This window comes from Lampetra planeri, chromosome 2 (assembly GCF_965212315.1).
Source record: "Lampetra planeri chromosome 2, kcLamPlan1.2.h2, whole genome shotgun sequence".
Lineage (NCBI taxonomy): Eukaryota > Metazoa > Chordata > Hyperoartia > Petromyzontiformes > Petromyzontidae > Lampetra > Lampetra planeri.
This window is the reverse complement of record NC_136108.1, coordinates 10435144-10507232: the sequence shown is the minus strand read 5'-3', so window position 1 is coordinate 10507232 and position 72089 is coordinate 10435144. Positions and strand designations below refer to the sequence as shown.

Genomic DNA, 72089 nt, shown 5'->3' with positions numbered 1-72089 from the left:
AAAATGCCCCCTCACCAGCTTCTCACTCAAGGGATCAGAAAGCTGTTTGCAGATAAAATATGAATGATCAGATCATTGCAACCATTTAATTCGATGACGCGATCCACTATGGATCTGACACTGAAAGCAATTGATGGCTAGCTTGTGCATTAATTGCATATGCGACTGGCGGTGATAATAATAAAATGTTACGTAACTTAGAGCACATACACATGCATTGTTAATAAAAAAAAAATATCGTCAGAAAATAATGAGTGAGTAATTTAATTCAAGGGTCAAAGTTAATTAACAATACGTACACATGTGCTATGCTGCCATGGTGTAATGGTTCACACGCTGGACTTGCAGTCTCTTGATGTGGCAGTTGAAACAATGGGCAGTTCTTTACTCTCTCCCCGTCTTTGTCCACCCAGCCAGTATAAATGGTTACGCCACAGTCCATCGACAGCAGGTCGCGTGTGGTAGGGCAAAGGTGTGGCTGCTCCCACCTCTTCACAGATGCCAGAGCAAGCGTGGAAGAGCATGCACAAGATGCCCTCTAGAGGGGTTCTCTAGAGCTCTCTCTTGCGGAGGCCTTTCCTCCCATAGTGGCATGAGCAAGTACTGTAATTTCATGGTAGTCCCATATTTTGACTTTTACACGTGTGACTTTATACGCGTATGCTAAAGAAATACAACATACATCTTTTCATAATGTAACATTTGTTGCATTTCGCTGGGAAAGCCGTTTCGTAACGTAAAAAAACTAATTACGTTTCGTACTAACAAAGATGGCAAATTAACATACCATTATTCCTACCACTAACATTACTCCAAACACTAACATCAGTCTAAAAGAATATGAATTTTTTTGCCATACTCAATGTCATAAAAATGGTCGAGTTTGCTTTTATGCTTGACTTGTAAGAATTCACCCCCCCCCAATCTCACTGACCCCACTTCCCGCTACATAGAATACGATTGTCACAATTTGGGGACAAGCTTCCACTCAATAATTGCATTTTGCGTGTAATTCATACTTGTTTGTTTGATTTGTCCTGTCTTGTTCGTTCCAATAGCCTATAACACAACATGTACATATAATTAGCATGGCATTTACAGAATACATTCTTGCATGCAAGATCTGATGCAAGTCTTGTGAACATTTTGTTCACAAGTTACATGGAGGAAACTAAGCGACATGTCTCGGACCGTGTTCGTGGGCATAAGGCAGATTTGAAACACGGTAGGACCAATACTTCTGCCGTGGCTGATCATTATTTTAATGCGGCTGGTTCACACGAAATTTATTTCTCTAAGACGATGGTACTTTGCAAGCCTACTGGCTATCAACAAAAAATCGTTCATGAAGCCATCCATGTATACAAACACAATTTCAACCGAGAGGATGGTTATACACTCAGCAATCATTGGAAAGATGTCATCAACCACTTTGGGTCATGACTTGATTTGTGTTTTCTTGTCAACCTCCACCGTCAGCAGTGTGGTGTGTGGAGCGAGGTGCAATGATTGCCTAGCGGCCCTTTGATTGGTGTAGACCCACTGCGTTGGCATTGCTTTCTCCTACATTAACATCAGCTGCCCCGCCCATGCTGGTGACTCACTTAGGCTACGCCCATCTCTTAACCTTTTTAAACAGTTTGCCTTTAGAGGCTAACCCCCCTTTTCCTGATGACGACCGCTTGTGTTGCAATCGAAACGTCATAGTTTTCATTTTTATTTATAAATATGTTTTATTATATTAAAATTACTGAAAGAACCAAGAATAAGTCTACATTATAGACTGCCAGTACACTCACTCAGGTTAAGAACCAGGCTACAGTCTACATTATAGACTGCCAGTATGCTCACTCAGTTGAATAAGCATTGCTACAGTCTACATCATAGACTGCCAGTCTACTCACCGAGGTTAAGAACCAGGCTACAGTCTACATTATAGACTACCAGTACGCTCACCGAGGTTAAGAACCAGGCTACAGTCTACATTATAGACTTTCAGTACACTCACCCAGCTTAATAAGCATTGCTACAGTCTACATTATAGACTGCCAGTACACTCACCAAACTTAATAACCAGGCTACAGTCTAGATTATAGACTGCCAGTACACTCACTCCGATAAAGAACCAGTCTACAGTCAACATTACTGGTTTTGTTTAATTATTATTTTATTTTTATTATTTTTATTAACTTTCTTTTTTATTACTATTTTTCTTCTATCTACGTGACTTGACCTAAAGAACCAAAGGATATTATAATCGAATTTTTATTCTTTACTTTATACATCATTACATGGCTATCTAGTTATTACCACTTAAATTACCTAAAAAATACATCTTCAGAGGTGAGTGTCATCAAACCTTCATTTGGGAACGTTGAAAAGGAATAGTGTATAGGGAAAAAACGGATACATCTGTTTTGCTAAAGGCTATGTCAGAGTCAAAGTTTGTTATACACAACCATGTTTTAAATAATATATGTACAGCATAGTCCTAAAAATGCCAGACACATATGTTTGAAGTTTGAAAAACAAATAGCATCCGGTGTAGCTTTGACATCTCATGAATCAAGCAGCCCACCTTTATGTACAGTCACTGAATGTATTAGTATACATGTATATTTATATATTTTTTGTCCATTTATTTATGGGTGGAGCAGTTAGTGCACCGCAATATATTTGATTCCCAGTCATGGCTATCATCCGCGGCGAGTGATATCTGAAACGGGCCTGGCCTCCTATTTCACCAACCTGCACGGACCAGCGTGGTGAAATTCGATTTAAAAAAACAACCACCATGACCAACACGGCATGGGAAATTAATATTATTGTAAGGCTATTCAGAGTATTTATCGTCGATAAATGCCATTGAGGAATCGGCCAAAATACCTCATAGATGGGTTCTCTAGTTACTTCTAGTCGAGGCCCTTCTACAGGCAGTGGTATGATTAAGAAAATCTATGGCTGCCCTTTTACCTTTTTAAAGCATATAATTAGACAGATTAGGAAACCATTTATCAATAAATCAATCAGTTAAACGTTATTCGATATTATGCCCTTCAAAATAAAATTGTCACAGCGCAAGTAAATATAACATAACAATTTTTAAAAAATGTAAGTTTCACGAAACGATACAAAGCATACACATTAGTTCTACATTGATAAAAGAGATTATTTTAAAAAAATACATGTCTTTCAGCCTGTTTTTTTTAAAACCGCAATGCCTTCTTCATCAGATGGTATTCATGGAGCACTTCACATCAACAAAACTTACCAAAGCACACTGCACCATAATACAACTGACACGCAGAAACACGTGACCCAAAACTACGTACTATGAATCCTCAAACTGTAATATAGATCGAGTAATGAGCAAGCATCGGTGCAATTATCGAGGTGAAAATGATCCAAAGTGCGAATAATAGATTCATCTTCAGTCTAAATAAAGCCATCACCCTGCATGATATCTGCCTATCAAGTTGCAAAGTAAAAAGCACGGTACATATTCTAAAATGCCAGGTCATCAATTGGCAGGTCACATATGGTGGAGTAAAGTGTGAGTACTTCCATCTCTTCCAAGACATTTGGCAAGAGTGGAAAAATAGACGAAATACCCTCCAGAAGGGGATCTCCAGAGCTCCCTCGAGTTGAGGCCCTTCCATGAGCAGTGGCATGAGCGAGAAATTGCAGAGCTGCTCCTTTACCGTGGTGTGGTTCCAAGGTGGCACGATGATATATCCGCCATCTGGTATGTCGGAGTGCGTGGTTTTGATCCCGACCCTGACGCCTGTATATTTGAAGTTCGTGTATTCTCTCCTCATGGTCATAGGGATTTTTCTCTGGGTTCTCTCGTTTTACCCTCCACATTTATAAATGTGTTTCTATTATTTGGCCATTATATATCCGCACATATGATATAAGCCACTTCGAAGAGTTATCAAGTTTAGCCAGGTCAGCTCTGAAACAGAGCTCATAGTTCACTGGGCTTCACCTTGGAAATTTGAGGGGGTTTTTAAGTCTTTACCATTGATATTATTGCGTGCTCAGATGTGCCATCTTACCCATCGAATGATGAAGGTTCACAAGCTAGTAAATGGTGGAAATTATAGGATCCCAGTACCAGGACCGCCAAGAGGATACGGTAAAACTTGGAGCTGAGGGCCCAGAAAAGGATGTCACGTGGAGCCCCCTTATTCATAGCAACACCAAAAACCAGGCTCGGTGTAGAGCCCTCTTTTGTGCAAGGTCCCTCTGGGCAGCATTGCCAAGTACCAAAATATGTTGCACTTAAATTATCAAACACTACATATGAAATGTAGTAAGCTAAATGCATCAATAAATGCTAACACATCCCTCATTTGTAGGATATCCTTTATTCGAATGTAATCATTACATTAATTTACATTATTAGTCCACTGCTGGATAAAGACCTCCCCACACCGTGTTAATCACGGGGGTTTTATCAGAGACTGGTTTAAAATATCACTCGTCACTGTTTTACGTTGCCTAAGAACCATACCCAGGTCGCCAGCTTTGTAGTGCAGTACCCGAACCACTATTACAAGAAAATATAAATTACATATCAGTAATCACGATTTCCAAATGTCTGACATCCAAAAGGTTTAGTGCCCTTATACTGGTACAAGAGTCATATATTATGTTGTAGTCCTAAGGCTGATTAACTGCAAGGAATCTTTAAGGGAATGAACACTGCTGTAAAAAATACAGATAATTGTGGAATAAATAGGCACCCTTTTGCAGAAAAAAAATCCTCATGTATGCTTACTCTTAAATTACTTTAAATTACGATGGACCATATAGTAAACCACTGCAGTCTGCGCTCCTTCAAAGGAGGAGGAATAGCAAAACTACATGAACTCTCTCCTTAAGCCTTGTTATTAATATCAGACTTGGACATGTATATTTAGCTCCTGAACATATTGTTACCATATGCAAGAATAGAATAGAATTACTTTATGGACAAACCATGAGCAGTTGGCATTGCATTGGTGTGGCAAAAATTCTGAATGAGCTTTTTCCTTGCCCTCCTGCATTCAACATCCACGTAAGTGCCATTTTTCCCCCTTCAAATTAAATCAAGGGATAAGAGTGAGTGATAATAGTATGTTAACCAAACATTTATTACAATATTATTTTTTACTTTGCAAGAGGAATTAAAAAAATATTAATAAAATGCTGTCCCAGCCAATTATATCATCTATGTTACAGATTCAAGCAATCTTTTGGATATTTTGTGTATATGATGTGAAACACATCAGCAATATCAGGTGTGGGTGTTGCATATGGTGAAAGCGGAATTTTAATCAATTTCAGCATGATGCTTCGTTGGTACAGCACATTTTGCGAAATTATTTTTTTTGTTTAGGGAATCTGTGGTTATTAGAAAACTACTTTACTTGGTTGGCTTCGTTTTAAAGAAATCCTTCAAGGGAATGGAACTGCATGTCGCTAAGGTTTTTGCCATTCTACTGCACTGTAATAAAGTATGGCTCTGCTTTTTGCACAAGATAATTTGCAGACATTTTAAACCATGTCCTTAAACCCTGAGAATATGGCTTAATCAAAATGGTTTCTGCTTAAAGTTATCCCACAATACTCTTCAGTCCATTTTTGAGAGATTTGTATTTTTTTACAGCAGAAAATTTTATTTTTCCGAAGGTTTTTTTTAATAATGCTTGCGTTCATATTTGAAATTGCCTAAGGTAAAGAGGATTCGCATATTCCTTTAAACACAAAACATATTTATCTGACGACAGTGAATTACATTTTGCTAGGCAGATGAAGACATGTTTTCCATGCCACAGAGGTGTAGCCAGTGTTTTTTCACAATGCATGCACATATGCCAGTGTATGCATGAGCATCCCTAACTATTAAAGATTTTTGACATCTCTTAAATTAATGTTCTTTGTGAAATACGGTATATCGTTATTTATGAATGTACTTGCAAATGTCATCAAATGCTTGTACATTGTAAATCAAGGTGTGGGGTGCCCGCGATGAAATATAGCCATGCTGGCAGACATGCAGATCCTTTCATAAAATTGCACACACTTCATCTAACTGTTCCCAACCATACACGACTTGCCCAGTGGTATAGCTATCGAGTTTGCAGGTGGTACATTTGACCAGGGCCTACGGGCCAAAGAGGCCCAGTCGCCAGCTATGAAGAGGGAGGAAATTGGACAGGGGACCCCATTTCATTCCTTGCGTGAGGGCCTATGCTAACCGCACTCTGCTACTGGATGTAAATCAGTCGTCTATCTCTGAGGTCCATAATGTACAAAAGTATAAAACCAACAAGAGGCCCCAAATTAATGGAATGTACATGCATGGTTGCAGGTGGATTGCAGTTTCAAATAATTCTGTGCAATTTTGTGTTATTTATTTCAGAAATTGTGTACTTTTTTATCAGTCCAGCCTTTGACATCTCAATGATAATAGAAATACCAATTCAGACTGCTGTGTCAGCTTTCTGCGTTTTGATTCCACATACATTCAATGAAAATGATAAATATGAGGAATACATGGGTTAGTAAATGCAACCCAGTGTGCATTTGAATTCCAAATGTGGCCACTTGAAAGGGTCTCAAGAATATACAAAGGCAGAATGGACGTGAGAAGGTGGCCTTTAACAATAATTGTAACAAAGCACACTCCTTGGTTTGAACTTTACGATACACCTACATTCTTGAATGTGTCTTTTAAATCTCAAAACTGCCAGGAATCTAATTGTCAATTTACCTTTTTTTTGCAAAATGTCAAGTTTGAACAAAAGTAACTCACAAAGGTGAGAGGATACGTGTCTCGAAACCTTATTTGTATTTATTTTATGTTAGAATGGTGGTTCTCATGTTCTCAATTTAAGCAATCCTATTTATATTCTGAACAAGCCAGTGTAAGAGTTACTGACTATTGCTATACTATGGGGCTTGAGCTTAGCTGTACTGGCACGAAGGATGTCGTGTTAATGCTGTGTCGGAAGCTATCAGGAATTAATGGAAAACACACATTCTGCCCCAAGCCAAGCAGATAGAGATTTTACCTGAGTTCAATATGAAAAAATAACAATTCACCTGTTATTACAAATAGGCATTCCAATTTAAGTGTGTTGGAACGTATCCAAAACAAAATCTCATGGGAGTGGTGGTTGGAGATATCTTGGCTCAGAGTAGTAATATATACTCTTACTAGCTTGATTACCCGGCTTCGCCCAAGACTTGGATTCTTGTCTTGGGATTGATACACGGCCTACGCGGAGGGTGGGGGGGGGGATGCGTGACGTCAGCAGGCACACTGCGTGACGCTTCCGCATGCGGGTGACACCGCTTTTTTTAAAATATACTTTTTGCATTGTGTACAGTCTGGAAGCTACCCACATGCCAAATTTCAAGTTTGTTGCATGTTGGAAAGTATGCTAAACATTTCGAACAGAGACATATTCGCAAATTTCCCTTTTATATATATAGATAAGCGCACAACTTTATCTATCTGTGATGAAAGCTGCACTTTCCGTCGTTTTCATGCATGAACGACGGAGGCGCAGGGGCGGACGTTCGATTACGTTGGAATCGATCTGCAGACGGCGGTCTTCTCGCACGGCCAGCTCTATGTTGCCTTATCTCGATCCCGCAATCCCAAACAGGTGAAAGTCCGCATCGAACCGAACCCCCCGTGGTGCCCTTATAAAACTCAATGTTTAACCTACTCACGCCGGCTTGTGCCCGCCCTCACAGTCGGGCATATTTGCGGAATCCACCACGCCGCCGTTGACCCTGGACATTGACCGAGCAACCCAACGTTCCTACCAGCTCCCTCCGCAAGAATGTGTTTGATTCCTCTACACAATATTGGTTCCATTATTCTACTCATCGGATAACACGAACGTATAATAGTTGTAAAAAAAAGTCTAACTGTGTTTTTATATGTGGGTCATCGTAATCCCCGTCGCTCTGGGCGTGGTTTGTAGGGGGTTTCCCACCTTCGGGAGGCAAAATATGGGACAGCCGGAATCTTTAAAGCGGCCTGAGTAATCCACAAAAAAGTATTCGATTTTTATTAGCGACTCACCAACTAATCTTTCCAGTTATTGTTGCGAGTTCTAATTCCGGCGCCTGGCCGACTTGACTCTTCATCCCTCTTGGAACGATACAATATGTAGAGTTCTACTTTATGGTAAAGTCAATAGAAGTGTTCTCGGACCATACGGCTGTGGGGCCGGAGATACGAGGAGTTATTCTGTAACGGTAATTGCATTAAAATTATTTGAAGCATTCGTAACTGCAGGAATCCATACTCTTTTGTTATTTCGGTAAAGTCACGTAGGTATGAAATAAATCAATAAAATCACGTTTCGGGACGCTTGTGTGCGCCCGAAACGTCGTGATTTATTTTAATTTAAACCTACGTGACTTTACCGAAAGAACCAAAGAGTATGCGTTAAAATGTTTAACGATAACCGGTAAAGTGGTAACTGTTTTCAAAATCGATTACCGGTTCTGAAAGTCAGGAAGCGGGCATAATTTCCAGTGGAATTAAGTAACGAAAGCCCTAACCGGCACGCATGAACATACACACAGAACGACGGCATCCCATCACATGCGCCCTTGTTTCTCAGCTAAAGGCACAAACCCTGCATTTGCTTGCTTGTGCCACTGCGGGTGGGAAAGGCCTCCACTAGAGGGAGCTCTAGAGGGTTCAGGTAGTGCCCGACGTACGATGGAGATGCGTTACGACGACCCCATCGTAAGTCAAAAATATCGTAAGTCGAAAATGGCTTAGCCTACCCAGGAGTCTTAAAGAATGGTGGTAATTTAGCAAAACAGAGCAATTAACAATACCGTACTGTATACACTATATACTGTATGTATTTATTAATTACAATACTGTATTGCACAGTAAAATTTAAAGTAAAAAACAAGGTAAATTCTTAGCCTACCTATACGAACTGCAATTTCATAGAAAGTTTTTTCAGGAAACAGTCCTATCTGCTATAAAAACGTTTAACATGCATTGAACACCGGGACAACTTAACCCCGTCGACCACTGGTGAGAGTGAGGCATCACCACACAAGGCAGGAGATGCCTACATCCCGGCAGCGTCCCAACGTACAGCATCGTACCTCGTACGCTGCTGCGTTTCCCTGCCGCGTGAAATGTAAAATATTTTACAATTTTGTCATATCGCCATCGTAAGATCGAAATATCGTAAGTCGAACCATCGTAAGTCGGGGACTACCTGTATTGGTTTATTCTTCCACGTTGACCAGACCTCTTGGAAGAGGTGGGCATACACACACTTTACCCCCCACCGCATGTGACCTGCCGGTTAAGTGTGGTGTACCCATTGCTACTGGTGTGTGGCCAGAGGCATGGGTGTTTAAGGAACTTACTCCCGTGTTTCAACTGCTGCACTGGGGAGATGGAATCAAACCGGTGGCATTTGGATTGTAATCATGTTACATTCAACCTTGGTATAAATAACAATACTACATAAATTTTACACGTATACATCCAAATGCACCTGCAACTCAAGACGGAGAAAAAGGAAGAGTTATTAGGCATACGGTTAACAGGTAAATGCCCAACATAGATTTCACTGCAACCTGTTAAACATGAATAATGTCTGCATGTTTTCAGAGTAAGCGGGATTTCTCACCCAGACAGCTCAACACGACTCACCCATAACATCAGTGTGCTTAAGCAGTAAATGAGATCACATTAAACCATTATAAAAAAAATGACGACCAGTCTGCAATCCTCCAAATAATGGGGGGGGGGGGGGGAATAATGAAAAATGAATTAAGTTGCCATAATGAATTAATCTTACTTTTTCTGTTAAAACATTGTCAACAAACCGATTTTTTTTATTCTATGCAATATGTATTTGAATTACTGTCGTGCATTTTGTTTTCGGTACAATACTTAAAATTGCTAAATGATATGAAGTCAGGTCACGTGCCACTGAAGGGAAGTGAAATGTGATAGTAATGATTCACCATAACCAACTGATTTTGTTTAAAATCCATTGTATTCAATATTTTCAATCAACGTCATGTCACGTGACAACATTATATTTGGTATATCTTACAGAGCGGTGAACCCATTTGTGTTAGAGAACAGCCCATAGACGTTAAAGTTGCCATAATTATTTTGTTTAAACATGGTGATAACTCAAGAGACCAGGATAGTCTCATTTGCAAGAGTGACCTTGGGTCACCAAAATTATCAAAGTAAAGTAAATGAAATAAATTACAACAATGAGGTGATTACAAATCAAAACAACGGTATCACATTAAAATATTGGACGTATATATCAATGTTAAATTCATTGAACACTGAGAATGATCACAGCGTAAATATAAAAAGATTAAGCAACATAATCATGAATTAGATACAGGTTGACTATTGTACTACTGTGTAATTAAAAAAGGATACGTGTCAAATTCAGATTGAGACATGGACAAAAACTGGGATACACACAGACACAGGTCAGACACGAGGACCGACGAGGATACAGGTGTGAAATAGGGAGACAGAGGGGGAACACTCAAAACCCGGCCTAGATGTAATAATCCAATGGTCTTCTGGTCACCTCTCAGGCCAAAACCTGTTATTATCAGGAACACCCCCAATCAATTACTAGCCCGGAAAACCCTGTTTGGCTTCTGAGATGTATATTGAACTTCTTTTGCACCGTACATAGCCAACGTGCTAATCAGAGGTGCGAGACGTGACATCAGCTGGTACACATGCAGGGTCATTTAGTTCAAGGCAAATTATGATAAGATTATCATCATGATTATGGTGAATAGAATATTTCACATTCAATCACATTCTGGCCAATAACGGAAATGATGTGTACTGCTTGATGCTTAATGGTGCTATTTTTTCAGAAATTGGATGGAATAACCACCGACCGATGAGATGTGGGAAAGTATCTCCATCTGGTGGTAAGCTTAATAACTGCTGCTGTGTTTGCCAGTTACAGTATTGCGCATTTGGTATCACTTTGTTCTGCACATTGTGCATTATATTGTTTTATACGCAAAATATAAATTGAATATAGATTGGTGAAATATGTATTTGACTTAAATTAATTTAACGTTTCTACATATCACTTTTTTTTACTCCATTAGTCTATCACATAACCATGCAAGCATGCGTTATCATTTTAATGTAACTTTATGTAGAACAATGTATGTAATACTGTATTTACAAGGTTATATAATTCATCTTACTGGGTTTTTTTTACAAAAAATATATATAAGTAATATACATGTAAGAGTATATTACATATACATCAAAGTAACTGCAAATTTGATGGAACTGTTAGTCATAGTAAATCATGCATATGTGCACAATATTACGTGATACATTTTAAAATGCCACCATAATGTAATATGTTGCTTTAATAAGAAACGCAGAATTCATTTATTTTTGAAGTTCAATGTAGCATTCCCACGTGCACCTCTACATCATGAAGCACATAGCAAGGGGTGTTGTATTGATTTTCTAAATATATGGCAATAAATGAAGTTGACATTTAATCAGCATATCTGCATACTGAGGCCCAGCCACCGAATTCAGACATCAATTTCCCACACGGAGTGCAATCTTAGGTGTCCTTTGTTCAGCTGCCCATAGAAGATTGTTTTTATTACATTGCTGTACGATATTTCGTTACATTGACGTTTTTTTTGCCCAAAAAAACATTTTTCCATGACTTCCCATCACTCACAGCAGTAAAGTCAGTAAACATTTCAAACTCATCCAAACAATGCATCTGGGGTATACAGACAGTCTCCGGGTTGCGGAAGACCCGACTTACGGAAATCCTCCCATATATCATGTTACAAAATAATCAATACGTGGAATTTTTTTGACTTGTGTACACGCAAGTAGTGCAGCGCGGGGAGGTTGCGGATGGATACCGTGGAGCGAAGTGTAAGGCGGGCAGCCTTAAGTCTCACTCGAGTTTCACTAGGACTAAGGTGAATGGAATTTATCTTGATTTTGGGGGGAAATTGTTCAGTGTCCGACGTAAGGAAAATTCGGGTTAAGGATCGTTCTCGGGAACCTAATCCTTCCGTAACCCGGGGATTGTCTGTCGTTTTTATATATCTAGTTATAGGAAGCATATGGAATACAAAATTTGGTTGACATATTCATGAAACTGAATGCACCATCATCATTCCAGCATGGTTGAAATAATCAGTTAATTCGGAGTACTGTATGTCCGACACCATGGAATTTCTCCCTTATCAAGAAAGGTGAATTTAAATGTATATAATTTGATTCTATGCGAATGGTTATCATACTATCCCGGAATAAAAAGCCATTTCATAATTATACAGTGCAGTAATAATGATTATCTACATCTTAAATGTGCCTAAAATATACATCCAACCCATTTAAGTGCCCAGGTAGAAATTTCATGAGTAACTTTGATATCCTTGCCTGAGCCTATATAACACGTTGGCAATAGTGATACATTACCATGTTTGCACGCTAACATGTGACAATATACAAAGCTGTCAACAGTACTGGAGCAGGTTGGTGAGCTAATAGCTACATCACCACGACAGTGTATATCCTCATAAGTCACGTAGAAGGGAAATAATAAAAGAATAAAAATAAAACATAATAAAATACAATTCTCACGACGTTTCGGCCACAACACAAGCAGCCGTCCTCAGGTGAAGAACAGGGCTGTCATTAGGACGCTGTCTTTCCGACAGCTCTGTTCTTCACCTGAGGACGGCTGCTTGCGTTGTGGCCGAAACGTCGTGTTTTATTTGTATTATTTTATTATTTCCCTTCTACGTGACTTTACCGAAAGAACCAAGAAGATGAATCCCTGCAGTCACGAAAGCTTTAAATCGAAATATATCTTCATACTTGACTCGTGATGCGGACAAAATGGCGGGGCTACCTGAGTCGTGGACAGGGTTGAGCAGTAGGTGAGGGCAGGGTCATAATGAGTGAGGTCACTCACTGCGTGGGTAGATAAAGCTAATTATTTAGTGGGCATGGCTATGTAAACATTAGTGGGGCTGACAGTGGGAGAGGCTGTCAGCTCACTAAATGTCCCTGTTGAGCCTCCCAGAAATGTGGTAGCCATAACTACGTACCACTTGTGCAGTATATGTTTTAATTACCAATTTGATGCTGCTGATTCGGATATACGGTCAAAAGTATTCATTGATAACTCAGTCTTTGCACCACCTGGCAGCCCAGCACATCCACAGAAAACCCTTGCACATGAAAGTCTTGCTTACTGGGTGTGACTATCCGTGCAGACGGAGACCATGAAGATAAAGGTAAAGTATACTCTTAGTTCTTTCGGTAAAGTCACGTAGGTAAAATTAATAAAAATAAAACAATAAAATCACGACGTTTCGGAGGCAACACAAGTCTCCGTCATCAGGTGGGACCGTCACAGCCAGATTTGCTGATGACGGAGACTTGTGTTGCCTCCGAAACGTCGTGATTTTATTGTTTTATTTTTATTCATTTTTATTTCATTTTTTACCTACGTGACTTTACCGAAATAACTAAGAGTATGAATCCTTGCAGTCACGAAAGCTTCAAATCTAGAATAAAGGCAAAGTATTTACAGAGGCCTGTGGGAGGCGATTGTAAGTGATTGATGCATGGTATATTGGCAGTGGAACCTACAATACTGGAATTACTTTTTAGAGCGCGGTCTTGGTTTTATACAGGCCAAGCCACCAACTAGCTCTCCATGTTCTTGGCAAATAAACAAGTGAATCCAGAACATGTTTTGGTAACAATAACTTAGTTTTACAATGGTACCGTGTTGACTATTTGCTTTTTAGTCAGCCATGCCATACAACATATGGCTATTTTGTATGTTGTATGTAATGGGTTTGAATAACTGCTCTTGCCACTAGAGGCCGCGAAACCCACTGCAATGTAAAACATAGGTTTCTGCAGTCACGAAAGCTTTAAGTCATAGGTTTGTTAATTGCAACTATTGATTGAATTGTGAGAGGAGGGAATCAATATAGCCCTCATGGCAAGGATGAAGTTCTTGTCATTTGTAATATGGGAGTACAATGTAATGTGTAAAGTCATATACAGTATATTTAAAGCACTATATTGCATTAAAGAGACTTAATAAGACCACACTAAAAATAATGTGCTATGCTTGTCCCATATTTGCTACATTTTCCAATTCCTGAAAACCTGACATAGGCACACCGAGTACAGTAGAATTAGTATTGGCATGAGATAGAGTAGAATGTTATACAATATTAATTCATGCATACATAACAGATTTGTTGAATAAAATATGGGCACGTTATACATATTATTTTACATATTCTGCACATGACGAGCATATCATTCTCAGACCATCACCAAACAATATTGCACATACAGTGGAATAAAATATCAGCAAAAATATTAAATGACAATGTACATTCATGATGTATTTTGTAAATACATATTCATAATAACCTGCTTATTAAATGTATTGTGTATTCACTGATTTTACATGACTTATTTATGTTATTTATTTTCATCTCTGTATTGTCAAAAGTGATATAGGTGTATATTTGTTAGGTTAGGAGTATAGATGGAATGACGATCTAAAACACTTCCCTTATTTTTATTTATTAAATTAATGGGAAAAGCCATTCTGATTTACGAAATTTCATTTCACATGTGTTTTTTTGAAGAACGCATACCTATAGTGATTCGCTGAAGACAACCATTATAACAAGCAATGATAATAAGCAACACGGTATAATTAAAAGCTTAACATCGAAGGCTCAAGATAAATATCATGTCTTGGTCAATTATTGAAAGTGAACCTGGATTATCATAATTTGATCATGAAAAGAAACATACCAATACAGTGTGCCAAAATAAAAATAAAAGTGTGCAGTCAGTGCATATTGCCTGGCATGGCATATGGATAGGAAACGTGGTCTCTGATGAACATAAAAAACAAACATCTGAAAAGTACTTAAAGAAACGTGCAGATGCATTCTGGGAATTAAACCGAGAGACTGAAAGTGCAATACGTGGATCAGAGAACATGCAAATTCGTGGCTTCCTTTTTAAATTGCAACTGTGGATAGTGTATGAAGATGATAAAAGCATGGATGTCTCATTCTTAATAGCAGCCCTATTAATGTCAATATTATCTACATGTCTAATGTGTATACAGTTAATCTATTGCAAACTAATTATAATCGAATAGTTTTGAAATATAGTCCATGGGCTTCAATCATGTAAAATGGCCATACAGTATTGTGCTTACAGATAGATCGATAGCTTTTTAAATGTATACCTGAACATCAACAATACCACGGAACTTGAATCGTTAACTACAATACAGTACTGTATGTATCATTTATCCTGAGGGAATTCATTTCTTGATTTTTCACTTCACCTGAACTCCCTGTTGTTTTATCCAGCTAAGAACACAACAATTGACAGCAGAGGACGCCCCAGTCCTGCAGGCTCAGATTGTTCACAACAAAAATGTGGTTCTAAGCAACATGTAGAGAAGCAGGATGATGGAAGTGCTCCTAAACAAGCTCCTCTAGCTTATGGGCAAGTCATGAAAATAAATAAATATTTACCATGGCAAATAGAGTATCTAAAACTGGATTGAAACCAAAATATACAGTTAAACACGAGACATTCTCTACTTAGAAAAATTATTTAAAAATTTAAATCAACATAGGCACAATCATCCAGAGAACAATGATTCACTTCCTGTCGTACGTTTTCAATAAAAACCACCCAACATGCTGTACTGTAATGTAGAACTAAAGTGTTGAAATATGCCACGGTACTGTATACAAAATTGAGCTTCAATATAAGCTTTACATATCATGGATACAGTCTTATTTAGAAAATATCCACATCTCAGAATACTGTACAGTACAGTGGTTACAAATAAAATAGTTTGTCTGCAATTGGCTTTATCCTGAAAATATAGAATTTCAATAATATCTTAAGATATTTTCTGACAGTGCGGTGTTTTAATCTCCCACAGATGTGGCTTACAGCACTGTGCCGCAACAATGTGTTTTCTTACAGAGAATTTAAATATCTTTCGTTACGTTTTATCTTAACATGGTTATAACAAAAATGCATGGATTGTTTAAATTCTAAATGGACTTTTGGAAAAACAAGTCACGACAGTCAAGCCGGTGCATAATCTCATCACATTCTAGATGTAAACATGTGACTTGTCGAAAATCAGAGCACAGAATAACTAGTCATGTCCACATTTTTTGTAAACAAAATAAAATGTGCTCCACCACTTTATTGATATGAACCAATTCAGTTATAAAGCACCATTCACGACGTTTGAAAGCACACAGCAGCAGCCAACTAGGATGAGGGGTGATGTGTGGGAATGGAATTATGTCGCAATGTATTGTAATTTGAGATTTGTAAATGCAACAGCAGTGGTCTTGTACAACAAACAATACAACGAGCAACCCAGTGGAAATAACGGCTACACGTTAACAAGCCGAGCTGTTACCGTGACACTTGGTGTAGGATATTAAATATAGGGGTATTAGCCTGCTATTATATGTATAGGACTAGATTACAGTACCAAATGGCTTCCATGGGCAATAAATAGGGCTTGGCTTGAACCAGACCTTGTTGAAATCAGTTGCATAAAAAGCACAGTTGGCAAATACTGTACCTCTAAATAATCCCACACACTGCTCGTACCAAATAAGTCACCTCCAATAAACATCACATCCCACTCCCAACATATTCGCTCCAAAGTCATAAACCTATCTTAATTTATGCCCATTTTGATTTCCTCCCAAACCCATGCACCCCCCACACCAATCACTTTCATCACAACTCGTCAGTAATATTAATAAAAATTAGAAACCGTCCATATTAATTACAAATTACCAGCCGGGGGGGGGGGGGGGGGGGGAGGTTATAATTTGCATGATCATCAGCAGTCTGGACAAGCGTGCAAGACAGTAGGTTGGGCTCTGGCTGGCCGGCTTGTGGTTTGTGTGGCTGGCTGGCCTCTGTGGTGTGTGTGGCTGGCCTGTTAGAGTGGCTGGGCCTGTGGTGTATGGTTGGCTGGCTGGCTGGCCTGTGGTGTGTGTGGCTGAACCGTGTTGTGCTGGACGCGCCATCGTGCTGCTGCTGGGTTTTTTTTTGGGTGTGTTTCTGAAAAATGGCGACGCGTGGCTTTGCGACGAGCCCCGCGGTGAGCGGCCACGGACACCCGGCGAGGCCGCTGCTGGGCCCTCTGATGGGCCCTCTGCCTCTGTACCGGTCGCCCGCGACCTCTGCCACCGCCGCCTACCCCGTGAGTGGTCGCACGCCCTCCCCACGGCTCAACTTTCCCCACCTTCCTGCCGCCGTGTAAACTTTCGCCATGGTAACTCCCCCCCTCCTCTCCCACGGATCATTGCGTGGATGTGCGGGGAATGCTTAGCGGTGGATGGGGGAGGTAGAGAGGGAGGTGGTTGTGCTGATCTTGTTGCTGATGTTGGCGGAGTTTTGTTGTTGTTATGTGTCTAGATCTTCCTTCCACACTCCTCTCTTTTCCCTCTCGCGTTTGCACGGTTTTTTGTTGGTTTAAAAAGCAAAACAATCTGAGTTATAATATGAATATTAGATGGCGTGCAGAGAGAGCGAGAGTGAGCGAGAGAAGAGAGGGGGGGGTACATAAAGCAAAGCATAAAAAAAATACTAAATGATGAACGAAGCAAAGTGCCGACTACACCGAACATCGTCTTGTTTCCACTGATCGTAAAAAAGAGAGATTTAGAGTTTGTGCGATTCAATGTAACCCGTGGCTTTGCGAGTCTTCTTTGTTGGTTTTGAGAGGCACCCACCACCACCCACCCACCCCACCGAGGCCCTCTTCTCTGTACACACAACACACAAGCACATGGAGAAAGACTTTCTATTGAGAGTCAAACTACGCGAGCATTGCAATACGGAGCCTTGGACAACGTAATTGTCCTACAGTATACATTGCCTACAGTGTTATTAACCATATCCGTTGCTGACACCGTTACAGTATAGAATATTAACGCAAAACAACGAGCCGATTCAGGATCTCGGCGTCTTCCTTTGCTTCTTGATATTCCCCGCGCTGCGGCGTTTACATTGTGCGATACACACAGCGATCGGGAATTGACGATTAATCGATGTTGCTCACGGTTTATCATCATTGACACGACGCCAAGCACATCGATTGCCTTTAATTCGGCGCATTTTGGTGGTTGGGTTTTTGTGCACGGCAAGGTTCGTGGTTGGGAAGCTAAACGGGGGTGGGGTGGTGGTGGTGGTGAAAACGATTGGAAAATCTTTTTTTCCCCCCCTCTTCATTTCATTCACCACGGTCACCCTCAACCATCCTGCCTCCCCCTACCCCCCCACACACACACAGTGTGTACTGTATATGTAGTACTCTTTTTCTGTTCTGCTACGACGCAGGCGCACACGGCGAGCGTCGCGTGAGAGCCCCTGGCGCATTGAGAGAACGGGGCAGGGAGAGCCGAGGCTGCTGCTGGTGCTGCTGCTGCTCGTGGTGGTACTGATGATGGTGCTGATGATGATGGTGGTGATGACAGCTCAGTGGTAGTGGCATTGCTAGTGGCTCCGTCTTTCTCTCCCGTCGTCTGCGTTTTCACCCCCTCCACCCACAACCCCTTCCCCGCCTCCTCCTCCTCTCTTCCTCCGTCTCCTTAGCGCAGTGCATCGCCTCCCCTTCTTCCCCATCCTCCTCCTCCTTCCTCCCTCCATCCTCCCTCCGCGATGTGCTCCCACCCCCAGCGCCGTCCTCCCCTCGCCGATTAAACCACGCGGGGCCCGAGCGAGGTGGCCACCGCCACCCCCCCACATGGAGAAAAAGGTAACGGGGCGCTGCTGCTGGATGGATGGAGCCAGGATTATTGTGACCATTTCTCTGTTGCTGTATTGCAGTTCAACACATTACATCCTTGCTACACAATGGAAATTCCAGAGGCAGCCACACACGTTGTAGAGTTGCAGGCTGGGTGGTAGTGGTGGTGGTGTTCGCGAAACTCCTCGTTCGTAGCGAATGCGTGGAGTTGAGACTTTGTGCTGCTGCTGCTGTGTGATTATCTAATACACGCCGTGATATGTAATAGTACGCCATGATATATAATAGTACATCGTGTTATTGCGATTATGCGAGCAATGTTGTTGTTGTTCACGTTGCATCCCCACCGAATCGCACGACGGGTGTAATTTCCGCCCACAAATAACGATACCATTATGTTGCAGTATGTTGTTGTTATTGTTGTTATTTTGGAGGTGCCAGGGGGGGCTGTCGCTACGATTCGTGCCGATTTGGTGGGGATTGGGAGGATGAGGACGGCGGTGACGAGGAGCCACCCGGTGTACAGTGGCCAGTACAGTGGGGGGTGAAGGACGTGGCGAGGGTGACGATGATGATGTCGATGATGATGATGTGAGATGTGTGGCTCCACCAATGCGTGATTAGAGCCCCCCGTTTTGGTGAGCTGTAGCTCCGCTCGCCTTGGCCCCCCACACAATGCCGTCGTGGATTTGGCGACGTGGAATGAAAACGGAAGGCGGCGCTGAACGTGCCACCCCCCCCACAAAAAAATGAAACAATTCACAAATGTGCAATTCGTTTATTTTTGGCTGTTAAATCGTGCAATTAACTTCCTCTAAAAATGGTTTGCTTTTGAGCATGTGTGCAGGGTGGGTGGGTGGTGGTGGGTTTGTGTGGAGGCAGCGGGTTGTGTGACGTGAAGAAGCTTCAACAGCTCATACTTCTGTGACGCAATCACGACCACCCCCCCCTATCAAACTATTTACCACCACGTGTGATTGGCATCAAGTATCGCTTGACGCCACAGGCCACATCAGCTGGGTTTTGTGTGTGTGTGTGGGCTACTATTATAGAACTTGCCATTTGGGTGTGCGGCATTGGTAGGGGATTGCTGTTTTTATATGGGGTGATGGGTTTTTTTGTTTTCCGTCGGAGCATTAATGGGTTGTAATTGCTTGCCTTTGTTGGGTTTATTGTTCATTTAGGTATTGGTGTCGCCAGCTTTTTTTTCACTGTGGTCATTATTACGGAGCTGATTTGTCACCATTTACCATTAATGGCATGCAGTTCAATCCCCCTATTAAGGCCCAGTGTCAACTTGTATTCTGATTGCAAAGACATTCGGTATTTAATACTAGACTTTTAATTTAGATAAGTGTGTCTATGCAGTCTGCACAATCTTTGGTCATACTGTAGTTTGCTGTATTATCGAGTAGATTATTTACAAAGATGACATTTATGACGTAATGATGCTGTCATTGTCGGATTTGAACATTACTTACAGGCATACCATTGCCCTTCATAGTTAACATAGAAGTTGTCAAGTAAGTTGCGACTTATTTTCTACAGCAAAGTATGGAGAACACGTGGATGCACGTGTGGCAGGAAATATGCTTTATCACAATATTGCACTCTCTTTGCATATAACAATATTTGTGTCTGCAGTAAAGTCGGCGACACACTGCATATTTCTAGTCTGAGAATTAGATACTACATTACTGTGCTACAAATGTTTTATATTCGCGATATAACTATTAATGTGGTACATATTTACACAACTTTAAAACAGGTAATGTGAACCATTGTACAAATTGATAGATTTGCAAATTTTGCCATTTCTTTTTCCACAATTGTGCTATCGGTGTCATGTTGATGTTATATCCATGCGACTGATGGCATAATATAGAGCTCTCGCAAAACGGTGTAACCCTTAATGTTAGAGAATGGCCCACAGAAGCAGATACCACCAGAGGAACCTCTGAAGTCTCATGTGACCTCTGGTCCAGAAATTAGAAACAGCACTTTGTCACTCGCCCATAAAATACTGTAATCATATTTGCCAGCTGGAATTTAGCCAAAATAAGTACACAAGCAAATTTAATGTGATCGTTTTTTTCATACAGCCATTGGTGACCGGCTGAGACCATCACCTCTATAATTGAGAACCCATTTTAATCATAGGTGGCTGCCTGGATTGAAACACGGGATCTCAGTAGTGTCAGCTCAGTGCTCTGACCTTTGACCTCTGAGCCACCTGACCATCTCAATGGAAAGCATTTTAAAGTTGCCTCCTTCTGTAATCTGATCAAGTGACCACAAGCAGCCTATCGATTGGACTCATGAGATTGCTAACCCAAGATGATCAAATACCTGAAACTGTATTGAGCATTTATTTTTTTAACATTCTGTTTGCCACATACATTACAATTGGGCTGTTCCACAATTTCAAACATTTATTGTAGATGTGAGTAATCATGAATATAATCAAGTGTAGATGTGAGTAATCATGAATATAATCAAGTGCTGTTTTATTTGGGCAAAGTATATTGTAACTTGTCCACAAAAATGAAGGGAGAAACTTTCATAAAAACACGATGGTATCAGATGGACTGCAACAAACTGATTGATCTATTACACTGGTCAACACACTTTTTCTCGCATAAGGCATTACAACGGTTTTAAGGTAATTTTGGGGTGCTGATTCAAAATCTGGCATCAGTTTTTGTCTATCACATCAGGTTTTTGAGATATCAAATATTGCATTTTCAATAAAACTGCAGAAGAAACATATTAAATAAATGTGGATATCTACATAAAATGATATTATAAACACACTTTCCTAAAAATACAGCACCATATTTTAACACTAAAGCAGCCACTGACTCGCAACAACTTGCAATCATAAGTGACAGTTAATTTCGGGTAAAATCAATGAAAATGGGGTATGCTGCTAGTATAAAAACAGGACCCTGCGGGGTGGGCTGGTAGGAATAATACTTAGTACCGGTACAGGGATATCGACTGGGTATAGAGGAGTTAAAGAAAAAATTACTGTATTCTAGTGTTTAAAGTTTCGCCGTGAGGCGCCGGAAGCGACGGCCATCTTGTTTATTTCACAGATCGCAGGGGGAGTGGGCGGCCATCTTGTCGGACAGGGTCATGCCAAGTGTTTGCAGTAGGGGGCGATGTTGATACACGGACGGACGGACGGATGGACGATATAATCTATTGGTGGTCTGGTCCACTTCGTTCCTACGAGTATGAGATGTGATAGAGCAAATCTGAGATCAGATTTGGAATCAGCACCCTGAAATTAGTCTAAAACAGCTGCAAAAGTCCAGGCCAGAAATGTTTTTATTTTTTGTTGACTAGTGTTATCCACACTGAGATGGTGATGGTGCATTCAATTTCACATATTGCATGTGACAAACCATTTATTTATTCCTAAATATTATTGTATAAAGCTGTAGATAATTTCCTTAAAATGTACATCCAATATGTATTAGATTATTTTAAAATGTTGATTGAGGTTGCCTAATTTGTGGAACTCTGGCCAATTACAGCTTACTTCAGTCAGGTGGCTCATGTTTAATTACATAACTTCATCTTGGCTGATGTTTTTGCAATCATGTGCAATACAAATAGGATTAACACCACGATTTTTAAGGATAATTCCACTAAAATTTGTAATTTCCAGTGGAAACAAGTACAGTATACGGGTTATCTTGTCAAAATATTGATTGTTTTTATGTTCACTGGAACGACTGTATAGTCACATGACATTACATATACAGTATAACTGACCAAACAGCCATATGGTATGCATGATTTCTGGTTATGTGCCAAAATTGACATACAATACTGGACTTAGGACAGACATTGTTTATTCCTATTGCTCGTCTATTTAGGTTGTCTGCAGTTTGTTTGCTTAAGCTTGCAAAAGGTTTGTGAGCACGTTCATACACAAATATAAGCTTGGCATTGGTTCATATAATTATTAGCCTTGTAGGGGCTGGAATATGGGCCGGGAAAAGGTGCATTACAGTGTTAAGCAAATAGCATGTGAAAAATGGGTTTGTTTGCATTATAGATTAACTTGACCGTATGTAAAATTCACGTTAAACAGCTAAAATTTGTATTTGCGCTGTGCAACCCCTGTTCTGGCCTCTTTTTTAGATTGGCTTTTGGAAAAACGGTCGTCTGAATTGACCTGGCAGGCAGGAAGTCCTGTCTTGTAATTTTTTTCTAGCCAACTCTGCTAGCCTGATACCAGTTGCATGTTACATGTGGAGTGCTACACTGTTCTGTACCTGCGGTACTAACTCCTAAATAAGCAGTTGTAGCTGCCCACAGCACCAGGGAAGAGCAAATTATAATCGTTTTCATCAAGTGGTGCAAAAGTCAAAATGTAGCTTTGTGAGCTGGTTAAACATGTGGTCGGCTTTCTGCCTTTCACAGGAAAAGTGCACATTATACTCGCCTTGCTCACAAGCAGGACATTGGTGTCATGTCATAACTAGGCGTATTGCACTACATTATGGGGTGGCATGCATATGAATCATCAAAAATGCATAGAAAAACCCATGCCCTGCAACAAAGTCTCCGAATTCATCAATTGTTTGTTAAGAGGCTGTGTTAAGCCCAGGACCGCTCATCAGCGCCCTCTGGTGGACATGCGAGGCGGTTACATTACCCACCCGGTGCAGCGGTTTTTAGGGTTTGCGCACACCTTTGCAACCCCTACAAAGATTTCGCGGACCTTCTACTAGTTGTTTGAAAATTGTACGTTTCCCTTGGTGAGAATGTTATTATTTGTCTTCTTTTCCGCAGACCCCCTGTAGTAGCTTCGCGTACCACCAGGGGTCCGCGTACCACAGGTTTGGAACTGCTGACCTAGAGCCTACACCATTGAATTTGAATCGACAATCTCTTTGTTCTCAGCAGCATGATTTATATTACTATATATAAGTTGTTTGAAAATAAAAGGCCAGTTTATAACCCTCCATGTTTCATTCACACTCTTATGCGAAAAAGTACTTTTTAATGTTTTCTTGGCTGCTGGAAATGCAAATGTGCTGGGGGTAGAGGTTATTTCCTGACAACTGAGCTATAGCTATTGGAAAGGATGTCAACAAAGGAGATGGTAATGTGGCTGTCAGGTCACAATGCTGCTTTAGTTACATTTAAATGCTGCTAAAGCTTCTAGCTTTTGTGTCCTGAATTGTATTTTTGTAGGCAAAGATATAATACAGTGCCTCCAATGCAATGTCTGATGCACTCGGCTTGAAATTCTGAGGGCAGTATTCACATTCTGCCACTGCTGTCTGTAATCCTTTAAATTGGTCAGGAGCCTCGTTTCTGCAATTGGCCTCATGTATGCCTCAATATTAATCTGAAACATTTAGAAATGCTGCACCATTAAACTATATATAAGAAAAAAACAATCTGGAAGCAAGAATACAGCACAGAATAAAAAGTATGCAAACCTCATTGGGCTTAAAAAAACAAATTCCGTTGCATATGACTCATGTACTCGCACACATTTTCAGCTTTTAACATGTGTTTTTCAAAGTAAAATACCATTTGCGTGGCAACAATGATTTCAGATTATTTTGTCAACGTTTGCAAGAGTACTCATTAACAATCAATAAAACGTGTACGATTTATTTCAATACCGTGAACCGTTAATCTAAGAAGCTGTCGTTTTGCTCAAAAGTGGATTAATAATTCTGCTCAATCAGGTCACTTTTTGTCACTTTTTTTTTGGCAGGCAACTCATCGAAGTGGCTTATAAACTTCAATTCTGTGAAAAAGGTTATAATTGCACGTACGTTTCCCCGTCAACCAAAACCCTTTTCAAAGCGTGCTACACTTCACAATGTTGACATACTGTGCACCGTATGCACACTTGCATTTGAAGTGTTGCCAAGTGCATTGCTGAAGCTGTTTAACCCCAGCGGGGACATACAACTACTAGTACACCTTAATTGGCCATCCGTGGTCAATTCAGGTTGCTGCAGATTTGTTCATATGTATCGTAGTTCAGTGCTTGATTCAGGGTTGCCGTTGTCTGTGTAGCTTTATAATTTACACTGTACCCTTCCAGTTTCTGTAGCTGCCACGTGAGGTCGTTTTCGTATTGACATGTGAAATTCACGGCAATGAAATGGGGCTTTGTAATCCCAGTGATTCTCATTGGCACTTGGGAGCGCTGGGAATTATAAAACCATGTCTGTAAATGTACGCACATTGAGTATTCAAAGCGGCAATGTCATTCTAAAAAGTTAATTTTCACGTATGGCTGATTTCTGATTATTTTTGTTACGAGTCCACTTTATGATCATAGAGCTTATTACGTGCGAGTGAGCAAATTAAAATGCCAGCTGCGTTGTAAGTTTGGGCTTCTGCATAACAGTATTAATAGGGTATGTCAAGGCTGCTCTGGGTTTTCTAAATGCCTCAGCCACTGGTAATAAAGTGTTACATATTAAATAAATAACAAGGCCCACATGCTCGCCAAAATGTATTGAGAAAATTACATTTATATTGCTGAGATGAAATACAGAACTGTGATGTATTTCTATTAGGCATAGCTTTCTTGTCATGAATATGCAGATCTATATTTTTACCGCTACCCCAGCCCTAATACTCTTTCGTTGCTGGCAAGCGCGTAGTGAGTGAAAGCGATGCAATATACTGTACAGTAATTCAAATTAATCCTTTCTCTTTGTGTGTAAAACAGTAGATCTGGGGACGGTGTAGGAGCGGGGCACTTTTAATATCATGATGGCTTTGCATTTGAGATGGAATTCGCTGTGACGTTTTGTGAGCGAGCCCTCAACCCAAGTGTGCGTTGTCTTAACTGTTGCGCACATTTAATAGAAAGTAGATGACTCCGTGGGAACCCAAAATTTTGCCTTTTTGTTATTTTGCTTCAAGTGCGCATCACCCTCCCCGCACGTGCACTTGTGTCGAAGCGCACCCGCGTGCGGGACGCGCTACTGAATGGGAGCACCGCAGCTGTACGCTGCTACATGCACGCACACTAATGTACAGTGTTCGAGACACAGTAATGGGCTGGAAAGAAATGGGAATCTGGTGCAAAATTGCCCTTTTGAGAAGTAATGACGCACAGGTTGCCATAGGAACTAAGTATAAGTAATAATAGGAAGGAGAATCGTACTAAAATGAATGCTAATATAAATGGATAGAAATAGCATTCCGCGGCTCAGCAGGAATATAAGATGTGAAATAAAAATGTGTGCAGTTGGAATCAGATGCATGTGGAATTCCAATGCGGACATTAGAGCCACTGCCATTTGAGGTATAGTGTGTCCATTAAAGTTTCATAAAAATTCTGTCAGCAGTTATGCTGCTCACCTTAAATTACTATGCCTTCTGGTGCTATGTATGTAACATCTTGCACTAAAATAAAAACGTGCCATTAGTGTTTCGTAAATTATGTAAACTGTAAAAAGTAATAATGTGGTGATAATGAAAAAGTAGTTTCAAAATGGATGAAATGTAATAAAATCTTGACATCCGGCCTGCATAACTCTGCATCTACCCAAATACATTGTGCAGTTTGAGAAATGCATTGTAACTGTATGAAATTCTAACTTTTGAAACTACTTTTACAAAAAAGCAATTTTCACAAAAACAAATGCAAGCTGCTATGGATCAACCAAGCCTTCTGGCATTTCAGATGTCCCACACATCTGTGTTCACAACACTTCAGAAAAGTATTTGCTGCCTCTGCCACAAACGTAAAGTGGTAAGAATTGCTCATCGTCACGATTGGCAGGATTTTACTGTAAGAATTTCATTTCAGGGCTTTTTTTTTAAGCCAAGTGCAGGTGGCTGGTCCCAGGCGACCACAATTGATGGCCGGGCAATCTATCAATACGGAGAATCCAATTTAAGTCCCAGGCAGAGCCCTGTGGGGTGGCGGCAGCTTTCCATAATGGCTTTGCCGCCATCCCAATTCCCATGGGAGCCTGCCTGCAGAGATTAGGCACATGTACAGTAGGAGCCGATGTAAGCATATGCCTGATGGACTGCGATAGGCAGACTGCAGCTGGGCAGGTGTTAAAGAAGCCACTAATTTGAAAAATAATTGGATAAACGCATTGCTAATTACCATTGGGAATGTAAATTAATTTTGCCAATTCGCACCATGTTTACAGTTGCCATATTACACTGAGGGAAGAGTGAAACACGGGACAGCTGCTTTTTAAAGTGACTGTGTAGCATTGCAGCTTTCCCAGCTAAACAGGAGTTTTTCCATGGAAGTGACAAGATGTAAAAGTTTTTCTTTTGCTTAAAAGTAGTGCAGATTTATATTAATGGGGCTTCTAAAGTAGTTTGGAAAATTATAAAAAATTGCACTTTCTTGATTACAAAACCTCATCACGTAAGTACATGGGTGGCTAGAACAAACTTGGGATAAATCCCACGGAGAGCTTTCGGTTTCATTTATTACCCTCTTTTGGGAAGGGTTTTAGATGCATTGTGATGCTCGGCCCTATTTTTTGTGCAAGCCATTCTTACTGCCTCCCCCAACCCCCCTTTTCTGATGTTTGGATTTGCTCCAAGTCTACAGGCAAACCGATTGGGAGGGATGCATACAGCTTTCATTGACTGTCGACGAACTGACCAATTACCTCCGCTTTAATTCATCCCTCAAAAAAAATCTGCCCTTGTTACCCCCCCCACCCAACCCCCATACCCATTAACTTCCCTTTGCATGCTCCGGTAACACACTGCATATTGTGTTGCCATGCTTGCATAAAGAATAGAGAGGTTCAAATAATTTATTCATTCAACTGTCGATGTGTGGCACATTGTCGTCGTGCACAAGAGGCACTTCTCTTGTCTTGGAATTGCTGAATATGTCGGCCGAGTCTGTAGGGCGCAATGGTTTTGTGTTTTGAGTGCCACGCTCAGTTTGTTAGGCGTTTGGTTGCCTGGCTAGTGATGAAGCAGGCACTTAAAATAATTGCATGCCAGCTGTCCCTCTGCTTGGTACTCAGTGATTTGAGGTTTACAAATCCTACAGTGGCTCGGCCACCTGCTCAGGTTACAAGTTATGGGTCAAAATATTGAATAGGCTTTGTGCGCTGTACGGTATCTACAGCGCTATACTGCAGAGCAATTTGAGCCCATGAAGGTACATTGTAATTCGATAGTGAGGCTGAACGAAATGGGATATGGATAACTGCGATGTGACCATCTTCCATTATTTTTAATACTCTAAAGTGTTGGTTTTACCCTGTTGATGAATTTGTTAGATGCTTAGAGCAAACCAAACTTGACATTAAAGCAATTACGGCCCCAACAGCTGTCTTCTCCATTTGCCATCATAAAGGTGCTTGCATTTATGGAATTTTAATTCATTTCTGTGATAAATATAAGTAACGGGTGTCATTTAAAGTATTTTGACAAGTCATATTCATAATCATCTGTTCTCATCTATGGGGGCAGAAAATGGGGGTTTGCATGCACGTTTTATGTCAAGAGGCTTTGGAATGAAAGTCACGCTGTATAGCTGTGCTTGTTTGAATAAGGTGTTTGTTTTGCTTTGCGGCAAAGAGTAGAAATAGTCTGGGCAATTCCATACCTAAGAAATGCAGGAAAAACATGTTGTTGTAGGGAATTTAATATATGAAAAAAACATCTAGAGGTATTTCGCTTGGTTATTTGCAGTGTTAATATGCCAAGCCACACTGAGTGCAGTGCAGCTGTGCATCCCATGTATTTATTGCTTTTTTCCCCTCCGTGTGTGTGTGTGTGTGTGCGTGCGTGTGTGCATGTGGTTGGGTGCGTGCGCACGTGCTCAACCTTCACAAGCGGGCGGGGATGCCGGCAGGCAGCCGGCTGGCTCCTCAGGGGACACCTATGGGTCCTCCGTCAGGCCCCCCATACGGAGGGAGTGGGGCGGTGCGCCCGGGCATGCTTCAGTCCGTCATGGAGCCCTCTCGCAAGCGGCCGGCTACTCAGCCGCTCACGCAGCAGCCGGGACAGCAGTCCCAGCAGCAGCAGCAGCAATCGCAGCAGCAGCAGTCTCAGCAGCAGCAGCAACAGGCACAGAGCCGCAGCCGCAGGTAAAGCCTCGATAAATAATTTTACAATGTGATGTGCTCATATCAGTGCTATCGTTATTGTTGTCGTTATGATTATCTTTTTATAAATGTGTTGTTATTCAAGAATAAATGTATTGTGAATGCACCATAGGCACATTCAATTTTTTGAAGTGTTTGGTGTTCTATGTTATGGGTTGATCAATTAGTTTTTTTCCACTGGCGACTCTGCTTTTGCTTTACCTGAAATTAATCCCAATACTATCAAGAAGTGTGTGTGCGTTCTGTTCTCTATAAATATAGCAACTCCATCGCTGCGTGAATGGTGGAACATTTTGATAAAAAATGTTATTCACGTATTGCCGCTGCAATTTGCCTGTGTGCTTCACTTTGGTGGGTCTTTCAAAAAGCGCACAGCAGGTAGAAAATTACTGCGGAGTAGTTTTATGTAATTTCCAGCACAAAATTGGAGCAGGTTTACCCGAAAAATGTGTCTTTTGCAGGTTTTTTTTTACTCTGATGCAGCTTCGCCAGCCCAAGAAGCTAAAGCTCATTATTTTTGTCTCTGCAGTGCGTGACTAGCTACATTTCTTTGCTGTATAAAGGAAGATTGTTGCAGGGGGGCGAGGGGGGAGGGTTTTGGGCAGAGGGGTGGGGCAATGGGTGGGGAGAAGCAGAATTGCACAAAATGTGTCGGCTAAAATTTAGCAGATGGATGGCTCGTGTCTGCTCTGCGGTTGCCGTGGTGACTGATATTTTCCTCCCTGTTCCCACCGTTTGTTTTTTTCTTTTTTCTCAGCACCAAGAAGAAAAAGATGGCTGATAAGATTCTGCCGCAGAGGGTAAGGTCGGCTTTTCCCACCTACTGTACACCCCACCACCTCCATTTTCTTTACGACTCACTATAAATATACTCGCCCCCTATTCATAACGAGAGCCTGTCCAGCTCCCGAATGGCAGCACAAACAGTGGTCCCTTTTGCTCTGTGGCATTCTGAGTTTATTTCTACATTCCTCAAGAAGATGTCCTTTTTGGAACCTGGCCGCTCATGTCTGAGGCTCAAGAAAAAAGAAAAGAAACCTTAAATAACAATACGTAATATTCTGAAACTCTGAAATGTTCAGAACGTGGTTTACTGAAGCAAAGCTCCCGTAACCTTTATATCCAGAGGTGTTTTCACAGTTCATGTGAAATAAACACATTTTTACATGCAAAAAAACCCCAAATATTTTCCGTATTTTTATCGGTGATGGAAAATTACAAAGGTAAAACTAAATGCGCACTTGTAAATATTAAATAAGATTTTCAACTGCACAATTATTTTACGGGTGCAATACAGCAAAGATTACTTTTTGGTTTTAAGGGCATTTCACAAAATTTAAATAAACACCTCTACAGCCTTGGAGTTAAAGTGCATTGATTATGCAAATCGTCTGCGTAATCTGAGCTCAGAAGCTGCACTTCACAGAGCCTGAAATCCTCCGGCCACGGGAAGAGGGGTGGGTTGGATGGATGGGAAGGGGAGGAAAAGGAAAAAAATTGCCAGCTTCTTAAGGACCAGAAAATTCTCAGGCTGTCGGCGATGCGGCTGGGACCGGTGCTGCAGTTCATCACATTGTCGGCACGATTACACGCAGACCGAGATGAAGGCGACTGGGGCAGCCGAGTGTTACAATCTTATAAGCACGGGTTGGGTTGGCTTTGGCTTGTGGTGAGGAGCTGTGGGGGGGGGGGGAAGGGTGGGTAACTAGCTGGGATGAGATCGTGACTTGGGAAAAATGAAATTCTCCACCATCCAAAGAGACTTAACGTTGCTGATTGCTGCAGTGAAAAGCAAGCCAGTGAAATGCGTATCCGATTAAAGGAGTGTGGTGACAGGGGATGGTCCCTCGGATTTGGTTATTCCAGAGGAGCCGTCCACAGAGCTGTTGAATAAATAAAACCTTTTTTCTTTGTGGGTTTTTCAGTATGAGCATGCATGGCAGCAGTGTCTGCAGACGATTTCAGTTCTGAGAAAGAGGAACAAAAGATGTTTTTTGCACACTGTGTGGTCCGTGCGCTGAGAAAGTAGATATCTTTACATTCCTGAGCTCTGCTTTTCCCTTTAAAATTCATTATTCAATCCCTCTTCTTCTGCTACTATTCAAGTTAATTCGATACACGTTATAAAAGATTTCTGGGCTTTTCAATAGAGAGAGCCCTTGGAATAATAACTGGAATGTTTTCCCGTGCGCCCCTCAACTCTTGTGCAATCATGGGAGCTCAATGAGCTTCATTCATCCAAAAGTTTGTTAAGGATTTGCCCCGTGCACCTTATTTCTGTAGCCGCTTACTTAAAATAACAGGTTGAGAATACAGATTAATTCACATAGCTGACAACACCTGGAGGTCTGTGTAGAAAAAAGGATATATATATAAAATATAATTAAAATGTATCTAAACAAGAAATGTTTTTATACAAACTCGGCATGGAATATAATAGTTAAAATATTTAATTTGCTCGTATGAAAAGCAAGATGGTAATTGGAAGCCCTCTTCATAAATAACCAAATGTCTTGCACTTAACAAACGCGGTTCTCTTTGCTGACCATTTTGTGAGACGACCTCAAGCAGATACGTACAACGTATTGATAACTTATATTGTAGACATTTTCAAGATATTACCAGACTAATTAATAAGATATGCATTTAGCGCGACAGATGTTTTCATCGGCGAGCCCGGTTGAGTGTGTGGGCGGGCATGTGCGCTTCCACATCCAGGTGCGGGAGCTTGTTCCCGAGTCGCAGGCTTACATGGACCTGCTGGCTTTTGAGCGCAAGCTGGACCAGACCATCATGCGCAAACGTCTGGACATCCAGGAAGCTCTCAAGAGGCCAATGAAGGTGTTGCCTTGGCTATGAAATTGCCCATGCTTCTTGCTTTTTATTATCGTGCTGCTTGCTATGTAAAATGGAATTACGAATTTTTATATTTCATAACACGTTTGTATACAAAGTAAAAAACAATGCAATTGTTTAAGGTCCAAAAGTTTCATATTGTGTTCTTAATCCTATCAGCTTTAAACAAAATGCAGAATTGTTATTTTTGAAAAGTTGCACAAAGTCCTGCTGTCCTTACAGACTGTTTTATACTGAGTGAAATTGCTCCACGAATACAAAAGTGTCGTTGTGATTGGCGTGGAAAGTCGTGCGGCACTGGTGGATGCTTTCACCTCAACGCGGTGCTTTGAAAGGTGTAGAAATAGAGCGCGGCTGCGGGTGCCATATGCGGCAGATGCGGGCGGCTGCGCAAGATGGGCGGGCACGTTTGTTGTTGTTTATCCGGGTGGGTGTATAAAGGGAGATGCGCAGTCCCACTGGCAGATGTATGATGGAGCTGCCATCCATCTCCCTGACAGCTCGCACCGCCGCGTCGTGGCCCACTGGCGCTAGTGTGCGCACGCTCGCTCGCCTTCCCACTCATGCGCTTCGTCACATACGGGCGCCCCCTCCCCCATCTCCCTCACCGCCCCACCGCCGCCTGCACTATTCTCCCTGCCTATAAGGAGATTTTATAAAACGGTCCCCGTTGTCTGGCAGCTGAGCGGCAAATTAAATTTTCAACAAAAAAACGGCACTAGAGTGTGAGGTCCTTAACCCATTCTTTATCCGGTCGAAATTTGTAGACTCTGGAAATTTTATATTTATATTGCAATGAATTTAGGTTTCTCTTCAGGTCTGAGGGCTAATGTATTTTGACTTTATTAAATCCTAAAACTTTATTACCCACACTCAATTCCTATTAATTTTTCAGATTTTTAAATATAAATTGTAAACGCTTTTCCCTATGTGTGCCTTGTATTTAAAATTGTTATAATTAAAAAGAATTGGGATTCAGAAAATGCTCAAGTTTGCTCGTGAAAATAAATGCATTTCTGAAATAACTTTTTTTCTCACGTATGTTTTCCAGCTTTGTTGGCAGCATGTCTATAATTTTAATCTATCTCGTTGTAGCCTATTCTCTAATAGCAATTCTTAGGTGGGCACTGGTGATAATAACTTCTATTCAGATGCAGTCACAGGGTGATCTGTGGCACTGCTTCCTTGTGGCCAGGATATCGGTTTAAATTTTCACTTTTGAAAATAATTTTAAACCGTATAAATTAAGGGAGATAACATTGCATAAACGAGTTGAGCCACTGAACCAAGCAATAATTCCTAATTACATGAGCAATTTAAAAGAGGAATGTGTGTAATGTTGAGTTTGCTCACCTGCTGAGTGTTCCAGGATTTCCTTTCTGATGCAAACTAGTGGGGAAGGTTTCTGCTACAGCAAAAGGTGAGACTAAAGCAAGAGAGGGGTGATGATTCTGACGTGTGTATTGTGCTGGCAGCAAAAGCGCAAGCTGCGGGTTTTCATCTCGAACACGTTCAACCCAGCCAAGCCAGATGCAGACGATGAAGAAGGAAGTGTGGCGTCATGGGAACTACGTGTGGAAGGACGACTGCTGGATGATGTGAGGGTTATTGCTTATAGTAGTAGGTTTTTACCCTTTAAACTGGTACAAAACTGATACTCTTATACAAGGCATCATGATGCCTTGTATAAAGGTGTCAGTTTTGTACCAGTTTAAAGGGTAAAAACCTACTATTATATTTTGCCACTGGTAAAGAAGGTCTCATAGTGGTTATTGCTTGTGTTTCATTAAAAATGGAACTATATGAGACAAACTTTATGAAATTTCTAAGACCAATTGTTGCATATTTATAATATTTGTCACGATAATGTTTGTTGTAAACATGCCAACAAGCAGAAGAACACACTGGAAAAATGCAATAAGAATTTAAATACATTACTGCAATTCATATTGCATCATTGTGCCTCAAGCTCTGTGCTGATTTAATAATACACTTTATATTGCTTGAGAATTGTAAAATGTGTCATGCATTCATTGCATTGTGTTGCATATTTCTGCTGTCAGCCTGCCTCTTCCAAGTTTGATGCCAACAAGCAGAAGAGAAAATTCTCATCTTTCTTCAAGAGTCTAGTTATTGAGCTAGACAAAGACCTTTATGGACCTGACAACCATCTGGTGGAGGTAAACATTTTCTGTAGTGTGATGGGACATGACACCTACTGAATCGAACCATTTCACCACACAGCACCTGTCTGTTACAAATGCCTTTCTCTTGTTCGAAATAGCATTCTGTATATTACCATTGTGCCATGCAATTACGTGGGTGCTTCAGCCAGCTGCACACATGATTGCAAAAATGTTCTTTTCAGACATGTTTTTCATCCATGCTTTTACTGGGAAGATGATGCATTTATTCATTCCATTTGTACTGCCGTGTGGTTTGGTGCCATCGCGGCATCTCTGAAGGATGATACAGCTAGAATGAACATCTTGGATTAGTTTCTCGTATGAGGAACTGAAGTTAATTGTTTAGAAAATTATTTGGTGATACTGCATTGGAAGTGATGCACATCGTTGCCTTGAAAAGGAAGAATCTATAATTGGCAATGTTTGGGAAAATAACCCTTCATAGCGTGAAGAATGACCATTTCCCAAATGGTATATTTTAATATTTTTGTATATATTTAATAATACGTTTTAACTTTTTAATGTAGTATTATTGACGAATGCGAGTTAGGTAAATTATTAGATTGTCAGGAACATTAATAGGCAGAGCATTCCCAAGATATATAACACTGCACAACATAATATTGTTTTTTGGGTTAGATCGCATACATCTAAATGTGTCGTTAAACCCGCCTCCACCCGACACAGCCAATTAGTAAGGTTTGTCACGTAAACAGAATATGCCAATTCGTTATTAGTACAGCACACTGGTGTGTTGGAGAGCAAATCCACAATTTACAATCGGAGTATAAAATTTCGCCAGCAATTACAACTAGCATCATCAGGGGGACAGCCAGATTTGTGGAGAAATCCTCCTGTTTTGTTCCTTAAATAGAGGGTTAGATGTGAGGACGTCACTTGTGAGCCTTTCACGTGCGAATGGGGGGGGTTTAATGAGTGCATATAAAGTACAATGGGTATCTATTTCCGGTTGGGTTATTCATATGGTAATCTACGTACATTATGCATGCATATTGCTCTTGTACCTCCTGTCGTTTGAGTGCATTAAAATAGCAGTACCTGTAGTTCTGTACAGGTAATCCCCATTGATGTATGGTGAGCTGTATAGGCATGCATTTACACAATGTATTATTTTATTATTTGCTTCCAAGCAGCACTAAGCCTGTAGCTATCCAAACGTTACAATTTGTATTTCTCTCAATTTCGATAGGTTATCTTAGTCTTGGCCAGTAGTAATTAATTGAGTGTACTTTTTGGCACGTGTGTTCTGTCACTGCCGAAAGTTGTATTTGGGAGTGTTTAATATTTCTTTGGTGTTCTTTCAGTCTGTGCTGATTATTCGTCCTGTCTGCCCAACATAGCATTTGCCACAAGTGCAATTAATCCGGTGCACACCTGTTGATAGCTTCGGTAATACATCTTTAGTACCAGATATTAGTTTCAGTATTTTATGTACTGTGCAAATCTGACTCGGATGTTTTGTTTTTCCAAACATCTGGCTAGTTTATCAGTTACTCCTGCAATGTACGGTATTTTAATAGTTTTAATGACTTGGTCAGTTTCAACTCTGTTATTTGATTTGGTTTTGGCATTTAGTGCCCTGTTGGTTTGTGCACCATTGTAACCGTTCAATTGCAGCGCTGCTTTAACATGTTTCATTTAACTTCTCAGACTATCACCATCTGACACTTTCTTAGCTTGATGTAGGAGTGTCTTGATGAGAGAGGATTTCTGTGGGGGGTGATCGTGTGACTGCACAACAGCCTGCACATTTGCAACCTGTATACCCATTGTGTTATTGTAATTTAATATATAATTTAGTATGTTATTAATAGCAGATTTAGTAAAATACCAGTCAACTGACAGCAGAATAACTGTTTGTGGTGCAGTGACTTCCTGTTTTTATATACCAAATGGTCTTTCATTGCACAAGATTTCTGCAGCAGCAATCGTTATTGCAGCAACAGTGGTGGTAGTAGTAATGGTGATAGTTTTGCATAACTCTTTTAAAAACACACTGCATCTTACTGCCAAAGCCTCCACAATACTCCTGCTATTGATGTTTCCCTACAGGCCGAATAATGCACAGATCTTGCGTGAAAAAAGCATTAAAATCAGACGTGCACACACTGCGTTTTATAATAGGAATTATTGTGATGCAAGCAGTTGAAAAGGCACTATTGGCAGACTAATGCACCTGGCCTGCCAAAAGGGGCGATGATTGCGATGTGTAATTGTAAAAAAAAAATTCGGACCATGATTCCAGCACACAATGGTCTACTCATTCCAAATGATGCCAGGAGATTTTTAACTTCAATTCTGAACCAGAAAGCACATTTTATAGTCCGTACACTCGCAGTAATAACTAGGGCGGCCTGCTGGATTCAAGCAGTGGACCTCTGCAACAAGTGCATTCACAGTACTTGCAGTCTTGGGTACACATTCAGTTTGGGCATAGACATATGCTGAAAACTAAATTGTAATTTCCAGCAGATATGAATGGTTTGTGGTGGGAGATGTATGATTCTTTAACTGTTCCTCTGCTCCAGTGGCACCGCACATCCTCCACCCAGGAGACAGACGGATTCCAGGTGAAGCGTCCAGGTGACGTCAACGTTCGTTGCAAAGTGCTTCTCATGCTGGATTATCAGGTATGGCCAGAAGTCCGATTGTAACATTGAGAGGTTGATCCTTCTCCTCTGCTACCGTTGATTATGATTCTCATATATTGGTCCATGCTGATTTCCCTCCCCACATTTTAAGTTCAGACAAGTCCTCTCTGCTGTTGAATGGTTACATAATGGCATTTGTAATTTCTCCCACCCTTTGCCCCCCCCACCCCCCACCCACTTCCTTCTCCTGGTAGCATAAGAGATGTTGCATCAATCTCTAAATATGCATTTCAGTACAATTCACCATCTGCGTGGGATTATGGTGGTTGAGATTGGATTTTGTGAAGTGCCATACCACTACTCAGTCTTCCCAACCTGCGTTTTTCGTTTTTTTCCCTTAATATTTTTACTTAATATTATTTTTCATTGGCTTTTGAGACGTTGACCCTGTATGGCATCTGAAGATGCATTTGTAGCATTTTGAAACTGTATAAGTAACATTTTTATGTCAGTGATGACTACTTAAAATCACAATCAACGGTGTTGAACTGCCTCCAAGTTGGATACTGTTTGTGGAGATGGTTGCTGGTAAATATAGGTTGAATGCAAATGCAAACCTTTTATGTTGTCTTGAACAGTTAGTGTGGGGCACTTAAAAGCAAGCTAAAAGTGCATGTCACAAAGGGTGCAACATTGTACCAATACTGTTCTGATTTTGTGAAAAAGTCTCGTCATTTCTTAATGTAATCCATTCCGAATGTTTTTTCAGTGTATTGCAAATTCACTTTGCTTGTCTCCACCGCCGTGTCCCACAGCCCCCACAGTTTAAGCTGAACTCGCACCTGGCTCGCTTGCTGGGCATCCACACGCAGACTCGGCCCGCCATCATCCAGGCACTGTGGCAGTATATTAAGACACATCGCCTGCAGGACTCTCATGAGCGCGAGTACATCAACTGTGACTCCTACTTCCAGCAGGTCTGCCACCGCGAACCCCAGTGGTGCCCATCTCACCACATGCTGCATCAATAATGTCCACTGCCACATGATAAATAACATTACAAAGTGGTGTGCATTTACTTGCAGGTGGAAATTGTATTCTTTGGATATTTCGGTAAAGTCGCGTAGATAGGTTCAAAGAAAATAACAAAAAAAACTACGTTTCAATCGCAACGCAAGCGGTCGTCATCAGGCTGAAAAAAGAGAGGAAAGCTGCTGAGGCAGGCTGTTTTAAAGGTTTTAAATGGGTGTAGCCCAAGGCTCATTAACGAAGTGGGCGGGGCTGTTGATGTTAATGCGAGAAATTAGCATGTTAATGTTAGATCGGAAGGCGACCTCCACGTTGAGTGCGCGGAGGTGTCTATGTTAATGTGAGATAAGTGAGCATGTTAATGGGGGATCAGAGGACGATGGCTGGGTGTAAATCGTAAGTTGAATTAACTTGTTTCTAAAAAATTGTACACTGCCCAGATTTTTGACTGTCCGAGAATGAAATTCTCTGAGATTCCTCAACGGCTTCATGGACTCCTGATGCCTCCAGATCCCATTGTCATCAACCACACAATCAGGTAGTGCGCGGGTCAGGTCCCGAACTTACTATCAGTAGGTTTACTGCATTTACATTTATGTAACAATCAAGTCGATTCTAAATGTATGATGCGATATTGTCAGCAGTGTTGACCCGAATGACCAGAAGAAGACAGCATGTTATGACGTGGATGTGGAGGTGGATGACATGCTGAAGGCTCAGATGAACTCATTTTTGCTGTCGACAGCAAGCCAGCAGGAGATCGCCGCCCTTGATAACAAGGTATCAACCAACTGCACTTGTCCAATTTGGACGTGCCTAGCCACTTTGCAGATTAGTATGGCTTTGTCATAATGAATCCATAAGTATTGTTTCATTTCCATATTTTAGCACCAGTTTTGTATCAGTCAAAATAAAGTCATGTTTTAATGTGGATTTTACTGAAATTAATGGAGCAGTTTACATTGTACTATTGAAATAGCATGTTTTTCTAATTGGCATATTTTCACTTTCCACGCATTGCCTAAAGTCTCAATAAATGTATTTTTTAATGAAAAAGCAGCCATTGAAAATTGCAGAATCACAATAATGAATCCTTTGTTCCAGACAAGATCAACCGACGTGTGTACGGGCCTGCTCATGTGTTGCTTCTGCAGATCCACGAGACAATTGAAACGATCAATCAGCTCAAGATCCATCGCGAGTTCATGCTTGGCTTCGCACAAGACCCACAGGGTTTCATCAACGACTGGCTGCAGTCACAGAGCCGCGACCTCAAAGTAGGGAGCCCTCTTGGCTCACATGAAACACGGTTCACAATAAAACAGGATTAACAGTGCACCTGCTGTAGTATTGATTGTATCCAAGTGTTCCTTTTTAAAAGGATTAACATTGCTACAAAAGTATTATTAATATTGCATTTCTTCTACTTTGTGAAAATTCCATATTTCATAATAATGTAGAACAATAAAATGCAAATGTACAAGGGTATTTTCAGAAGCAGCAGGCTGTGCCTCCCATCTGTTGGAGTGCTGATTCTGTCTGCTTGCGCATTGCAATTTAACTTCCTGTTTTATATTCCTCCTGCAGACTATGACAGATGTTGTGGGGAACCCTGAGGAGGAACGGCGTGCTGAGTTTTACTTTCAGCCGTGGTCGCAGGAGGCTGTCTGTCGCTACTTCTATTCCAAGGTTGAACATGATTCTGCCTACAGTGAAATTCACTTTCAATTCAGCTTGCCTGTTTAATAATTTAAATCAATGCTGTTATTGACAAGGCAATATAAGATGCCTTCTCATCACTTTAATCATAATCACCAGCAGCTTGATCCCTTAAAGGCAACCTACAGCCAACAATCTTCATGAATTTAATTGTATTTAAACAGATACTGCTTCAGAGAGCTGTCCTGCATGATGTTACCTTAAAATATAGTTACATGGCCAGTCCAGTAAATGTGGTCCAAACATGTCAGTGTATGTATCTGGGTTGAACTCTTCTTCCTTGATGACAGAGGCAGATCAAATAAACCTAACCCACAATCACTCATTTGTGAATAAGTAAATATGCGTTTGTTATTTAAATCTCCCATCATGGTAATGGAATATAAACAATGTAATTTAGCAAAAAGTATTTCCCCAAATATCCAACCTTATTGAATGACTTTCTGCATGTCTGCAGCATTTTTTCATCTCATTGAAAACATCAGGCTGTATCAATGTTCCAAGTTTATTTCCTTGCCATGAATAGTATACCTAATCATAAGAAGCCATTTTAATAGCCTTCAGTGGCTATTATTTGTTCATTTATAATTTTGTAATGTGAAAATATACGATTCCAGATCTTGCTTAACCCAAAGCATGTGAGTAAACCGGTTGTCTTTTAAATAACAATGGTGAAATGATTCACACTATTATAAAAACCCTCTTGAGGTCAGGTGCATATTTCATGTTATCCTTGGATTGGCTGACATTAGTCACATGAAATGTTTCAATTTTACGTTTAATAGTCTGCACAGCATGACATGCTGCATTATATTGTTTGTGGAATGGTGTTAATTCGTGATTAAGTTATCAGTAGTCTATGGTGTCGCTGTTTAAATGGCAGACAATACAATGTAAACTGCTGCATTCATGCTACTAGACATTGCTGCTAAATATTTCCTGGAAATGGGGAGCCAAAACCATCCTTAACCCCCTCTCGCCCAAATTGTTCTTCACTTAAAACATTAACCGCTCATTTAATTTTGTGCAGTCTTGCGGCAAACAGCATTTTCACAACTTCGAAGGTTTACAGATATTCATAAGGGTTAATGATTTATAACATATAGACTAACATTACGCTCAATCTCATTGGTCCAAGTATTCATAATAATTGCCATTAACACTTGGAAGTATTTGTAACTGGCAGCACATTTATTCACGAATACACGAGTTGGAACCATGATGCAAGATCATATACAATGTACTTGAATGTCCTTAGGTGCACGATTTGTTGCTTGCATGTGTTGTACTTATAGGTGCAGCAGCGCAGACAGGAGCTGGAACAAGCCCTTGGCATCCGTAACACCTAACTGCATCAAGTTTGGCCAGCCACAGCCATTCCCTGCACAGTATTCGCCCAATGCACATGCGTGTATGCCCACACGTGGTTAAAAACCAAACTGCTTATTACATTTAAAACGTGAAACCTAGTATTAATATTGAGCCTCCCAAGCAAAGCTTCGGGATGATTTTTTTTCACTCTTAAAAAAAAGTGTTAATGTGATTTATTTTAATATAGTAATTATTAACAGCATCCGTGTAGTGTATCTGCTTGAAAACATGCACTGCTTTAACTGCCGTAAAGTTTGTACTGCTTTATAACATTTGTATTGTGTAGCCTCTGTGAGCTTTTTGCAAGCCATTTGCAATATCTTTATAATAGCGCATCTATGTTGAATCAGTGTTTTTTATCTGACGTTAAGGGACCAAGGCACAATATTTGTGGTGCACTTTGAATGCCGATAAACTGATGGAAATAAAGCTTTTTTTTAATGTCCACAGGTGTTCAGAAAGTGAGGAATAAAATTATTTTCTTGCATAAACAAAACATGAACACGTCATTTGCAGTCAAGTTTACAAAACGGGCAATGGTTTTATATTAATTTATTAAATATCTTACAATTTAACAGTGCATCGCTATGAAAACAAATCTATTTGAAAATGTTTATATTACATTCTTATATTAGCGTTTCTTGTACAATTAAAAAAAAGTGTCAAACTGAGCCCATGTTTATAGGCAGCGGAATAACAGCCTTAAAATTCCACTACATGGCAATGTATGCAAGCTTCCACCATAACTTGCATACGCGGAGTAATTTTTACACATGTATTTTACATATTCATCATTATAACTTTTCATTACCTGGGTAACTTGTCCTTTTAAACACACTGCACGCACAAAGTACATGTATTCATAAGCAATGGCATGGATCAGACAGCTTAAAGGTCAAACACTGCCACCCGGTGGGATGCGCTTTGGGGAAGTGCTGTCGTACAACTGAGCAGAGATCAGAAACGATTTTAAGCTTAGCGTATGAGCACCGTTAATATATCATTAATAGGTAACTTTCAGAAAATAATTTCTTTTCAGATTGCATGTATTAGTATTACACCATCGTTGTAATATTTGTGTATGTTGTACATAGCACAACATATCTTAACACTTAAGTATTAAAACTGTAAAAAAATAACAACAATTAAAATAATGACCATGTGACCATGTTATGTTCTCGGTATACTTGGAGAAAGTAAAAAGTGGATGCATGACATAGTTAACATCTAAGCGGTAATTATTTACAGCTCGGGTAATAACCTAGGTTTCAATGGTTACATTTATAAAATATGTTTATTGGCCAGTTTTTGCCAGGATGAAAATGCTGCAGCATCTATTACCACATTTGTCTATCAGTAAATTCACAACCGTGTTTTTACCTTTTTTACTGCAGCATTAATGTAGAGAATGTGGCTTTTGACCACTTTGATTCAAAAACTGTAAAGTTTTCAATATAAACTTTAAATCTAAGCATGCATTCTTGTTTTAATACATTTTCATAACAAATTAAAGTACGTAAGAAAAGTTAAATGCCTACGCAGGTTAAAGAGATGTGTTTTTAAAGCTCTAAGGAACACAGTCATGTTCTCAATTACACCTAGTGGACATCAATTGCAGTAAATGATTCAGACATTTCCATTTAAATTAAACACACAGTACATGCAGTACTTGTTTTGTTACATTGAGCACATAATCACCATTGCACAGGATGCACACACCCTTTGCCACTGCTGGCCAAATGAGACATGCCAGTAATTGTAGAGCTCAACTTCCATTTTTCCAGGAGCAGCCTTTCATTTAATTCTGTAATGGAAAGAAATTGGTTCATGTCATTTCAAAGTTAAAATATTGCTTTGACAAACTAAATATGCAAAAAAAAGGTCAAAACGTTGACAAAAAAACCTCTACTTTTTTAACAAAGGAATTTAAAAAACATGTACCTGGTTTTAAATTTAATGCAAAGTTTTTATATAGGCAATACATGTTCGTCCTAATTCTAGATTTGAAGCTTTCGTGACTGCAAGTATTCATATTCTTAGGTTTTTTCAGTAATGTCACAAAGTCATGTTCGTCCTTAAACTTTGTTACCCGCATTAGTAATTAACTATAAACTCAAATCAAGTGTTGAGGGACAGCGAGTGGAAAGTGTAAGCAACCTCGTTGATCTGTTGCGGGTTGGGAGACATGCAGCTGGGCACACCCCCATGTGGGTCAATGGTCCCCAATCCGGCCATGTCCTCCTGCCAGCCGCCCATGGGCATTAACCCAAACCTGGGAGAGCCTCGCTCGGGCTGCAGCATATTTTCCGATGCTTCAGGGGTCAACATGAAAGTGGAGCAGCACAAGCACAAGCCATTGATACAACCATGAAGAAAACTAGCATTGGTTTGCACATTTCTCAATAAATTTAGGCAAAAAGACAATTCCGTCAGTAACAATGTTTTCCAAAATATGGTTGAAGTTATTTTAGAACAAATAATAAGGCACTCAAAATTGTTAAACTATAGGTGTTGCATGATACTGTAATGGGATTCTAATGTATTCAAATATTTTTTATTAGTACTGGTCATTCTTGTAAAAAGACAACCGGTGAAGTTGAGTGCTCACCTGACGTGCCGCCGTAGTGCCGAAAGGGGAACGCACCTAGTTCTGTGTTCTCTCTTGTCACCATTAGCCCCAGGCTGTCGCCGTGAGTGTCCTGCAAGGAGCCAATGTTGGATGGCATATAGTCCCCAGAGTGGCCTATGCTTGCAGAAGGAGACACATACGTCTCTCTTTGGCCTGAGCCCAAAACTGAGCTTGAGTGCGAACCAGAGTTCGAGCCAGTGTTGTGCAGCTGCAAACTTGACTCCCTGAAACCAGACAGGGCATTGACCTCGTCCATTGTGTCTTCGTCTCCATTGTTCTCAGGCTGCTGCCAGTGGTACCGAGCCTGGGCGTCGCTTGTCCCATAATTCCTGCGTGCCTGGTTACAGAAACGCCATGAGACAGTTTTCAGCAAATACGTCAATACTAGCATCTTGATAACTAATGCTTTATGCCAAATGTTGGAAACCCACTTTATTATTGTTCAATATACAAAATTTTGTTTACATATTTATTCAAAGGAATACTGTTTAACATACAAACTTTCTTGGGAACATAATATATTTATATCAGTTTGTGTTACTTTATCATTTCAACGTTTGCACAAAACAATTTAAAAAAACGTAATTACTAAAATATGATTTTCGTTTAAATGCCCCATGTCTAATAAAGGTATGGATATTGTACGGCACAACATCGAGTAAGATACCTCATGCATGTAGATCGCGTGCAGGCTCATTTCGGCCGAAGCAAACTCTGATAAAATGCTGCTTTGTGAAGGACCTTCCCTGAAGCTGCTGCCTACACTGCTGGAACGGAAATCCGTTCCTCCGAAACTGCAACAGTGTCCAAAACACACTCATTACATTCAACAATGCATTGATGATACATGAGACACGACTATGAAACATTTTCCTAGAATTATGAGTGTATTTGTTCTTCATGGCGTGCTCTTTACACAATAGCATCTTTGGAACACGATACAAGCGAGAAGGAATTTGCATGCAATCTCAAATATTTGAAAATGCACCCCAAGTGGCTGTCCCTGTGGGCACAAGGTTGCTGAGGCACTTGGCCTAACAACGGGCATTAGTCTGCTATGTGTAATCCCAATTTGTGGGTACATTTGAGTTTTCCAAATTTTTACCATTATTCTTGGGACCTCTTGCCAGTATCAACATATAAGAATCGGTTTTACCCTTACTGGCAATAAAACAGGTGTTAAGATGTTAAAAACACGAAACTGAAACCTTTTGCCAGGAATAATGTCTGCATTAACCACACGTACTTGTGATTATGCAAACAAAAAAAACATGCTCTGAGAGTATATGCATTGTCTTTGAAACTGAATGGTCCACACCAGAGAGAGTGCGTATACTACCAGAGCATGGTTTTTGTTGGACACTACTAAGGTTCAAACAAGAGCTGATGTCTTATGACGAGGCTGGTCTCTGTCAAAACAGTCTGCATTATATTCACATGAAGATAAGGACCTGTCAAATCTAAAACCGATACCGGACATTTACTACTGTGATAAAGTTTTCATTACGAAACTATGCTGTATACCTGACTTTTCCTCTACCACCGGTGCTCATGGACATGCCCCCCACAGCGCCAGTGGATGTGCCGGGGCGTGCGGTGACAGTGGTATTTCCAGGGGTGGCATCCGGCATCTCGGCGAGCTCCTCCCTGGGCCCCGGAGTGAGGGACGCAGATGGCATGGAGAGCGACATGAGTGCTGTGGCAGCAGCCGTAGCCGCAGACATTTCAGGAAGACTGCAGGTGGCGTCGCGCGTCGATCGGTATGCCGTCAGCGAGGAAGGGCCTCCCAACATGCTGCCCAGCAAGCCGTATGGCTGCACAGAACACCGAAACGTAAAAGAGAAGCACAATGTTCCCGACTTGAATTAAATCATGAATGCAGTAAAAACAAAGTAATAAGACACGGAATAGAAATACTTTTAAAGTACACCATGACCCCAAACTGATAAAGCCACACCACATGTTCAATCTGATTCGCACAGTACCGTAACTTGAGAGTGCACATAAAGCACATTATGCTGATGATTAAAAAGTTATCTTTAACACTGAAAAAAACTCATGCAGAAAAAAAGCCTGTACTTTTAGTATTACAAGTGTTCCATCGGTTTCATCCATCGACCACCAAATCTTGTAATGCGGCCTGCCCAGCCCACTTTTCTTAACAGGCAAAGTAAAAAATTTTGGATAATGGTCCGTCATCATGATTAATAACAGCGGTCACCAAAGAAGAAAAGACATAGTCCATGGGTCAAATCAGAAATGTTTACCACCTAAGGCAGCAAAACATAGCACTAATGCATTATCTTGTTGTGCATGCACCGTTTCAAATGTTACTGACCCCTGATTGCGACTCGATAGTTTGCAATGAGCTGAAGAGCAGGGGCTGCGGATTGGCAGTGCTGTCACGCTGCACTTGCTCTCTCAGCTGGTTGAGATACACATTGCTGCCACGTGGCGGGCGCCAGCGGGGATTCGAGATGGCGAAGTGAACGAGAGAGAGTTCCGTCTTTCCGTCTTCGGCTTGTTGATAATAGGATGCTTCCGTCTGCCCCGCCGACATCCACTGTGATTTAAAAGGGAGAGAAACATTTAATTACCAAGTTAACGCAATGGATTGATATTTGGCTTGTGAATTAATTCTGAGACTGGAAAGTTGTTAAGCCACTTAAATGAATTAAGCATTCATCTGAAAAAGATAAAATTGGGTAATTATCACACACGACGACAAAGGACAAGGATGAATCCGCAGACCGTGGGGTTGCCATGCCGGCGGATGTCCATCTGTGCGAAGGAGCAGACATCGCCCACGCCCACCACCTCCACAGTGAAGTTTCGGAAGAAGTCGACAATCTCCAGGGCCTTTGGCCTCACACCAAATATGAGGATGAAGGGTGTGATGATAGGGCTCAGCAGCTCTTCCATGATGAATGCCTATCAGCATTTTGGACACAAATAGTTTCTCAATTACCAGGCATAATTGTTTACTCTTGTTGTTAATTGTTTACTCACTGTAAAATCTAACCATAGCAATCAGGGAAATAAAAACACGCTATATACACATCAGGGTATACATATACACGCAGTGTGGCTCTTGTAGTACTTACTGCCTTGTACTGGAAAAGTTGAGAAAACTCATCTCTGGTTTCTGTCTTGTGGGCGATGCCCTTCCAGTGCTCGGGCATATAGTGTATGTGAGCAAGAACTGCCTGTAGCAGGTGTTCAGGGTTCCACACCAGGTGTTCATCTGGAATAAATGCCCTTTGGAAAGGATCACAAAACATTGAGAGGGTGGTTAGAAAAATATTCTAATTGTCTAGATACGGGAAAAAAAAATTAGGGATCAGATTTGGGAAGAAATCGTACTTACCGGCAGACGGTGAGCAGGACACCCAGTGCCGTGATAGCGGTCAACACGTGTTCCACGGACAGCACATCCTCGTCATACACCGTAAGCGCCAGCAGCACAGCCAACAATGAGCCGGCAAAAAACGTCACGTTCTTGGCAAGCACAGCCATCATAGGTGCCGTAAACGAGTCCATGTACCTATCCCGACACATCAAGAGAGAAGCCCCTTGAACCGAAGGATTCTGCACTTGAAACTGACAATGAGCAGTGAGACCATTTTATTAACAAAGCACTTTTATTACCCAACTTGATTAGCTGCAAGAATTTCATTGAATCCTCATGGATTACATCAAATATTTAGCTCAAGGATGCTGGCCTGTCATGCATACATAACCTATCAATTGCAGGCACTGCAAGTATCCTGAACACCCACTAGCATTTGCATCCTTTACTACCACAATTCAAAACCCGCAGCTGTATCCTGCTTTAAGAATGCCAAGAGCTGTAGGGAGCCCTTACTAGCCGACTTCAGCGCAGTAGTGGTTCCATAACTGTCAACCCCTTATCAGTGCCTACCTTATTACAGACCAATTCAAATCTTATTGGTCACCCCGTGCCCTTATAAATCTCAACGTTCATCCTACAAAGTCCCATCACAAGGGAGAAACACAAAAGCGGCAAAAGAATGTTGCCCATATTAAAACGACTGTACGCCGTATGAACCTGAAAACTCAAATGTCCCTGTACACGAATACGGGCAAACCGTATGTGTTGACAGGTATGTGGTTAACGTGCGGCACAAGCACCTGGCGGCGTGGCGGTATCCACGTCCCAGCCGCGCACGCAGCTCGTGGTCCAGCTCATTGAGGTGGCGCAGGTAGAGCTGCCCATACAGGGACCAGCGGCGCGCACCCAGGCTACCGGGCTCGCGCTTCAGTACTTCTGCGTACCGGAAGAAGGCATGCAACACCTGGCCAGAGAACCACATTCATAAATTATACAGATTCCATATACTGTACATAAAGAACCTTATATACAGCAGCCAAGAATTCAAATATGTTCACGAAGTTTATATTGATGCATATTTCCAGAACATGATTTCAATGAAAAAGTAGAAATTACAGTTACAAAGATCGCATGCAAAAAAACTGATTATATTAAATTGGCAATATGATTACAGTCGACTCTCGAATATTCGCGCCAATGATGGAGAGGACTGCCGCAGATAATTAAAAATTGCGGATAATCTAAGAATAAAAATTTTCCGCAGATCTCTATGCCAAAAAACACTAATATTGGTCTAAATTATGTTTAAGTAAAGAACATTTTGCTTGTTAATGAAAAAAAAAGTCAAAAAATCGACTGATCAATGCACGTACTCAGTGAGAGCAGTGCCACGGCAATCAATATAAAACTCCCTCCACTTGTAAAGATATGCAACTATTGTACTGCAGAGGCGATCACGTGAATTTTCGGATTAACTGGAGCACATCTTTGTTTAGTTTAAGCACGTGACGTGTAAACAAAATTTCTAAGAATAACAATGTATAACTGTTTTTAGATTATTCATTTGGGATTGAGGGAAAATCCATGAGTCATTCATGCCAAAATCTTAAGTGCGGCGGTTAATCCACAAATCAGATAAACCCGCACGTGGATAATTGAGAGTCTACTGTATTAATTTATCAGGCATTCGATATTCATGTAACGTTTTGGCATTTACAAAAATGTTAGCTTACAATCTTTTTAAAGGGCAGTGTTTGTGGAAAATACATTTCTGACGTGCGACTACAGCGCTGGCAGCGCACTATATGGAATATCACACTCGCAGTACCTGCCAGACGACGACTAACGGGCAGAGGACGAGGTTGGCAAGGCCAACGAGCAAGATAGTGCGGCCTAGTCGCTCAGCCAGCTCCAGCCGGCAGCCAGCCCGCTTGTACTCGGGCCGAAGGCTCCAGGCACTCTGGAATGGCGCGCCAGGGCCCCAGAAGAGCAGCATTTCCAGGTTGTATTTGAGGCCCTGCGTGAGGAGGGCGCTCTCGCCGGCGAAGGGCACGCGGACACGCACGGGCAGCAGCGATTTGTTGACCATGGCCACCAGATAGTTCTTGAAGCGCAGGATACGATGGTGCATGTCGAGCTCGGTGAGCTCGCGCTTGTGGATGCACATTTGCTGCTCTTTCTGCACTGCCAGCACACGCTCCTGAACCTCCTGCCACGAGAAGTTCTGAAGCTCTGCCTGTACACGCCACCACACGAAAATGCACAACTCCATATTTACATGACAATTCTTCTCTGGTGATTTCATGGTGAACGGGATTATGTGTAACTTCTCACAAATGAATTTGTGTGTAGTGGCAAAAATCTGGATGGTAGAGATCTTTAGGATATTCAGCCTTTGGTCATTTCAATACCAGAAGAAGGCCCCTCCAACTCTGTGTCAATCACAGGGGTTGTATAACCATACTTAATCATGCTAGTCAGTGTAGGTTAATGAAGTTCAGCTATAACTCGTCACTCATGTTTGCCATGGCTGGGAATCAAACTCAGGACGCTAAGTTCCTAGTGCAATGAATTAACAACTGTGCCACCGAACGTTCACCTTCATTAATCCACGTTTGCAAATTATCTTTAAAAACATTTCCAAATCTTGCCAGTAGGGGGTGGAATAAGCATTAGCCTTGATGTTTCCAAACTTATTATAAATCAAAATGATCTGCTTTCGTGTTCAGTGGGTATTTTCATGCTTTTACCATACTGTAAATAAGTACAATCACAATACAGTATTTATTTCTGGGTAACAGGTGGAACCTTTCAGATATTCATAATACAGGTTTTATTGCTTTACTCTCCAACACACCGGTGTGCTGTACTAGTAATGAATTGGCCTGTTCGGTTTACATGACAAACCTTACTAACAGACTGTCAGGTGGTGGCGGTTTAATTACACATTTATATATTTAAACGATCTGACCAAAAAAAAATATTGCATTATGGATATTGGCCTGCGAAAGCCTACGTGTTAAAGTTTCAGGTATTGTCAAAGAGGTCATAAATATATGCTTCATCAATGGGCTACATGGTTGTGGTACACAACACATAATAAAGTGGCATCGTGTTCTTTTAGGGATATCCTCAGCTCTATTCAGTTTAAAACATACCCTCTTGTTCCATTTAGAAATATTGCTCTTTACATTAAATATGCCTGATATTAGCAAAGTTATACTATGTGAATGTAATAAATATCCCAAATATATATTACTTTAAATGCCATGACCAAAAACAAATACCAAAACCATGTTTATACTGCACCACATTATCTACAAATGTTAAAGGCATATGCAATATATCAGTTGTCTCATTGTCATTTATATTTAACTTTAAAACAAGTCAGCTCATAGCAACGTGCGTACATAAACAATATATACACGGTGAAAAGTGTCACAGGTGTTCCACACATTTTCTCAAGGCACCCACTGCATGTGCCCACTAACCATGGGGATCTTGAGAGCGTTAATGTAGAAAGCACGGATCTCTAAATAGCTGGAGAAGTTGTAGATGACCTTGATGAGACGATACAGCCAGAATGTCCCTGCCATCACGATCAGGAAGATGATCCAACTGTTTCCACGAATCCTGCTCATGCATCAGACGAGGGGAGCAGATGATCACCTCTTGACATGTGCAGGTTTTTATGTGTTTACAACTGCAAAGCGGTTTAAGGTTTGGAGTTTTTTTGTCACAGTAGGTTTCTCTAACAGTAATATGATTGAAATCCTTCGTTAAAGACCAAAACACATGTAATTACAGATATACATATCTAGCTCCCATTTTATGATTCTATATTATAAAAGGTATCCACTTGATAAACTGCCATATATTTAGCAGTTTATAAAACATAACAATTTTTTTAAATATGTAAACACCAATTACAGCTGACATTTAGTACAATTATCCCTTACCCAACATAGTATAAAAACACACATATGTGATGTTACACATAAACAAACATGTGCCAAATCTATTTTTAACGAATAACAGATTGTGTACAGTGCTTACTCAGTGTCATGGGTTCCAAACTTTGTTCATGTTAAAATTATTTGAAATAGCCGTTTAGAAATCATAACTTCATACTTCATTCCACTTATCTAACACTGATGGCAGTTTTGTAAACATGATCTATATATGGTGTTAACAGCACCTGTGTATGTCCCAAGGTTTGCACTGGGAAATGAAACACGTGAGCAAAAGCATGTGACTCACTCCTAATTTTGTCCTTGCCACGCACATACATTTTCAAAACAAAATGTGACCAATGCATGGCAACAAGTCTGTCTGTGCTTTTCTCAATATAAATTGACGCAGGGGCTAGAATTTACCCCACGCTCCCCCCTCCCCCAGGTCAAAACAGGTGCTAGTTCATAATTGCTCGCACATATATCTTCATAGTGGCTGTCACCTAACTGGTGGCACCAAGAATACACATCTTGACTGGTGTGAAACGGAGATACTTTAGTCCAACTCGGCAATACACAAATTATATAATCCTTAATTTAGTTGATAACACAACAGTCACCAACTTACAGTCTCAAACTCCACTTACATCAAACAATGTTTGGCTAATTAATACATTAGTGCAAATTGTTATTTGCTTTTGAGAACGTGAAAAGTGCTACACATTGAGATACATTTAATCTACTTCACAAAGGTAATTTCACACTTTCATGAGCAGATTCGAAAGATTAACTTCGAATGCAAACCTTCAAATTATGAGGCAGAGCACAAATTTCCGTTTTAGCATTGATTCAATGCATGAAGAGTGTTTGTATTTTTGGTTGAATAACGCTTTTATCTGAAGGCAATATAATACTTTTAAATATTGTTGTCAATATGACAGCCTGATAATTGCCATCTGAAAAGAGCGATTGTGTGCCAGAAACAAAGTATCTTAAGTGAATGGACTTTCAAAAAATAACTCCCCCCTAGATATAAATCAAGTATAAAACTGTAGGCAATGCTAAAAAACAGATGAATAGTTTTGTAAATACCACAGGTATACCAACCCAAGTTCAAGAAAAAAAAGCATATTCAAAACACAGCTGTCAATTATTTTGGCAGTGGTTCACAAAATGACATGTGGTTTTGATGGATTCATTCACGTAATAGTAATGTGTCATATGATACACTATAATCAAGAGCAATGTTTCAAAGGTATAAGACTTTGTGTATTAAAAGTCTTGTAAATCATGCAGTTTATCACCCACCACTTGATTGTGTATATTCTCTTAATTAACATACAACACAATAAGGACTTATGTTCAGCACCTTTCTTGGAAACAAATCTCAGAGTACCTGTCTTGAGTATTAGTCAGAGCATTGAATAATTCAGAAGTTTACATTGTACGTACATCATTATACTTGGCCACTCGATTTGAGCTCTTGGCAAACCTGAATTGTACTGAAAGCATGTGTGAAGGTCAAGACTTTAAATAAACATTCCTACCTCTCGGTACATTTTTCACTGGAAAGCAAAGCATCGTAGAGAGTCACTTTTCTGCTGGGTTGTGGATGTACTTGCTTATTGGCAAAGAGGATATCGTAGTCCACACAGTTGATCAGAAACGTCGTGAAGGTCACAACAAAGAGGAATTGTCTGTAAAACAAACGTGTGATCCAGACGTGAGATCAACAGGACAGACTATATACACTTAACACCAGTATTCACATTTGTGACAACTAAATAATTTTGAAAAAAATATATATATACTTACACCAATTCAAAGAATTCTGCTAGCATCATGCAGGCAAAACCATGTTTCTGGTGGAAATGATATATGTAAGACATTTAATTAAGGAAAATGAGGGGAACAATCAATGTGTTCTCAAGTGAAACTTAAGAGTTCAACACAAAAACTTCAGCAGTAAAATTAACAAACATGTCACCATAGCAGCCTTTCATGGTTTACTGTTTAACCATCAAATGTAAACAGGGGTTATATAAGTTACCATACTATCCGCCCTTTATGGATGATATATTTATTACAAATACTATGATCTATCAATAGTGTTTAATGATGAATTGTTTGAGTAAAAAGTACAAGGTCAGAATGCTAGATATATCTTATTTTGTCACTAGACATTATACTGATAAATTTGCCCAAATAACTACATTTTCAGAGTGAGTCTGACAGTGTATATAACATTGGACGAAAGTTACTGTGAAGTAAAAAAGTAGTTCTTTTAAACAGAGCTCCGAATGTCATACTGATGGGAAGCTCCCAAAACCTAAACAAATCTCTTCTAGGAAATGTGCCTAACTAAACAACCATCTCAGTGGAGGTAAAACAAGAGATCAAATGGTGTGGAAAATATTACATTTCTACACGTGACGATGGAAACATTACTGTACAGTCAGCAGTGCCAAAACGCAAGATAATCATTTTCACAAACATAAACACCAATGTGCAAATTTGCATTTGGATGTATACACAGGCTCAAAAATCGGGATCCAATTACAATAACTGATTAGAGAGTAACTGCTAACCACCTTTGGAACAACTCGGAAGGTTGGGAGTTCAGTGACCGACAAACAATTTAGGACATTTCCTGGAAGAGATTGTACATATGATACTCACAACTACCACAAGGTTTTCAAGAAACGGCAACATTGGGAAGTGTCATATTCTTGGTTATTTCGGTAAAGCCACGTAGATAGAAAATACAAATAATAAAATAAAATTCAAATTAAAAATAAATTGAAAATAATAAAAGCAAAAAACCCACGACGTTTCGATCGCAACACAAGCGGTCTTCTTCCGCCTCATGAAGACAGCTTGTGTTGCGATCGAAACATCGTGGGGTTTTTGCCTTTATTATTTTCAATTTATTTGTATTTTTTGTTTTCTTTTATTATTTTTATTTTCTATCTACATGACTTTACCGAAAGAACCAAGAATATAAATTCCTGCAGTCACGAAAGTTTTAAGTCAAAAATTGGGAAGTCTACACCATTTTAAATGATTGTGTAAAAAGTAATTCCTCTTATACCAAAGTAGTATTAATTGAAAAGATAAATGTTGCAACAACAAAAAGTACATATTCACTACATTCCCAAATACAAATAATATATAAGCTGAGAAATAAAAATCAGCCTCACCAATGGGAAAATGTATATATTTTATATAGCATTTATACATTTTAAATGTCTCATCATTTTTATATATTGATAGAATATTGTTGATAAATTACTTGATAACATTGTGGATAAAAAAATAACAGGTGAATACAAATATATCAACACGTTTCTCTACTGTCACTAAGAGGAAAGCAAGATCTCAATGTGTCAGAAAACTGGCCTGGCATTAAGGAAAATGATTATGAGTTACATAAGATTTACATTAGCGACAACGTAAATATATATTTTTTTGCAATTGCAACAAACAGCTTGTTAATTCTCACCCCCATGCAAATTACATTGAGACGCTATATAATTCCAGATTCAATGTATTTTAATAAAGGAGTCACCACCGCTGCCGACACATACAAATCACTAGTGCCCTCATGGTAACACTGCAATTCACCGTATTTGTTTCTAATACAGCAGACAGGTGGGAATTGTCAAGTGCACAGGTTGTTCAGAAAACCAGACCTTCTGGGTCATAACAACAGGAGGATGTGACCTCATTTTCCGGTAGATGACATCATGTACATCCCCAGCTGCCAGAAGGTTTAAATGCAGTTAAAAGACAAAGCAATAGCGATCAATGAATTAAATTCTAAAAGATTGATGGTCCTATCATCCTTACATGACACCATTCCTGAAAGATTAAAAACATTTAAATATTAGAATTCCGCCACATAAAAAGGATATTCTTGTGAAGAAGTAGTCCAAGTTTTCAATGTGGTTCCACCGGGCTGAAATAATAAAAATATACTTTTAGAACATTGACAATGAATACAAAGCCAAACAAGCAGTTATTTAAAGAAACCAATAATTTTCCACACAGGCATCCCTTGCGTAACACACTCCCCAATAGCGCAAATTCGCAGGTACGCGATTCATCTTTTAGGGTCATACTTCACACACTTAAGCGATGCGTTTCATAGTTATACGCTAATTTTATTTAATATAAAAATATATCTTTTCCATTATAACATTTCAAAGTAAAAAAATATATATTTCTGATGGCGTCATTGCATCACGGGCTGGGCATAGCCATTTTAAATCTGCTAACTTTGTTTGCATTGTGTGCTACTGCAAGCAGCTCACAGAAGCGTTCAGTAACCTTTATAATTAGTAACATATTTAATTTATTTGTTATAAACTCCTTATTAAGAAATTTTTAATGTTATTATTATGTATGCAATGTATACGTGCTTGGTAAATCCAGGGGTAAAATCATTAAATTATACTTTTGGTAAAGTAACACCCCCCCCCCCCCGTTTTCACATGGAAAAATAGGCTTCATCCGCGATTTGATTAACGTGCTGCTTTTCAGGAATGCATGTCACGCTTTATGCGAGGGACACCTGCATTAAAATCTAAATGTATAACAGTTACAAAAATGTCCCTACCATGCCGTTTACAAAGTCACCTCCTTATAGATTACTCCCTTAAAATAGCACATAACAGGACACCACTCACATGACACGCATCACTTTTAAAAATATTTTCTCAAGAACCCAATGTTCTATGTAAGCAAAGCTACTGTACATATCTTCATTACATCAATAGCTTTCTAAATGACATCAGGGTACGTAACAATGTTTATCGTAAGCTACAACATTCAGGGTGATATTCTCGTTATGTTTGTACCGCATATCATTATGGGGCTTTTAATCCTTGCAGATGAACAAGCAGCAGTGACAAAAAAAACACATGTTGACCTTCAGGGGTACAAGGAACCACTTGACTACATTTTTATACTTTGAAGTAAAAAATGATGAATACAATCTGAAAATGTAGCTTCAAAACACTTAGTAAGCTCGGGTTTTGTATGACATGTGTTTTATCTAGTTAGTAAAGTCACCAAATGGTGCATCTCTTGGCATCGTCTATTATGTGCACTGTAATATACAGCTCACACATTTCTCAAAAATGTTAACTTTACAATACAATTTGAGCCATAATTCTAAGGACAGTGCAAACGAGGCAGCAAGCCAGGACACATGTTTGTAAGTATTTTACATCTCTGTTTCCTTTCAAGTTTAAAAACAGTTTCAAGTTAAAACAAAGCATTAACTTAATTCAATTCGGAAATTCAACAGTGACTGAAACACGTGTACCTTTGCTGCCCTCGGGAACGTGCACGAGAACCTCCCGCTCATGGTTCGGGGACTCTTCATCATCGTAAGAGTCCAGCCTGCGATAGGCTGTCTCCGCTTCCGCCATCTCTGTCTGGGTCGATCAGCGCGTCTTTACATGTCTACAGCAGATGCCGGTGGGTGCATAACCCTGCACATATTAATATCGCTCATATTCCATTACTGCATTGCTATTTTTGTATGACATGTTTACCTCATTTAATAGATGCTTTCATATATATTTATGATATGCTTTACATACCAATTTACAATAGTTAGTACAATGCGTTCTGAACCTGCGAACCCGAGTTCGATTCTTGACCACAGCTGACATCAGTGGCGAGGTGATATATGAACCGGTCCTCAGGGCCTCCTTCACTAACTTGCAGAAACGAGCATGATGAAGTATGGTGAAACAACCCTATGACCGACACAAGGTGTGTGGGAGCTCTTCATTCAGAAATGGAATGACAAGAGGCGGTAAAAAATACTACATATTTACATATTAAATTTGCTCTACATGCCATATTAAACTTTTTTAGCTCATGTGCTATTAATATCCCAAATTTTAAAAACTCCACAAGTTATACATTTCAAAATGTATGGAAACAACTTAAATTTATAACAGACAAAATAAGCATGATTCCATACCCTGATTATTATTACCAACAAACCGATGATTTATCAGATGTATTAGGTGGAATGCTGATAAACTTATTTTCTGAATAATTTTTGTTCACTTCATCTTACGATTAATATGTTTTTTGTATTTTTATTACAAGACGCCGATCACGGAACGGCTGGGAAACAGAAACTCCACAAACAACAACCCGATTTTGGCGTGACAGGGCCCAATGAAGGATGAAATACAAATAAATGTAGGGGTCTTTGTCAATCAGATGCTGGATGAAGGCCGCTACGGCTGTGTCATTCAAGGTGGTTATTTTACCATACTTCACCACGATTGTCAGAGCAATTTGGTGAAGCTGGGGTCAGGCACAGTTCAACTCTCTCTCGCCACTGTTGGCCAAGGCAGGGAACCACACTGACACGGACTCATAGCACTGTACAATGCGTTAAACACTGTGGCATTGCTCCACTCGCAGGTTATGAATCACCGCAACACGTGACAAACTTGCCTGGTAGTGTAACCCATTATGCAAATAAGCCCACATTGGAAATTCGAAATAATTCATTGTTAAAATGTTTAACTGCACAGAAATGTATATAATTTTTTAAACATATCAATACAGTCTTGCATTATCCTTCATTGGCATAAAACTCTGCAAGTAAATATATACACTTTGTATACTGTGCATGTAATAACAAATGATTTTTAAGGTCGTTTATACTCTCTCAACAAAACCATTAACCCTGGTATGGCTTTCACATTCGTTGCATGACTCAAATGTCAGCTCTCCGGTTTTCCAGCCTGGTGTAAAGCACACATTTACACTGCTCACTATAATGGGGTGCGAATATAAACAGGAAGGCGCCGTTTTGTTCTGCAGTGTTTACGCCACTAGACGCTTCAGACGATGATTCCACCTCTTCTGTACAAGGTTGCAAGACAGCCACAGTCCATTTCTAAACCTCAACCTTTCCAACAAACGAATTTGAGCATCATGACCTTACGAATGACACGTTGGGATTGAGATCTACCAGCATCAACTATTGTCTAAGAAAAAACTCTCCTAGTTATCAATGAGAAAAACTGTACTTTTAAAAGGGGAAGCGTTGAACCACAAGTCCATTGTTTCGGTTTGTTACAGTGACTAAGAATAGTCGTAGTGGGCATTCAGTGACAAAAGAGAGTCGCTGGACAAAGCTGCTACCAGAGTAACCTTCTGACAGGGGGCAGACCTGAAACCACAGGAAGCTGTTCCCATTACCATGACCCCAAATCCGTCAAATTTGTTTGACCATTCGGACATTGGCAGGCATACCAAAGTGCCGTGCTTCCTTACAGGTCAACGCCCACATTTTAGCGAACCAAGACTCAAGAGCAATACAGCCCTCTCACTGTCTGTCATATACTGTACTATCAGAGTGAGCTAGTTGTACGATTTTGAACTTGAACGTGACCCTTCGGCGAACGTTGGCCAAGTTTCATTTTTGTCTTTAAATTATTTTTTACGCTGTCGTGTTGGCTGTCAGCTGGAGGGGCCAATGAAATGAGACACTGCCACGGCCAATAACAATTCGCTTACAAGCTTAGTCAGCCAATGTCGGCTTTTGGGCACAGCAGATGGTTAATAGCTACGCTATACAGATTAACACAAATCTCCCTGCCTAACAAGTCACGCAGGTCTCCCTTACAAGGGTGACCACATCAATGGGCTCTCTTTCCCGGTGAAAGGATAGTGGCGAGCTGGGCCAGTGTGTGCCACCCAACACTCACATGAACAAAGGCCTAGAGAGTAAATGTTTCACCAACCTTACCTCCTTCGAGGCAAACACAATACACCAAACAGCTCTTAGCTTGTAGATGTCTACCTAGGATGTGTGTTGTGGGCTGCCAGATACGCATGTGAAGGTTTGCTATGGAAGATTACGTCACATGTGCTTTCATAGCACGATAATCATGACAATGCAACGTCACTCCCATATACTGTACATAACTGAAATTGCACGATAACCTCATGGCACCACAACAGACAATGCGTTGGGTGTGTTTTTTTAAACAAAGCTTCACATTTGTGTCAGTCTACGACACATAGCCTAAATACACATCTACGTAATGAAAACAATTTGTTTGTGGGCTTGCGTCTTTGTCAAACAAAGAGAGCCATAAACATGACCGCTCTCGTCTGGTAAGACAAATGGCATCTTTGCCTCACCTGCCACACAGTTACACATGCACAATATATATATCAATTAAGTCTACGATTACTAGAACCAATTGGTTCTACCGCTCAGCTTGCTAAGACATATGCCTCCGGGCCTTAACGCTCATAGGATCAGACGAATGCCATGACAGATGTATTTCCTCACACAATTAAAAAAGGGCCTAAGCTGTCCTCTATAAACTACGTTAGGCAAGCGACATCAATATCCCACCTCACACCTGGTTAGACAAGCGTTAGGATTTACCTCTCAACAACTGGTTGAATAAAGACTGTGTGTAATACCCCTTCCTCATCCCTCTTATCTGCTTAAAAACAGGACCACAAACGATGGGGGGAGGAGGATGGCAGGAGTGGAGCGGTGTGGCGATGGTGAACACAATGTCCTGTGAGCCCTGAAACCCAAGTTCGTAACCAGCCAAGGCGAACATCTGTTGCGAGTGAGAGATATCGACCGGTCCCCGTCAATGTATCTATCTCTCACCCTGGTAAAATAGGGGACAACGCCAGCAACCTTCCTCTCTCATCATCCCGTTAAAGAGACCTCGCCAAATTAATTCCTGTACCAGCAGAGACGCGACTCACCTGGGTCAGGCCACGGCCATGGAGTTGACTTGCTCGCAGAACCGCTGACGACAACAACAAAAAAACACGGAGCCGAACAAACTCACAGCCACTAGAACTCAGCTTAAGCCGGTGGGGCCACCACCACCGTCACCACCACCACGACCGTCACCACCGTCACCACCACGCGCGCTCCGCACTAAACAACGAGGCGAGCGCTCGCGATTCCTCGGCGGCCGATGACGATCGTCCCGATAGCCCCGCCCCCCACCCAACACCGCGTCCCGCTGTCAAAAAACACACAGCGGCAGCCGCCTCTCTCTCTCCCTTCGACGAGACTACTCGGCTTCATCAATGACTCTAAACGTACATAACTGTTGTTCTTGTTGTTTCAAAACGCATTAGGAGTCCGTCTAAATTGGCTTCGTGTGTTGTTATTTTTTAGTTATTTAAACGTGAGGAGAATTGCGAGAAGCCGCCGCCGCCGCCGAGCAGCGAGCGGTCCGTAAACAGACGGCCGCAAACTGACGCGGAGAGCCCCGCCCCCCCCCGTGACGTCACACAGTCGGACGTGACGTCACCACGCGCGCGCGCGATTTCCGCCACAACAAGACCGATATAACGTCCATAACATCCCGCGATATATGTTTTCACCTGATGACGATTGCTTGTGTTGCGATCGAAACGTCGTGATATTTGTTTTATTATTTTTCTATCTACAGTATGTGGATTTACCGAAAGACACAAAGAATATGAAAACAAATTAATCAACCCCGACCATACCGGACGTGACGCACATCGCCGGTTACCACCCCCCCCCCCTGTCCCGGACGTGACGTCCATCACCGGCTACCCCAACCCCCTCGTACCGGACGTGACGTCCATAGCCGGCTACCTCCACCCCTCACTGACGCGAACATGGCCGCGCCCACGTGCGCCCGGTGAGGTCGGTAGAGGAGTTATTGCCGCTGCTGTGTTTGCTGAGATCTCTCTCTCTCGTTTATTTAGACGCCGTACGCGTGCAGTGTGTGTGTTCGAAACATGTGCACTCGTTGAAGTGCACAAAGCCGCTGGCAGTGGTGGCACACACACCGTCGCCTCAGTGGCGAATGACGGCTGAAGTTTAAAACTTGTTTTGTAGTTGTGTGGGAGTTTTTGTTTTATTGTTAACGTATTAGAGACTGAAAGTTTAGTGCGTGAGGTTGTTGGACTGGGTCCCAATAGGCTTGAAAAGCACAGCATTGGAGCACTTGAAGGGGTCACTGAAACCAGGGTAGTGTTACTCTATTACTGTCCTGCCAATGTCATCGGTAAAGGTTTAATTGGGCTCCAGCGGACGCAATGTACCTTTTGACAGCAACGTTGCGCGCGAGCGTCTCCACCCTTCGCGGGGCCGCACAGCTGAGAGCCCGAGGAGGCGCTGTCGCTCACAGGTGAGATGTGTCTCCCCCCCCTTCACCCCTAGGCAGTCGTTTAAATCTGTTGTAAAATTAGCCACAGCGCAAAGTTGTATGGCTTGATGTTTATGTTTTTAGAATGCTTTTGTTTACCTACAAAAGTCCCATTGAGCCTCGTGACTCATTTTCAGGAAGTCCCTGCCAATTTTTTGCGATGATTGCTGTGCATAATTCCGATTGAGTAATTTGCGAGTTTATTTTTTTAACTTGGACCATGACGCCAGTACACAATTGCCTACTTTTGCGAATAACATCATGGGATTATTAACGTCCACCGTGAAGCAGATTGTGCGCATTTTTTTATGGTCAATACCCGCAGTAATAACCAGGGCGGCCGCTGGAATAGAATCGTTATCTTCCGCAAATGCGCGACCACTAAGCCATGGCACTGCCCATGTTAATGGAGAGGGAATTAAGACTTGCGAAAGCACTCCGTTTTGTCACAACTGGTAATAACGTAAATGGCGTTTCAGCAACAATGGAACTGTGTGTGTCCTTGTACGCTCGCCGTAGGATGCGTTACCCAATTTAGTTGCTCAAAAGTGCTCCCTTTCAGCACCAGGAACAGCCACTCCGTGCCGATGTTGAGGTCGAGTAGGTTAAAAGAGAGCTTTCAGCCCAATGCTTCAACACTGGTAGAATGGAATCCAAATTTGCAACAATTCATATCAACATAATTGTTTTAATTGCTCTTTATTTTGGCGTTTTCTCGTGGTATTTAGCAACTAATACGTGATTTGAACTTGTATCTATTTTGCTATTTTAAGAGGCAGCTCTCCTTTTAAAAAGACTTGATCTCAATGGCTGCTTACATGTTGATAAATAAAGGTCATGGTCATCAATCTAATTCCGGATGGATGCCTCCCTAAGACGTCTCCATCTCCCACTCTTCAGTGATACAATAATCCATCTAACACCTGCACACACAATGATTTCATCACTTAATTTTCTCGTGGATGCATTCCATTCCTTGGCTGCCACTTGACTATTGTTGACCATCTGCCATTTATTATTGACATAACTTGCATGCCTTTGCACTTAAATAAACGCACGTGAATGTACGAAATCTAATTTGCTGTGTTGTCCCACAACTCGCTTTTCAGATGGCCTCTGAGCTCCTCTGCCTTCGGCAAGAATGGCACGTTGGACAGTGCCATACGCACCTGGAGCCGATTGGTGGGGACAAGTGTGGCCAGAGTGGGCAGAGCTGCCGGGCGCTCTGCGGTATCATCTTCCTATCGGGCCGTGTTATTCACTGGGAGTGCTTCGCTTGTAGTGGGGCTGAGACTGTGTGGTAGCAAAGTTCACTGTGATGTGGACATTAACAATAACAAGAGCAACATTCATGTCAAGAACAACAGCGAGCCATCCTTCAAGTGGAAACTCTTCTGGAAGTTCTTGAATAAGGAGATACTGGCATTGGCTTTAGCTGTTGTGGTGAGTAGTTTTGCAAAATATGTATTGGTAATTATTTCCTTATAATGAAGTGAAGTGCCCCAAGCCAACTTGAACATTAATTTTCTAAACTAACCCATTATGTGCCAACATCGGAAAAAGGATGAGAGGACTTCAGCTGTTAGTGGTGAACAGATTGAACACAAATGAAAGAAAATATGTTATTAGCAATGTCATTCATGTACTCGTTTTGCAATAGGAATTAAACATTTCAATACATTGAGAATAATGTTTATACTAGATTCGAAGCTTTCGTGACTGCAGGAATTATTCTTTGGTTCTTTCGGTAAAGTTTTCTCGTTCATTCTTACCTGACGATGGTTGCTTGTGTTGCAACCGAAACGTCGTATTCTATTATTATTTGATTTTAATAATGTTTATGTTTTATTTCAGCTGGCATTTGGTGCTGCCATTTTGAACATTAAGATCCCCATGCTGCTGGGGGAGCTGGTGAACGTGGTGTCTCGTTACGTGCAGGAGCAAGCAGGGGACTACCTCGCAGACATGAGGGTGCCAGCCACTCGCCTTCTGGTCATGTACGGCTTCCAGGTAAATACTTCAATTGTATTAGCAACAATCGGGATATACATTTGGTAATAAAATGTTATCGGCTCTGCACTTGTGTACAAAATGCTGTGCAGTTGGTTAGATGATATATTCACTCTATATTCAAATTTGTGTAATGTTTCTAATTATACTTTGTCAGGAAATGTTGTTTGCAGTCCCTTTATTTGACAGATTCATGTTTGTTTGCATATAGGGCGCACTGACCTTTGGATACATTGCAATGCTCTCCCAAGTTGGTGAGAGGATTGCAGCCTCTATGAGGAAAAGCCTATTTGAGGCACTTATCAGGTGTGTTTGTTTATCTATTTACTTATTGTTAACATAAACTGACTGTCACAATGTTACTTTTTGTTTTGGACACCTGTGATTAACATTTTAATGCATACACTACAGCCACTGCTATATCACCAATGTTTCAATGACCACGTTTTATGTACGCTACGCTCTTAACTTGAACATTTTCTTCATTGATTTTCAGGAATTATTTTTCGAGCAACGCTATTGTATTATGTTTGTCATATCTCATTTCTTAAAGGTTTTGAAGGAGCGAATGTTTGATTTTGCAGGCAGGACGTGGCATTTTTCGATGCTAACCGGACAGGCCACCTAGTAAACCGACTGACCTCGGATGTGCAAGAGTTTAAGTCATCCTTCAAACTTGTCATTTCCCAAGTAAAGTCTGCTCAATTGTACTTTTGCATTCATGACTTGCGTCTCACTTTCTAGTTGCAGTTTTATGGGACTCGTGTGTACTGTTGATGTCATGCTCTCTGTTGCATCTCTGTCTCCTATAGGGTCTCCGCAGTGTGACGCAGACTGTTGGCTGCGTGGCCTCATTGTATCTGATATCCCCCAAGCTCACGGGCTTGATGGTGGTGGTGATGACAGCCATGGTTGGTGGTGGAGCTTTAATTGGTTCATTCCTGCGTAAACTCTCCAGGCGAGCACAAGAACAGGTTTGTATTAACATAATTTATTTACAAAAGATTTTGTGTTCTTACTATATTCCTTGCTGGGATTCTGAGCAGTGTGATGCTCACATCTAACCTATAAGAGTCTTGAAGCTTAGTGAGGCTCTACCCCATAAATACACATGTTGTGGGCAAAAACTTCGGGGGACGTCTTCTTAGAGGCAACGCATTTATTTCAGATAAACGATAACAATAGCTATAACAGCAAGGGGTATGGCCCCTGTAACACTAAGGGGTACGGCCCCTTGACCCGATAACCTGAGGGAGGTACAGCCTCCCTTCTAGCTGGCCCTACAGACTCCGGACTATGCCCTCACGGGTCCTCCGCTACGAGAGCTAGGGGAGGCTAGACTGACCCGACCTAGCCAGGGTACGGGTCCCACCGCTGGTCCGCTACAACCCGGCTCTTACAAGAGCCTCGGTTGAGGGTCCCAGGGTGCTGGTCTAGTCTTCTGATGTCTTCGAGTCTTGAGTGGATGAACACTGCCGGTCCCGTTGAGAGGACCGGCTTTTATACACAAGTTGGGGCTTACCCCGCCCTTCGCCACACCTTCCCTCGAACCTTCCAGAGGGATCTCGAAGGGTCAGGAGTGAACCGTCAGCCCTCAGCCTCCACCCCTTGGGGGTCTGGGGTCTCTACCTCCAGTCACGGGGCACCCGGGGGGGGGGGGGGGGTACCTTAGCTTCACCACTCCACCTCCCGCTCACTCTCCCGGCTGCCCCCTATCGGTCTGTGAGCGTGGTGACAAGTCAGAAGACAGCGCCTCAATAATGGTGCAACACATGCATTAAAATTGTATTAGTGTTTGTAAATACAATAGGTGATGGTTTTTTTATTTGTTGCTGCAAATTCTTGCATGTTTCTCGTACTGTTCATAATATAGGTTTTTTTGGGTTAGATCGCGGTAATATAAATGTGTCGTTAAACCCGCCACCACCTGACACAGGCAATTAGTAAGGTTTGTCACGAAAACAGAACATGCCAATTCGTTACGAGTACAGCTCACCAGTGTGTTGGAGAGCAAATCCACAACATTTATAATCTGAGTATGACGTTTCGCCAGTAATTACAACAAGCATCATCAGACGGACAGCCAAATTTGTAAGCCCTTCACGTGCGATAAATGAATGCATATAAATGACAATGGGTATCCATTGCCGGGTGGGTTATTCGTATGGTAATCAACGTACATTATGCATGCACATTGCTCTTTTACCTCCTGTCCTTTGTATGCACTAAAATAGCAGTACATGTTATTATCTGCATACAGGTAATTTTCATCTACTGTGTTGCAGATTTCCCAGGCAACTGGAGTAGCAGATGAAACCTTGGGCAATGTGCGGACTGTGAGAGCCTTTGCTATGGAAGATAGCAAGTCTGAGTAAGGCTTGCTGTTTGATACTCGGCATTAACACTTTTCAAACCATCTTCAAATGTCATATGCTCACTTGTCTCCATTTGTCTTTGTAGGCAGTATGCAGTTGAAGTGGATAAATCGTGCAAAATGAATGAGAATTTAGGGATTGGAATAGCAATATTTCAAGGCCTCTCCAATATTGTTCTTAATTGTGAGTATATTATAGCACACCAGACAATTGATGTTGGGGGGGTTGGCTACATATGGTGCGAAATAATTTTAACTTACATACTGTTATGCAAAGCATATATTTTTTGCACCACTGATGTTTTTTTTCAATAACACACTTTGTAAAACTTCAATGCTTCGTCAGGCATTGTACTGGGCACCATTTTTGTTGGTGGCTCACTCATGGCTGGAGAGGAGCTTTCTGCTGGAGAACTCATGTCGTTTTTGGTTGCTTCCCAGACTGTGCAACGGTACCTTGTGATCTCTTTATATTTTTTATCGATATTTTTCACAGTTGTGATTAATGCATATTCTTTGGTTCTTTCAGTAAAGTCACGTAGATAGAAAAATTGTAAAAAAAAGAGAATAAAAAAATATTTAAATAATTCGCTACTTTAGCTAAACCGGTTAAATAATTATAGGGGAAACACATACTAATTAACTTATTACTAACGTATATAATTACAATAACCCCCTCCCCTCCGCCACCTCTGATTTATGTACTTGATTGGGTATAGTGATTGGGTTCAGTTATTAAATAATACACATTACAACTAATTACTAATCGACAACTGATTACTAATAACAATTCACTGATTACTAATCTATTATAGAATTACAATATGTCTGCAGCGATTTGTCCCAAACCCTTAAGAGCTACATCGACCTGGGCAATAATGTCATCCACTAGTGAAGTTCAACCTTTTAGCCAAAAACGACTTCAGACCATCAGAAATTGGGCTATTACTCAGATTAATAGCAACCTTGTCAATGTATAACTTTTTAATGTGTGGATCTGGTTTCTTCTTGGAAAGGAGGTTGAACTTGGAAATCAGGTCATCTTTACATTTAGCTGACATGTTATCTACATGTTCCCAATCAGATGTAGACATTTTTTCTGTCAATGTTAACATTTACATTTTTATTCACTTAATTTAGATTTTTCTATCTACGTGACTTTACCGAAAGAACCAAAGAATTTGAATTCCTGCAGTCACGAAAGTTTTAAGTGATGAATGCATTTACCTTTTGGTAGAGTGATATACTATTTACTTCAACCCCCTTTGCTAAATAGATTGTTCTATTTGCAGGTCAATGGCTAGCGTATCCATTCTCTTTGGACAGGTATGTGTCAACATAACACTTGTTTTTTATTTTTAAAAAAATTATCACAATTTTGCTATCGGCGTTGTGGCATGGGACAAAGTATTTGTTTGGATCTCTCGCAGGATGGTGCATCTTTCATGTAAAAAAGATAACCATGGAAGTAGATATCAAATAGCTTGCCTGTGAGATATCTTCAAATAACCAATGTTTCACACAGTAGGGGGAAGCACTTTCCTATGCACCCTGTTAAAGAGATAAATATTTGTTGCATAACAGTCACAGGAACATTTTTCATTCTCACAGCTGAAATTTCGCTAAATGAATTGCAGACCCAATTATAATATGATGGTTACTTGCAGTCATTAGTGATCAAGCTGAGTCCTCAAACTCGCTACACTTGAAACCTGCTTTAATTAATGTGAAGGGAGGATCTCCCCTGTGCCAACTCAGTGCTCTGACGTTTAAAAGGAGTCGAGCGTGTTTTGGTCATTGTGGTACCATCATCGTGTGATGGGCTTATGTGGCTTTTTGTTGGAAGATGGTGCGGGGGCTCAGCGCAGGCGCTCGTTTGTTTGAGTACATGGAGCTGGAGCCCTCCATCCCAGTCCGAGGTGGCGGCATCATTCCCCACCACTCCCTCCTCGGTCACGTGCGCTTCAACAACGTCACGTTCAGGTTTGTACTTCCACCCACACGCATGCGTGTTCTTGCGCCCCGTGTTTACTGCCTTGCACACCTCAAATTATGGTGTGTGACTTAAATGTTTTGGGATTTTGTTGCATCCTACGTGTGATGAACACAGCTACCCAACACGGCCAGGGCAGGTGGTCCTGCGCAATTTCAACCTGAACCTTCCTCCCTCCCAGACTATTGCCATTGTGGGGTTGTCTGGAGGAGGTGAGTGATCAACGCAGTGCTCGCATGTGTACATTTTGGCTGAAATAAAACAACAAAAAATAATTGAGGTACTGAATCTCCCAGCGCCGCTATTTTTTGACGAGGCCAATTGTTGTGATGTTTGTGCGTTGACCGTAGGAAAGTCGACAGTCGCGGCGCTTCTGGAGCGGTTTTACGACCCAGCGAGTGGTTCGATCACGCTGGACGGGAAGGACCTTCGCACTCTCGACCCCTCCTGGTTACGGGGCCGAGTTATCGGCTTCATCAACCAAGTAACGGCAACAAAAATATAACCACAGTTTCCAGGGATAGATATGATGAATGCATGCTGGGACATTCATCGTCATGCGTCAAGGGCTCCCCACACCATCGCAATCTCTCCTGGTCCAGTGCAGATACCATCAATCTCACTCCTGCTTATGAACTGATCTTATTGCTCTGTCTACACGGCAGTTGGTCTCTTAGGCATGTTTTCTCCTCCTTCTTAGTTAAGTGGGATATTCACCTCATTGTTATTTATTCTGCACCAATAACTGATAGGTATGATAATAGGTTTCCCCCTTGTTTCTGGCATCAAAACAGGTGTTAAGATGTTATTCTGACCACAGATATTGTGGTTAATGCAGACATGATTCCTTGTAAAAGGTTTCAGTTTGGTGTTTTAACATCTTAACACCTGTTTTTGTTGCCATAAACAAGGGGAAAACCTATTCTCATATTTTGGTACTGGCAAAGGAGGTCCCATGATGTAACTGATAGGTAATTATCGGCCATTTACACCACAGTAAGTGTGCAATGGTTCATTGATTAAAATGCACATTGTTGCTGAATTTACCTGTATGCTAAAGATATCAATAATCGAGACTGCTCATGTATAAACCGGACTGTGCAAATTTGGCAAGACAAACAGAACAAATGAGACATGGTAAATAAATGAGACTGTACAAATGATACAGTATCAGCAGCACGCAATCAGACGGTAGAGACAGTACAATTAAACAATAAAAGCAAAACACCAGATTAAATGTTGCATACAAAGGATGCAGGCACTACAGTGTATGACAGTCTAGGTTAGACTGTACAATTAAGACAGTATAGTTAAATAATATATTTTTGAAAATCAAATCGTGACCCCCAGATTGTGGCAGTACATAAAATCGGTAGTGGGGGATTAAATAATTACACGCCTGATTGATGCAGCTTGCTGTGTAACTCTTAATGTGTGCAAAGTGACAGAAGTTTTGTGAGCCTATAGCAGCAGATCTATGGTACTGTGTGCCTTTCTTTCCATGAGCCTCTGCTGTTTGGCACACTGTCAATCCCGCATGTTCTGTTTGACAGAGTAGCAGACTGACCGTCGTCTTGTCTCACCCTTTAGGAGCCTGTGCTGTTCGGCACGACCATCATTGAGAACATTCGCTTTGGGAAGCCCGGAGCCACAGACGATGAGGTTTATGCTGCAGCTCGGCTCGCGAATGCCGACGATTTCATCAGGAGCTTCCCTGATGGATACAACACTGTTGTTGGTAAGAAAGCTGCGCATTTGCCACATGTAAAGATCTGGCCTGCTTCCATGGTATTATTGTTCTGGTCTTGGAGCGGTGATACAGTGGTTAGCACACCAGGCTACGTGCCCAGTGACCAAAGTTCAATTCACGGCCATGGCTAACATCAGTGGTGAATTATATCTGAACCAGTCCGAGGCCTCCCCTATTCACCCACTCGCACTGATGGCATGGTGAATTTAAAACATAGGCTTTCTTCGCCAATGCTGTACAAATATCCATATTTGTTTTGTAGTTAGGCCCCATGCTTGTTTCATGCTAAAGCTGAAAGCAGTTTGAGTGAACAGTCCAACTTCATTGGTTGGAATGTTATCAATACATGGGCACATATAACCACTTTGTGTACGTGACAATGTTATCAGGAGGTGGAGTGTTAATGACAAGAACTTTAGCATGGTAAAATATGGCCAAACAACCCCCATGACTATGACCGACATGCCATTGGGTGGTCTTCGTCCGTCAGTGATGTAGAGCCCGAGTATGTATAATTATATCCGCAGTATTAACCAGGGCGGCCATTCGCCTCAAACCTCGAACTTCTTCAACACGTGTCAAACGTGCTAGGCCATGTCGCGACTACAAAGTATTTTCTGATAAACGAAGCCTCAAGCCCATGTTGGACAGCCCACTGCTTAGGTTACGTATCTATAAGTTCAGGGCCGGCTCATTCCTTGAAATGCCTCTTCCTCTAAATTGTGCTCACGAGCCATCGTTTTGCGGCGGTGCCACTCTCAGGCGAGCGCGGCGCCACGCTGTCGGGCGGGCAGAAGCAGCGGGTGGCGATCGCGCGCGCGCTCATCAAGCAGCCCGCGGTGCTGGTGCTAGACGAGGCAACGAGCGCGCTGGACGCCGAAGCCGAGGGCGCCGTGCAGGAAGCGCTGGAGCGTGCCGCGCACGGCCGCACCGTGCTTGTCATTGCGCACCGCCTCAGCACCGTCGCTGGCGCCAACCTCATCTGCGTGGTGGCCGGTGGAACGGTGCAGGAGGTGAGGAGGAGGCCGTCTCGCTCGTGTCCCGTCTCTTTCCAAAATGAGAACACTTGGAAGGAGAGGTCAGGTCGTTCAGGGGGTCGGAGGGCTGAGCTGACACCGCTGAGCTCATACATTTGAATTAAGGGTCAGCGATGTAACAGAGTTTTCAAGTGTAGTGAGTTGACGGTTTCGGCACGGTTCACAATGTGTTTAAAGAAATAATCACTTGAAATTTAGTTTTTTACGGAATACTCCAACTCTGAATTGTTTTATTTGTTGGTTTAAATTTAATGTAACAGATGGTTCTTTCTATTGCAGGGTGTATGATACAGTGCATCCCATTGTATTTGGATGAAAAATGTCACTTGATATCTACTTCTCTGGAATGTGGAGTTGCATTGCCCTGTGATAGTTTCAAGTAGATACTTAATTGCAGTGAAATAAACGTGACTGTGTCTTGTAACTGACAGATGGGCACCCATGCTGAGTTACTGAAGAAAGGGGGCCTTTATGCGGAGCTCATCAGACGACAAAACATGGAGCAACACAAGTAACGTGGTGGATTATTCCACCGTGGAAGAAGGGGAGCAGCAAGTTTACGGCCTGCGTCATGGCTTTTACTGTGGTACTGTGTTGCCATTGGCAGAGAAATCAGGGCAAAAGCAATACTTCTATTGAATGCCCATAATGTTAACCCTTTTGAGTGGGTCATGTTTTACAAGACTGATTTTAATTAAATGTCTATATTACTGTAAAAAGAGCTCTGTATTCTTTGGGTCTTTCGGTAAAGTCACGTAGATAGGTTAAAAGAAAATAACAAAAAACTACGACGTTTCGATCGCAACACAAGCGTTTTTTTGTTATTTTCTTTGAACCTATCTACGTGATTTGACCGAAAGACCCAAACAATATGAATTCCTGCAGTCACGAAAGCTTTAAGTCAAGATTTGTGAGCTCTGTAATGACTTGTGGAAAATGTTGCTGCTGTACGCTCATATTACCAGAAGGGGGTGTGTCTGTCCTATTGCTGTTCTAAGTTAAACCAGCGTCTGTCAGAATCTTTATTTGTCAGTCGGCTTTCAAATCAACTTACATCCAATTATTCTCTGTCTTCCATTAAAAAAAACTGGGATTGGCAACGAAGTCACCTCAGCACAGTGGAATATCTTGGAATGTAGTGAAATGTTTGAGAAAGGAATATGGCACCACAATTGTACTTTTAATGGAATACTGTAAAAGGTTTTTTTCAGAACTGTTTGACACAATCCATATTAATTCTAGATTTGAAGCTTTCGTGACTGCAAGGATTCATACTCTTAGGATTTTTTCGGGTAAAGTCATGTAGGTAAAAAATAAATAATATTAATTATCTGTTGACATATTTGCACATGTGTGGACCAGGAATCAGGACTGTGACCAATTAGAAAACATTGTTTCTGATTTGTACTTCATAAGAAAATATGATTTGGAATTCTTCCTTTTTTATGTCCATCCTAGTACTGTATGTGTATATAATCAATGCAACATTTCAGATGATTTACGATGTACTACATTACTGAATAAGGGCATTAATACAACACAATGTGTTGAAGAATTGTGCGAACTTGGAACAAAAATGTGGCCATTTCAGACAAAAACATTAGTTGTCTGTGTGTAATGGTGAAATATAACATGATTGTATCAATTTATTATGCTAACGTTAACAGTTTTACTGTGAAAATAAAAATGATCAAAGGCGTGCACTTGTTAAAAGTTTTTAATTTCTGAAATGAAATTAAACATTCATAGTTACAGTTGAACACCTTTAAATCAATTTGGTCTTGTGACCCAGCCGGCCTACGAGCATGCATATTGGCAAGGGATCCACTTAATTTTCACCCATTGCGCTTTGGCTCGTGTCTCTCTTGGCGATGTTTGTGGCTATTTTTTGTGAGAAATGTTTTAGCGTTTTCGCGTAAAACCAAAACATTCACCGCCTCTACTCGCTTACCCCCAGTAGAGGGCACACATCTTTGCCAGTGAAACATTTCGGTTCTGTGCCATGCAGGGTGAT

At 41.0% G+C, this 72089-nt stretch overlaps 3 protein-coding genes across 13 annotated transcripts; 2 read left to right on the top strand and 1 right to left on the bottom strand.

The window, feature by feature from the left end:
• The first annotated feature begins 17014 nt into the window (after positions 1–17014).
• Positions 17015–41214, top strand: LOC144727708 (SWI/SNF-related matrix-associated actin-dependent regulator of chromatin subfamily D member 1-like). Of its 6 annotated transcripts, XM_078606777.1 has the most exons (15): positions 18468–18905; positions 23706–23752; positions 24646–24702; positions 28725–28978; positions 29754–29796; positions 31715–31837; positions 33328–33450; positions 33916–34032; positions 36588–36689; positions 37466–37627; positions 38120–38217; positions 38321–38459; positions 38834–38956; positions 39267–39368; positions 40694–41214. In XM_078606777.1, exons 4-15 carry the CDS (start codon positions 28734–28736, stop codon positions 40745–40747), a joined length of 1431 nt encoding a protein of 476 aa, XP_078462903.1. In that variant the 5' UTR covers positions 18468–18905; positions 23706–23752; positions 24646–24702; positions 28725–28733; the 3' UTR covers positions 40748–41214. The 6 variants fall into 6 exon arrangements, with proteins under 6 accessions (XP_078462876.1, XP_078462869.1, XP_078462893.1 ...); XM_078606785.1 differs by having other exon boundaries at positions 23706–24702; XM_078606750.1 differs by lacking the exons at positions 18468–18905; positions 23706–23752; positions 24646–24702 and adding an exon at positions 17015–17348 and having other exon boundaries at positions 38324–38459.
• LOC144727674 (autophagy-related protein 9A-like) lies at positions 40569–59994 on the bottom strand. Of its 6 annotated transcripts, none has more exons than XM_078606710.1 (17): positions 59482–59994; positions 56033–56172; positions 54618–54661; positions 52519–52583; positions 52251–52400; positions 50242–50383; positions 48579–48986; positions 47551–47714; positions 46766–46942; positions 46503–46656; positions 46150–46329; positions 45737–45961; positions 44923–45212; positions 44066–44192; positions 43378–43735; positions 42927–43081; positions 40569–42573 (listed from the first exon to the last, which is right to left on the bottom strand). In XM_078606710.1, exons 2-17 carry the CDS (start codon positions 56136–56138, stop codon positions 42568–42570), a joined length of 2751 nt encoding a protein of 916 aa, XP_078462836.1. In that variant the 5' UTR covers positions 56139–56172; positions 59482–59994; the 3' UTR covers positions 40569–42567. The 6 variants fall into 6 exon arrangements, with proteins under 6 accessions (XP_078462836.1, XP_078462845.1, XP_078462818.1 ...); XM_078606719.1 differs by having other exon boundaries at positions 43414–43735; XM_078606692.1 differs by lacking the exon at positions 40569–42573 and having other exon boundaries at positions 42643–43081; positions 56033–56201.
• A 333-nt stretch (positions 59995–60327) lies between these two features.
• LOC144727699 (mitochondrial potassium channel ATP-binding subunit-like) lies at positions 60328–71774 on the top strand. The gene is made up of 16 exons (XM_078606731.1): positions 60328–60893; positions 62021–62354; positions 62766–62921; positions 63133–63227; positions 63506–63611; positions 63734–63895; positions 65207–65292; positions 65382–65479; positions 65642–65747; positions 66588–66621; positions 67142–67278; positions 67406–67500; positions 67639–67772; positions 68879–69026; positions 69801–70051; positions 70507–71774. Exons 1-16 carry the CDS (start codon positions 60802–60804, stop codon positions 70588–70590), a joined length of 2118 nt encoding a protein of 705 aa, XP_078462857.1. The 5' UTR covers positions 60328–60801; the 3' UTR covers positions 70591–71774.
• Positions 71775–72089: the final 315 nt, after the last annotated feature.

Bases quoted from the DNA above. Each gene is read 5' to 3' on its own strand.
- LOC144727708 (XM_078606743.1), top strand. From the start codon at position 17,214: ATGGCGACGCGTGGCTTTGCGACGAGCCCCGCGGTGAGCGGCCACGGA. The intron at 34,033-36,587 runs GTAAACATTTTC...CCTCTGCTCCAG, and splicing joins CTGACAACCATCTGGTGGAG to TGGCACCGCACATCCTCCAC. The intron at 37,628-38,119 runs GTCTGCCACCGC...TACACTGCCCAG, and splicing joins GTGACTCCTACTTCCAGCAG to ATTTTTGACTGTCCGAGAAT.
- LOC144727674 (XM_078606692.1), bottom strand. From the start codon at position 56,138: ATGGCGGAAGCGGAGACAGCCTATCGCAGGCTGGACTCTTACGATGAT. The intron at 54,662-56,032 runs GTACACGTGTTT...TTATTATTTCAG, and splicing joins CGTTCCCGAGGGCAGCAAAG to CCCGGTGGAACCACATTGAA. The intron at 46,657-46,765 runs GTAAGTACGATT...TCCTTTCCAAAG, and splicing joins GTCCTGCTCACCGTCTGCCG to GGCATTTATTCCAGATGAAC.
- LOC144727699 (XM_078606731.1), top strand. From the start codon at position 60,802: ATGTACCTTTTGACAGCAACGTTGCGCGCGAGCGTCTCCACCCTTCGC. The intron at 60,894-62,020 runs GTGAGATGTGTC...CTCGCTTTTCAG, and splicing joins GGAGGCGCTGTCGCTCACAG to ATGGCCTCTGAGCTCCTCTG. The intron at 63,612-63,733 runs GTAAAGTCTGCT...TGTCTCCTATAG, and splicing joins TCAAACTTGTCATTTCCCAA to GGTCTCCGCAGTGTGACGCA.